Source organism: Rhipicephalus microplus, chromosome 2, assembly GCF_043290135.1.
Source record: "Rhipicephalus microplus isolate Deutch F79 chromosome 2, USDA_Rmic, whole genome shotgun sequence".
NCBI lineage: Eukaryota > Metazoa > Arthropoda > Arachnida > Ixodida > Ixodidae > Rhipicephalus > Rhipicephalus microplus.
In genome coordinates, this window is record NC_134701.1 from 210,889,789 (window position 1) to 210,950,736 (window position 60,948).

Below are 60,948 nucleotides of genomic sequence, written 5' to 3' on the forward strand. Positions count from 1 at the left end.
GCTGCCTCTTCTGCCTCTGTGGAGGAATTTGTGACAATTGAGCAAGAAGTTAGGAGATTTGCCTGATTGTCAGCCACCGCAAGGGCCATGCGGGATCTTGACGCATATTCCGCTGCGTCAACGTAGACTACATTCTGGTCCTCGCCATATTGTCTCTGGAGGGCCCGGGCCCTTGCCTTTCTGCGTTTCTCGTCGCGCACAGGATGCATGTTCTTGGGAATGGGCGGTACGTTTAGGTGAGAGCGGAGGTTAGAAGAAAGAGGGACCCTTCCAGGTGATTCTGTTATTGGGGATAAGTCTAATTGGGTCAAAAGAGCGCGGCCACTCACCGAATTAGACAGACGACATATTTGTGCCGTAAAGGTGGCTTCAGCGAGTTCCTCAAATGTATTATGTACACCAAGTTTGAAGAGTCTGTCATTGGATGTGCTTGGGGGAAGGCGTAGAGCTGTTTTTGTGCAACTTCGTAGAAGCGCGTTAATGCGGTCTCTCTCTTTTTGTCGGAGAGGTAGGTATGGGAGGGCATACGTGGTGCGGCTGACGATGTAAGCCTGGGTGAGGCGAAGCGTGTTTCGCTCGCGTAGGCCAGCCCGACGGTTCGCTATGCGACGAATCAGCCGAATGGTCTGCTGAGCATGTGTTTGGAGAGTCCTGATGACTTCTCCATGTGCGCCATGTGAGTAGAGTACTAGCCCTAGCACCCGAATTTTTGAGACAAGTGGGATGGGGTGGGCACCTAGCGTGAGAGAGATAGGGGGAATGGCTGAAGCATGCTGCTTCGGTCGGTAAAGAAAGAGCTCTGATTTGGAAGGGGAGCAGGTAAGGCCACGTTCTCGAACATATGTGTCGATGGTGGTTAGTGCCAACTGTAAGTGTTCTTCTATTTCGGCGTCACTACCACGGTTTGCCCAGACGGTGATGTCGTCGGCATAGAAGCTGAAGTGGATGTCGGGGATCTGACCCAGTTTTTGGGGCAGATGTAGAAGTGCTATGTTAAAAAGAATAGGTGAGAGGACTGCTCCCTGGGGCGTACCACGGGCTCCAAGCGTGATGCCTGGCAGGCTGTGATCGCCAAAGGTAAGTGTTGCTGTGCGGTGGCTGAGGAAGTCGCGGACGTAGTTGTACATCTTTACGCCGACTCCCAGGGTTATAAGGTTCTCTAGAATAGCTGAGTGCGCAACGTTGTCAAATGCCTTTGTTAGATCTACTCCTAAGATAGCTCTGGTATCGCAGGTTTGAGAGTCAAGAATGTGATGTTTTAGTTGTAGGAAAACGTCCTGTGTGGAAAGTCCAGGGCGAAATCCAAACATGCAAGCAGGCAAGAGATTCTTGCCTTCTAGGTACTGGCAGAGCCTGGTTTGGAGTACGTGCTCCATGAGTTTGCCGACACAAGAAGTGAGGGATATGGGCCTGAGGTTAGACGTAAGGAGAGGTTTCCCAGGTTTGGGTATAAAGACAACCTTGGCCTCTTTCCATTGTGGTGGGAGGATGCCCCTTAGCCAGCACTCATTAAAGTATTCAGTAAGCTCGGCAATTGATTGGTCGTCGAGATTACGGAGTGCTTTGTTGTGAATATTGTCCGGACCGGGGGCTGAGGAAGTGTTTAGTTTCTGTAGTTCGGCTTGAACTTCGGCTACTGTAATGGGTTGGTCGAGGAGCTCATTAGGAGGACCTGTATAATCGGGATACAATACGGCAGGGTATGTTGGGAAGTACTGATTTCGAAGTTCCTGTAGTAGTTCTGGTGGAGGTTTATCGCAAGTATGTAGGAGTTTGGTGAGGTTGTGTCTTTGGGTAGTCTTTGACTGAGTTGGGTCAATTAAGTGTCGGAACAAATTCCAAGTCTGAGGCATACTCATATTGCCATCTAATTTGTTGCAAAGCGATTCCCAGTTCTGTCGCGAAAGAGTGGCTGCATGGGTCTCTATCTCTTTGCTCAGGCGGGCCAGGCGACGTCTAAGAGTTCGGTTCCAACGCTGGCTTTGCCAGCGTCGTTCTAGGCTTGTTTTAGCGTCCCATAAATGTAGGAGACGAGAGTCAACTGTGTCGCTTGGGCAGTCCTCTCGTACTAGACGAGTTGCGGATCGGACATCACTCCGGAGTTGTTCTGACCATTCAGTGATGTCCGTGATAGAGGCGTGGGTGCGTGTTGCCCTATAAGTGCGGAAAAAATCCCAGTTGGTAAAAGTGGAACCTCTGAGAACCCTGCGGGGTAGTTGCATATTTAAGAGAATTTCGATAATGTAATGGTCACTACCCAAATTCTCTTGTGTGTTGCACCATGTGGCATGAGGGAGGCGATGTGCGAACGAGAGATCTGGTGTAGTGTCCTTGCAGACACTATTCCCTATGCGTGTCGGAAAGGCAGAATCGGTGAGCAGTGAGAGGCCGGCTTGCTGCGCTGCTAACCACACCCGACGTCCTTTTGGTGTGTCGCGCGGATAACCCCAGGCTGTATGTGGGGCATTGAAATCTCCCACGACGAGTAGGGGGCACTTATTGGCTATGCGTTTCGCGAGCGTAAAGAGGCGCTGGAAGTTGCCCTGTAAGCACTTAGGGCTGCTGTATACATTCAGGATGAAGAGGCTTTTAGCTCTGGCATGTTGCGGCACAAGCTCAATTAAGAGGTGATCAATGTCTTGGACTGCTAAACAGTGGGAGATGGTGGTGATTGAGCGATTAATTAGAAACGCCACCCGAGAGGGTGTAGGGGATGTGGGTGTAATAGAAGTATAGCCGGGTAAGGTTAGGGGGTTGGAGGGTTCTTGTAGGGCAAGGATATCGGGTCCCGCAGCGCAAGATAGCAGTTGGTGGACAACATGACGCTTCTGGCCAAAACCTCGGCAGTTCCACTGCCAGAGTGTCAGATTACGGTTTAGAGCTGCCATCATGAGAATTGAGAAGGGGCGTAGCCGCCGCGCAAGGTTGGGAGTCGTTAGTGACGTCAGGGAGTGGATTGTCTTGCCCTTCAGTTGCTTTGGGCTTCTTGCGTTTACTTGGGGTGAGATCCCGTTTTGCAAGGCATGTTGCGAACAAATTGAGCTGTGATTCAAGATTGTTGTAGCGGTCAGTTAATGTTTGAGCTAAAGCATCAAGACGATGATTAAGTGCTGCATTGTCTGTTGTTACACGGATTACCGCATCTTGGAGCGTTGTGCATTCCTGATTGATGCTGGTGATACCTTCCTGCAATTTTGCCTCAAAACGAGCAGTAAAAGACTCAAGCATGGTTGGAATATCGGCTAGTGAGCTGTGTGTTGAGGGACGCGGGGTAATGTCCTGATTTGTGTGCCGAGGAAATGCCGTGTCGATATCTAACTCAAGCGAATCAGAGCAGGATGTCGCGTTGACATGGCTGGGTGGGAAAGACATGCTAGAGGTGTTGGGTGGGTTGTGCGCAGGAGTTTGGGATGTAGTAGGAGTTGGGGTAGGTGGAGTGGCATGGCTTGTGGCGAGAGTACTTATCTGGGTCTCCAGCTTCGCGATGTGTTCTCGAAGGGCAGCGGCTTCAGCTCGGGCTGCTTGAGCTTCTGCTTTGGCTGCCGCTGCCTCCTCCCGAGACTTGGCCAGAGCGTCTTGCAGACTGGAAGTCACTGTTGATGATAGTGCGTTCTTGCAGGGCGAACGGGGAGGGCCCCAATCTTGTTTAAGCGGCTCGGTCCAGGCTTGCTTGGGTTGGCTGAGTTGGCTGGGCTGAGTGGGTCCCGCTGACAACTGGGGGAAGTTGTCCCCGTGTGGAACCGGTTCTTGTCGCTGCGTGTGAGGTTGCTTTGTCGTTATGCGTGGCTGGTGAAGGTTGCGTCCTTTGCATGAACCAGTGCCGGTAAGATGAGGGCCCTCGCACAGAATGCACTTAGGCGTGCAAGGAGGTTCCTGGGGTGAGTGTTGGCTGCCACAGCGTGGGCAAAGATTAGTCTTGGGGCTTGGGCATACGTCGTGACGATGGCCCGGTAGTCTGCAGTTCGTACAAGCATCCGGACTTCCGCGGTATGGAGTACAGCGGTGAATGGCTCCCATGTATTTAATGGAATGTGGCACCTCATTGGCGTCGAAGGTGATGAGAATGGAGTGCGTCTTCCCCATTCGTCGGGCTGCGAGTATAGAGTATTCAGGATTCCGTTTGACCAGGTCTTCGTACAGCTGGGTTGGCGTCTCGTCGTCAAAGGCGTTTGAGATGACCCCTCTTGTAGCTCCTGGTGGGGGTGCCACGTAAGCCATGCAGGGGTAAGCATGGCCACCAATGGTGAGTGAAGTCAGCGTCTTTAGGAGCTCGGCTGCGGCGGAGTGTGTTGTAGCTGCCGTGAATGTATTATTAGTGGGGTGTATGCGCAGGCAGAAATCATCGGGCAGAGTGGTTTGAAGTGCGGCCTGCACTGCCTTCATGAGTCGAGGCGTTGGGACATCTAGGAGTCGCAGTTGACCTCGCGGACGAACAACGACGCGAATAGCGTTCGGTGGGAGTGGCGGCAGTTGCTTGCTGCGTTTTACAATGATGCGCGTCTCCTTGGTAGCAGGTGGTAGGTGGGTTGGCGTCTTGCCTCTTCCAGTTGCAGCTGCTTCGACGCGCATGGCGTTCGGGTTGGTCTCCTTGACGGTAGCGTTGGGTTGCGAAAGTGGTTTCTGTGAACAGGCTGGTCGAGACGCATAGGCTTTGTAGAGAACTGGTGTCCAATTGCCTGCCTGGAGCTCTTCAGCGGAGATGGTGTGGCCCTCAACCGTTACTTCCATAATAACGGGAGGCGTTGCTGCCAGTGTCGACGAAGGAGCGGAGTCTCAGAGAGGCTTAGCTCGGATGCTCAGCGTCTCGGTTCACTAATTGTTGCACACAGAACGTCGGAGCTTGCCCGGAATGGGCGTCGTCTCTGTCTTCCTCAGACCCTTATGTCGCTGTTCGAACAGGCTAGTGACCGCAGGAAAGGTTGGTAAAGAGTAGCACGTACCGTTTGCCGGAGCCGACGTTGCAGGCATCCGCTCACGTTGGCCCCCTAGCGGCGAATCCATGACCAGATGTAGGCTCGTCATGACACGCGCAGAGGTCTTCGTCCCGCATGTCTTTTGGAACGAGGAGCAGGTAAGCGCGGCTCGTAGAACGGGCGTTTTTTAGATGCGGAGCATCTAATACTCGAGGCTTGTAGTGCGGCGCCGTCCGCAAGCTTCCTCCTCCTTCTTCCACCATCTGTACATCCCTTCCTCCTCTACACACCGCGCGCGCTTCACTCCTCCACCATCTGTGCACCCTTCCTCCTCTACACACCGCGTGCGCTTCTCCTCTTCACGAACATTCGCTAGCTGTATAATGTAGCGTGCATGCGCCGTCACGCTTCGAGAACATCCGCAGCTGACGCGCGCGCATGCGCCGTCGCGCTTCGAGAACATCGGCAGCTGACGCGCGCGCATGCGCCGTTGCGCTTCTCCCCCTTCTCGAACATTCGACAGCTGACAGTGCATGCGCCGTCGCGCTGTATATATACTCAAGGTCGGCGCTCGCTCGCTCAGTTGCCGCTCGTCGGTTGGTTTGTACGGCGCGTCGACGTCCGAGGTCGCAATGATCGACGTCCCTTCGACCAGCGCCGGCCAAAGTGTTGGCGGAACCGCAACCAAGTCGTCGTCCGAAGACAAGGCAGCGCGGAGAAGAGCTCGCGACGCCGAACGTAAACGTCGGCGTCGAGCGGAAGATGCTCAACTTAGAGAACGTGAAGCCGCTGAGAGACGTCAGCGTCGAGCAGCAGCACCGGATTCGGCCGCTTTGAAACGTAAGCGTCGACAAGAGGACCCGGACTTTCAAATTCGCGGAACCTGCATCGACCACGTTTTTGCAAATTTCGACCTACGACCGCTGCAACCCGATCCACTCACTCTTCACTTTACCGACCAAAAAGCCATCGTGCTCAAAGTTCGTCGCAATAAATAAACACCGCCCTTTCGCATACGTGTCGTACGTGTTCACTCATTTAACACCCCTCCTACAACCACGTTAACCAATTTAGCCAGTGACCCAAGTAAGTCGCAATTTAACACCCCATTTCACAACCACGTTAACCAATTTAGCCATCGACCCAAGTAAGTCGCACTTTAACACCCCGTTAACCAATTATATGCTCCGCATCCTCCTCAGTGTTCCCCCGAGGGAAGCTGCGGGCAATTTTTGTACAGGACATTATCTCGGAGGCAGCAAGACGTCACGACGCGAGATAGATGGCGAGGTATAACGGCGCTATGACCCTCCAGATAGTCGATGAGTGGTCGAATCTCTTCATCCTCTCGCTGTCGTCTGCTCAAGTCAGATGAGCTAAGGGCACCCGGGAAACCGTCCTTGTCCTCTTTTCCTTGATTGACTAAAGGTATGGGTGCACGCGACAGCGTATCAGCGTCTTCATGTTTCCGTTCAGACTTATATACGATGGTCACATCAAATTCCTGTAGACGCAAGCTCCATCGGGCCAGTCGTCCAGAGGGATCACGTATGTTTACCAACCAGAAGAGGGCATGGTGGTCCGTCACCACATAAATGGACGACCATAGAGGTACGGGCGAAACTTGGTGATCGCCCACACTACTGCGAGACACTCTTTCTCTGTGGTCGTGTAATTCACCTCGGTACGGGACAGCGAGCGGCTGGCATAGGCTATGACTCGTTCTTTGCCGTGTTGATGCTGGACGAGCACTGCGCCGATACCGATGTTACTGGCGTCAGTGAGCACCTCTGTGTCAGCATCATCGTCAAAATGCTCAAGAACAGGGGCTGACTGCATCCGCTGTCGTAGCTCGGCAAAACCAGCCTGTTGCTCGGTAGCCCATACAAACGGTGTGTCGTCGCGTGTAAGGCGAGTCAAAAGTTCCGCTATCTTCGAAAACCCTCTAATAAATCGTCGGTAGTAGGCGCACAAGCCCAGAAAGCGCCGAACAGTCTTTTTGTCTGTAGGATGCAGAAACGCGGCTGCAGCGGCAAGTTTGTCGGGGTCGGGTCGGACTCCTTTCGCGTTGATTACATGGCCAAGGAATTTGAGCTCTTCATAACCAAAGTGACACTTCTGCGGTTTGAGTGTAAGATCTGCTGATTGAATAACTTGTAGCTCACTCCTGAGGCGGTGAAGATGTTGTAGGAAGGTTTCAGAAAAAACGACATCATCAAGGTATAGGAGACAAGTTTGCCACTTCAGACCAGTAAGCACAGTGTCCATCATTCGCTGGAAGGTTGCGGGCACTGAGCACAAACGAAAAGGAAGGACTCGAAATTCATACAGGCCATCAGAGGTCACAAAGGCCGTTTTCTCGCGGCCTCACTCGTCAACCTCAATCTGCCAGTACCCGCTTTTTAAATCCAAAGAGGAAAAATAGTGGGCGCGGCGTAATCCGTCACCTACTTCTAGTAGTGGGTCGTATTCCAAGGTGAAGGCTCACACCACAGAGAAGAAAGAAGTGCGCGTGGGCCCCCCCCCCCCCCCCCGCTCTGACAAACAAGCCCAACCGACACGCTTGGTTAGAGCCCTGTTGCTCAGACGTCAATAAACATTGTCGACACCCCCTGGAGCGACGCGACATTTGGTGGAGGTGCTGGGTAGCCCCTCACAGATGTTTGAGACCCCTCCTGGAAGCGGCACCACAATCCCAGTGCGAGTCAACATTCCCGTTCATCGGACAAGCCGGGATCAGGGGATTGACACCCGAAGCTGACCCTACAGTTCACACCAGTATGATGAGCACGTCCGTTCAAACCACTTTTTAACAGGTACGGAAAAACCCCCTGGTGACTCGGTACACCCTCGAAAGTCCACAGGTTCCGACACCGTTTCATGGCACCGAGCTCGAAGACGTCGAGGACTGGTTGGTCGACTTCGAGCGCGTGGCTGCTTTGAACGACTGGAACGACGCGGCCAAACTACAGCGTGTGTACTTCTATTTGGAGGATGGAGCACGTACCTGTTACATGAATCACGAGGAACAGATGACATCGTGGCCCGCATTCCGCTGCCGGCTGTTGGATACTTACAGAAGTGCTGATCGCCACGAACGAGCGGAGCGAGCAATCCAGGCCCGCATCCAGATGCCCAATGAAACTGTCATGACCTATGTGGAAGATATGACGCGCCTGTTCCGACGGGCTGATCCGAGTATGACAGAAGAAAAGAAGTTGCGTCACCTGATGCGGGGAGTTAAGGAGCAGCTTTTCGCTGGCCTTGTACGGAGCCCTCCGAACACGGTCACCAAGTTTTTTTTTTTTTTTCGAAGCCGTCACGATGGAAAAGATGCTTCAGCATCGATCCACCCTGTATGAGCGGCAAGTGAACACGTCCACTGCTCAAGTTCTAACGACTATTGGGAGCAACACCGAGTGTCTGCGCGACCTTATCCGCTCTATAGTACGCGAGGAGCTGCAAAAGGCTGCTAGACCACCACTACCTACGGTGAGTTCCATTGCAAGCATCGTCATGGATGAGCTGCATTATGCCCTTCGTGACCTTGTGAGTCTGGATAACGCCACACCCGCCCCGGCTGACTATACCACCGTGCGACCTATGCGGAAGCCTTGAAGCGCCCAGCTTTCTCTTCCCCGCTGTTTTTTTCAGGCACCTCCTACGGTTTCACTTCAGTCGGCGCAGCCTCTACGGTACTACGAGAACACACGCACGCCCCCCCCCCCCCTCGTTTACGCCAGCCCTGTGCATCTTGCGGAACAACCAGCACACTACCTTGACGACAGACGTTCTTCGCCTCGGAAATCTGATGTTTCGCGCACTCCTGATCGCCGACCTCTGTGCTTCCACTGCGGTGAAGCGGACCATTTGTACCGCCAGTGTCCATACCGGTGCCTCGGGCTGCGCGGCTTTTCAGTATATTCAGCGCCTCCTCGGTATGGCCAGCGACCCCGGGACATCGAGGACTACCTGGCTCAACAGCGCATGACACCGCCTTCTGGACGGCAGCCGCACTCACCGTCGCCGAGGCGCTTTTCATCTTCGCCACAGCGCCATGCTGGCGCACGGTCCCCCAGTCCCCGCCGGGAAAGCTAACGCAAGTGACCCTTGGAGGCGAAGTCACTGGCAGTCGACGTGCTGAAGACCTCCGATCGACGCTAACAGTAAAGGGTGTAGATTCGACTGAGCGATATGTGCGGCTTTCTCTGGATATACCGGTGCTGATAGACGGCTATGCAGCAGGTGCTTTAGTTGATACCAAGGCTGACTATTCGATACTAAGCGGGAAAACGACCAGACTACTAAAGAAGGTAATCACGCCCTGGCATGGCTCCGTGATTCGAACGGCTGGTGGCCACACCGTCTCTCCGCTTGGAACCTGCAAGAGTAGAGTTCGGGTCTGCGGTTATACTTTGGTAGGAAGTTTCCTTGTGCTCCGTGAATGTTCACGCGACGTTATTCTTGGTGTTGACTTCCTGCAGGAGTATGGAGCTGTCATTGATCTTCAAGAGAATCGCATCACCTTCTCAACCGACCGAGAAATCGACAAGCAGGACGACCAACAACGTACCAACGTTCTTCGTGTTTCTGCTGAAAGTATAACACTTCCTCCAAGAGCCAGTGTTATAGTAGACGTCACATGCTGTGGATTGTGAAATGGTAAAGCGATTGCAGAAAGTAATTTTGAACAGCTGCTGACTCGAGGTGTTTGTGTGCCTAGGAGTATCATACAGCTACGTGATGGCCGACCTCAACTGCTCGTTACAAATTTCAGCAACGAACACCGACACCTTTTCCGTGGCACTTCGTTAGCGTTTGCAGATGAATTAGGAACCGTTCCCATCTGCTTCTCGTAGGACGCAATGTAGATATTAATTCTAACCTCACACCAGAAAACCAGACAGCACTGCAAAAACTCTTGCTTGAATTCAAGTCATGCTTCGCTGCTTCTTCTAAGGTGCGCCAGACTTCAATCACTAGACACAGAATCATCACTTACGACGCCCGCCCAGTGCACCAACAACCTTACCGCGTGTCAGCGAAGGAACGAGAAGCCATTCGTACGCACTTTCGAGAAATGCTTGACGACGGCATCATCGAGCCTTCCCCTTGGCATACGACCCACTACTAGAAGTAGGTGGCAATATATATATATATATATATATATATATATATATATGTGTGTGTGTGTGTGTGTGTGTGCTTTCACCGGAAAGGTTGTGTGAAGTTAGCGCACGAAGATCACTTCGCTCGCTATAGAGCGAAAGGAGTGCGCTGTTCCAACATAGTAAAGTCAAAACTGTGACACTTGTTGGTTCGCGCTTGTACTATGGATGTTCTTTTTGTGTTTTCTTTGTGCTTGAGACGCGCACTGCATGTATTGATCTGCTGACTTTGCTATCATTTCCATTTGTTGTTCTTCGAGAGATATTCCATACTGCTACTATCGCATTCTTTTGCTTCACCACTTTCGGTGAGAGAGAGAGAAATAAAGGTTCATTTCGAAACAGTGTTCCGAGTGAAACTGACTTCATTTTTTTTCGATAACAGTAAGATTGCAGAATTTTAGAAATAGCTTTTGGACTTGCTGGAAAAAAAAGAAGGAACAGAAAATACGAATTCTTCCCTTCGGTGCAAGAGCTAGCCGATATGTTGACTTTCAGGGTGATGCTTTAGGAGAAAGACTGAGAAAACTGCCTTGGATTTTTTCTGGAATAACTCTACTTAGAGGTAACAGACGTTACACTTGCGATCGGTGCGCAGCTTCTTTGAAATATTTTATTAATTATTGGTGGGAAGGTGCACTAGATTCTTTCTTATTAATCTCCAGCGTGCCTTTAGAAGGAAAGTAACCTGGTCTCACACATAGGTCAGCAAAAAATCAGAGCTCACTCAGACTCATTCAAAAATATATTTTGCTCTGACGGCTCACTTAGAGTCAGACACACCAAAACTTTGCTCAATCTATCTCACCCGAACTCACTAAACTTCTTTTCAACAGAACTCACACGGACTCAGACGCACCAACAGATTACTCAGCCAAACTCACTCAGACTTGCGGTTTGAACCGAGTCTGACTGAGCCCGAGTGAGTCGACTCACGAATCCGGTGTACCGTCGAATAATATTTTAGGGGCGAAGCACCTCAGGATGTAGGCTCCCGTTCATTGTCCGGTGATGACGATGACGCTGAATAATAAGCGGGTTTCAAACCACATATTCTGCCATCACGGCACAGCACATGCTAAGTATCCATGACAATGAACAATAAGCGATTTCCAGACCACACATCTTTCTGCCATGGATGAAAAAAAAACGACCATGAAAGCTGTCTCACCCACGAAGGACAAAGCGGCAACGCCGACGAGAGCGCGAAATCCAGAGGCTCAATGTTTAGGCAGGCAGTAAGCTATCCCGGAAGTGAGAGCTCGGGAACAAGCAGTACGGCAATAACACATTGCATATACTACACACACGCGTTGTCACACATTTAGATGCGCGAGTGGGCAGTGTCGCGGGTTATTTACGGTAAGAACGATTTCCAGTGCTTCGCCCACTTGTCATGATTTACTTCGCGGAGATGTGTAGATTGTTTCGATAGTGGTGTCACAGCTTTTTGACTCCAATATCTTGCATAATAGGGGCTACACGGTACGCATTTCGGTGTTGTACCTGAAAGTATGAATTATCTGTGGTTTCAATGTATACTATAGCATGAACATTTTTATAAAATACGCGACACATACGAGATCTTTCTTTTGCAAAAACTTTTTCGTGAAAGAGTTTTGGTGTGTGGGGGTGAGATGGCACCCTTTTCCTCAAACTACCGCCTCTGATCAATAAATATTGAGGTGGCCTATGAACGCTATGGAGCATTGATATATGTGTGAAAAGACCAGTATAGATAGATAGGACCATAACTCGACAGCAGTGGCGTATCCAGGGGGTGGCACACCGAGCCCCAACTGTCCACCGCAGCGCTCTCGGCGCAAACAAAGTGGAATACGTGGTTTCATTCATTCACCGAGCCCCATGACTAATCCTAAAATACGGAGCCCGGTGTGTATGATACACTTAGGCTACACAGTGAAAACACTGTGTAGCCTAAGTGTGTAGCCAATAGTGTAGCCTAAATGGGTAGCCTACGGTGCAGCCTAAGTGGGTAGCCAACGGTGTAGCCCAAGTGTGTCGCCAACGGTGCAGCACGACGCATAAATTAAACCAGTCATAGCTTCCCCATTTTTACGGAGAGCGTGTGAACCTAGACAGCAATGCTCAAAAAAAGATAGAGTAGAAGGTGGGGCAAGAGGCGAACGCTGGTGTAGATGTGTATTCAGGCACACACGTAAAATGAATAGGTAACGAGATTAAACTTCCAGTTTATCCACCATATTCCAGCCCCTCGGTCGACGTCTGATCTTAGAGATGTAACTGTCTGTTGAGCTAAAACCTGGTGAGAGAACCTTTAAATTGAGGTTTCACCGCATTTTGCCATTTGACTAGTCTTCATGCCCAGAATCCGACAAGAAAGCATTTTTTTTTATCTGCAAAACACTCAGAAGCGCCGGAAATATAGCAACCTCCTCGCGAACAATGATGACGCTTCATTTTTCTTTATATCACAATAGAGTAACGATAGTGGACAAGACTAGACCGAGGGAAATGTGCGAAATTCACAATGTTTCTAGCCATTTCCAAGTCGGGTAGCTCGAACCATGAATGAGACAAGCAGTGGCGTAGCCATGGATTAACAGCCCGTTTTTTAACATGGAAGTGTTTTATGCCGGGTCCACCAAGATTTCAGTGAAGTATTTCCGTCACGAAATCGACGCCAAAAAAATACGCATGATCAGAAGACAAAAGGTTCCGTCAGCGGGAGTCGATGCCCATGACCTCCGGGTCTGCGACAAGATACCGGGCACGCTAACTGCTGCGGCACGGTCAAACCATTTCTTTATTACATACTTTGTACACATAAAAATAAGCCTTTTATATCTACCTCTGTCCTCTAAAGCGTTCTTGGTAAAGTGCAGTAATTCATCATGACCATGGGGTCCAGGATTAGCTCCTTCAACGCGTCGTTTCTAAATGTCCGTTCCATTCGGCATGTTTCCAATAGGAGAGGTGCAATTCGCTCAACGCCTTAACACGCCCCCAGGTTGCGACCTTACCCAAAGTGTCGGCGTCGCTCAGAGAATCCATCCATACCAAACATAGCTGTGCAACCTCTGGAACGCACCGATTCTTGAACAAATCTCCTTGCCTGCAGAACGCGCCTGCTTTGCCTGAACCACAATGTAAAATACAAACAATCGTGACCGACCAAAGAGAAGACACGAAGCGCGGTGCGTTTTTCTTTGGTCGGACAGTGCTGTTCAATAACTCCAACATGCCGCTAGTAGGCGACCTTAGCGTGTGCGTCCACTCAGGCACGCTCTTCAGGCTGTCAGATCGCTTTCTCTGGTTTCACTCTCACCGTTAACTACTATAGCTACAACAAGCATTTATGACCTGAAGGGTTTGTTAAATCAGTAATGATGGACATTAGTCGTCAGGACGTAGATGTATGACTGAGCGTGAACGTGGATGGATGCATCCAAATTAAGTGGTGTTGTAGCTGCCAAACACCAGTAGACATTGTGCAGGCTCCCCCATATCAATGTACATTTAACTACTTCTGTAAAGACTCATTTTACTTTACCGGTTCCTGTGACGGAGGGATCAACCAGGTTGCTATTTTTTTACACAAGACGCTCAATTACCTTTGCCTGCCCGGCTTTCACTTGAGATCAAGGAAGTGGGTGCGCCCCTGCCCCACTACAAAAAAGCCGCCAGGCCTGTGCGGAATGCACAGCACAGTCACAGCAAAAGCTGGAAGAGCGGCCTTTCCGAGGTTTTTTTTAGATGAGAAACAGCTCCTTGACTAGCCTGTATAACGCTGTCCCTCCATTCGAACCACTCCCCTCGCCGCAGGGTTCGAGCGGTGCCAAGTAGCTCACGCCCTCCTAGCAGTGTGCGGTGACGTCCCTCTCCTTCGCCTGCCACACGCATACTGCGCGTCAGTTCTCCCTCGCTTCTCCGTCTCCACCGCTCGCAACGATCAAGCCAACATTACCTAGACTATTCACAAGGCCCGTTCATACCGCTCTCTCCAGACGGCATACGTCACGCTAGTTGTCCGAGTGTCCAGTGGCCGAGGACGCGTCGCTCAGGCGGTGGTGTTGGTGACCTTGCGCACTTTTTTACCCCGAGCGGCGGACAAGCCGTGACAGGTTGGCCTTTCATCGCTACCTGCTTCGCTGGTTAGACTGCGTTAGGCTTGGTGCTGCATAGCACTACTCCGAGTCTTCGTCCGTTCCCACGTGTCCTATTTTATTGGTGTTGCGTTTGTGAGCATGTGATTACACATCGATCAGTGCCACATGGGACGTTGTTGTGTTCCCAAATGCCGCGACAATTATGACAGTGGTCCCAAAGTGCGTGTTCCACGAAAAGATTTTCCACAAAGGATTCCACGAAAGGATTTCACACCAAGCATACACTTCAAGGTGAGAAACTGCTGAAATTTGTCTTACCGGCTCTATCGCATTACTGGTGTTCTGGCTCTGTTACTGTTGAACGGAGCGAATATCGTGAGTGGTGATGGTAGTTTTGTCGCGCTTCAGGTAGGGCAGTGCGGTAAAATAGAACAGAAATATTCAGGCTCGCGTCAAAGTTCCCATTAGCCCGTTTCGTATGAAAGTAATTAAGTCACTGTAATGCTTGGCGCAGGTCTGTGAACTCCATTTCCTCGAGGCTGACTTCGTCACAAAGCTGTCACATTTTGACACATTGTCGGGACGGACAGCTGTCGCGGTACTGTTTAGAAGAACTGAAGTTCAAGTATGTCTTGCTGGGAAAATTTCAAACTGACACTCTTGAAGATCGCTTCGGTCGCTATCATCTGCTTCCTGGTGCACAATATCATGTTTCCGTGCGTCCTAGGTGGTGTTGATCACCACCTAGGTGGTGTTGATCAAGCCCACTACTAGGCACCATAACACTACTCACGTAAGCATCAACAAACCCGCGCCTCCTCTCTCTATCTGTCCAAGGAAAGCCGCAAGCCGGAGGGTGCGCGCGCCTCGAGAATCTCATGGCGTGGACAGCGCGCCTCTGCTTGCCGCGCGATCCCGCCGACGGGCAAGACACCGTCGCGGCATGCTTTCCGCTAGTGTGCACGTACTTAGCGTTAGCGAAGCTGGTTGCGTTCGCGAATGGCGACGTCAACGCCGACGAGGTGCGAGTAAAGATCGAACACTGATCGCGTTCGAGAATACAGACGGCGCGCGGGTTACACCGACGAGACGCGAGCCAAGGAAGCCGAGCGCAAGCGTCTTCAACGCGTCCCACCTCCCGTATCTTTCCGTTTGAAACAAACGTTTACTCGAGTAAACGCTACACCGAGTTTCGCTTCAAATCGTTCTTCCAGCACCCACGTCGACGTCCGTTTCAACCGGGACAATGCCGTGTGCACCGCTGCTGCTTACCATCCAATCAGGGTTCCCTTCGGGGAGATGGTCCATAATAGGGAGTTTTAGAATAATGTTTGCAGGTGCTGTGGGCGTTGCGGGCACCATAGAAGTCTTAGAAAAACGTTTGACCCTCCTAGATTGTTTCCTAGGTGGGGCAAACGTTATTCTAAAACTCCCTAATTTTTTAAACACTATATATTTGGGTAACTGCTACACACACATTTTTGGGATACCCAATATGCCATAAATCACAATTTTTGTGTAGTAGGGAGGCATTCACTATGCCATCCTTCCTCATTCTCAGGAGAAGCGCGGTATCCGCTACACACTTGCAAGAAATCTTGTGTATTTTTGTTTTAATGCTGTCGCTGATGACAATAAAAAATTAGGCCTAGGGCGATTCAAATGGGGTTGTACCATTCGACGACCCACTCGTAATGCTATTCGCATTGTGTGACGCACGGTTGTGCCTTTGCTGTTCTACAAGCTTCATTACACACAGTAATGCGCTTTCACGACATGAAGCCTACCTAGGGTCAGTTTGCCGCTGAGCGCGCTCCAAGCATCTGCGTAGCTCAGTGGTAGAATACTGGGCTGGCACGCAGGGGACCCAGGTTTGAATACCATTGTGTCCTTGGTGCTTTTTATTTACTTAGCTTTTTATCGCTCTGCGTGATAGTGGTTATGGACACTGGCAGCAGACAACTACGGTGCACGCGAGACTTGTGATTTCCATAACAGCTTTCGCTATAAAATTTCTGCCTACATCGCTGGCAGCATATTTTTTTTTTTCTTTTCTCTGTGGTATGCACTTCAAATGGCAAGATTCAAAATTCTTCAAACAGAATGATTCATAATTTCATTCAAACAGAATGAAATTGTCTTTTAATGAGAACACAGCACTATTGGCAGCAGATGCCGAACTGTTGTTTATAGTTCTCACTTTGTAAGATTTCAAAGTATGCTTTGCATTTATTCCAGACCGCAGTGAATGAATTCTCATCTAAAACACCTTTTTGCCATTGGCAGATATAGAACATGTGCGGCCGCAGAACCAACACATTACCAAGCAGACCAGTCAAAGAGCAAGACAAGCATCTTAGCTAATATTGAGGAAGTCCCTATCCCAACCATGTAGCAAAGGGGTCAGCAACCATAGGGCCCGTGGGGCAGAGCCATGCCCCTCTCCCCCTTTCATATTCTATCTGAAAGCAGAAACAAAGAAAGATGCCTTGCAGTTGGCATTGTCCCCCATCTTCCCACTTGGCCAGCATTTGGCCAAGATTTATGTCAGTTTTGTAGACTATTGTCAATGGACTCTGCAAAATAGTGGGCGGCCCCTTGCGTACTGTTATGATCCGCTTTCCTGGCTTGGCGTCACTTGGACCTGTGAGACATTGCGGCAGAGCCTATCCCGATTTGTTCCTGGTCAGTGCTCCCAGAGATGCGCCAAAAGCAGCGACAACACGACAGCAGTACTTCGAAGTTTGTAGCAGAGTCGTCTCCCCTCGTAAAACCCTTTGAATGTGCTCGACCGAGTGACAGTCTAAGAAGGGCTTTTTACAGTCTAAGCGGCTTGGAAAGGGTGGTCATTTCTGCACGGTTTTGTTTGTCAGAGTGTGCCGAACAATAAGCCAAGCGTGTGATATCTGTGTTCGGGTGCGTTTCCCTTGTTTTCTGTGGTGCCTTCATGCCGCCGTTTCCCACAAACCGTGGCCTGCCTGGCACCACACACTCATCACTCTAATGGACTACAGAGTCGATCTGTACGTAGGACCCAATGTCTCCGTGCTGTGCTGTGTGCATTGAGTATTGTGCAGTGTTTTCTCTCTCACCATGGGACAAACAGGGCGTGCCTGATTGATATGTGGGGTTTAACGTTCCAAAACCACTATATGATTATGAGAGACGCCGTAGTGGAGGGCTCCGGAAATTTAGACCACCTGGGGTTCTTTAACGTGCACCCAAATCTGAGCACACGGGCCTACGACATTTCCGCCTCCATCGGAAATGCAGCCGCCGCAGCCGGGATTTGAACCCGCGACCTGCGGGTCAGCAGCCGAGTACCTTAGCCACTAGACCACCGCGGCGGGGCCTGGGTTGAGAAGAAGGCAGTGTTTCACCTTCCCGCTTTTAGAGGCAGAGATGAAGGTGTTTTCATTGGACTGAGCTGGCCTCCATTATTTCTCTCTGCAGGGAATACTGGGAACATCGGGCCATGAAACGCGAGCAATCAGACGCTCCAGACAAGTTCCCAGAAGCTCCCATCAAGCTTCTATCAAAAGCTTCCATAATGTTAACAACAGTCGTGTGATAATGCTACCTTGACAATTTAAAAATTGCAATTAAATGTTTTGGTCATCAGCTCCAGCTACTCTACTTGACATCTCCCCGAGACTGTATGGCTCTAGTTCTATGAGCAGACCCCCCCCCCCCCCCCCGACTGCATCAGTACGCTCTAAAAACATCTGTAAGTTAGCTTTCCTACAGCAATGTTTTGCTATCAGAACTCTCATTCCCAGACTGCTTTTCTAGCTCCAAGAACACCCACACTCTAATGAAGGGGCGGGAGCACCACCAAGGCTTTTCAAAGAACACTGCAGAAATGTCACACTTAACTGTACGTTTCCCACATGCAACAAGAGAATGGGAACAACGAAATAAAAGAAAGGTAGGTGTTGATGGTGAATGGAACAAACATTTTGCCAGCTAGTCTGTGCTCGATGCTATCTGGTTCAATACAAACTTGCCCACGTATGCATAATAAATTTTTGCAAACTGTCCATTCTCCGAATTTTTTCTCTTTGCCTACAAGGTCCCCCCCCCCCCCCCACCACCACCACCACCCCTCATTTGGTCATCCAGCCCCCAACGTGTCAGCTTCATGCAATTCGACCCTACGCTTCAAAAGGTTACCGACCTCTACATCACACGCTAACACATAGCGTGTACAGAAAATGTAATGCCACTCTGATATAATGTAATGATATGAGTTCAAGATGTCAGACACATCAAAAACTTCATATGAACAAAACTATTTTACAACCAACAAGCAACACTGGCAATTACATAAAACATTCATTTACAAAAAGGTTTTATTCACATTCCCGGCTGCCTTTAAATGACATATGCATTAAACTCTGGATGGGACTTTTGCATGGGTGTGCGCTTGAAAAAAGAAACATGCGTACTAACATAGCTTGCAGGTTCCCATTTTCGTGTGATTATCTGCATCAACCAATCACTTCATGCGCGCACATTCCACTACACTAGTCATCCTCCATCTCACTAACTACTTCCGGTTAGCACATCAATAGCACAAAGCTCGCATACTTAGCGGCCAACGTGATCTTTCCTACAAAAGCTAAGGTGTCAAAACATTGCGAACTTTATGAAGTTTTCATTTGTTTACGGCTCTAGACCAGTCAAAGATTAGAAATTATTTGCTTTCTGGTAAATAGTGTACCCAATGTCTGTCCACAGCTGTGCCAAAATGAAATAAAATATATTCACTAAGCTTGTAACTTAACACCTTCCCGTGCATATTGGCAGGACATTAATGGGAACATTTCATGGTCTAACATTGCTTGTCTTAAGCTAGACAGATGAACAAGGCTGTCTTTTTGAGACAAGGGAAAAGAATATTTTTGAGAGTTGCTTTTAAAACAGCCCCAGAGAATATGACATTTCAAGGCCCTTTAGTTAGCTAAAAGCAAAGAGCACTATGCCATGTCAATTCTGCTTTTTATACCTCAAATAAATCTAAAGAAACATATGGATATTTGGTTTTATGGTACCACACTTGAATGCAATCCCTAACTTTAGTAAACCTTTCCATACGTTATCAGCATACACACGAGTGCTTGCCTAAACAGTGAATGCAATATTACGCACAGAATAATCAAGAAGTACAAAGATGCAGAGAGGCAAATTATCTAAAACATTATCTGAGACATCAGACATAAGAGAGCTGACCAGAAAATAGTCAACGAAAATGGTACGCTAATAAATATAAAGCTGCACAGATGTGTCTTGTGATGTGCCATAGACAGCATTATTATGAAGCAGCATCACCAATGAAGTCACAGGGAAGAAGCAAGTAATACGTTAAAGGGCCACAAAACAATCTCTGATAATTTTCCAACATTTCAAGCAAACGTGAACATCAAGTTCAGAATGTTGTCACAATCAACAATGCCAAACGTGGCAGCACTTGCCACTCTTTGACTTCGCACGGTAAGAAGGAGCACTCTGCCAGGAGAGACGAGCTGACGAACCGAGCATATCGCAGGAAAGAGTGAAACAAATGAGGGTCTTTTGTATTATCAAATGTGTATAACTCCGTAATTATGGCATCATTACGAAAAAATTCTCATGGCTACGTGTTCCTTGCAGACTCGCGCACAACTGCAACACCAAGACTAAGTTTCAGACCCTTGGGTAGTTTAGGGGCCCTTTAAAGCATTCGACAAATCAATGTTGTAATCTGTTTTTGCACATATTTTAGACAGGAGACAACGAAGCTCGTACAATTGTACAGCTTTTCAACACCAAGCAACCGCAGCTACTGGTGCATATACGTCTACTTAATCTTCCAGCTGAGGGCTTCAATGCACTAAAAAGAAAACGATGTTTTTTTTTCCTGAGAAGGGTTTTACCTTATCGTCTTGAAACGACCAGGAATGGGCACAGCTGATGGACAACAGCGCTAGTCGGGCATGTCTACACAAAATTAGACAATGAGAGCACGCTTTTGCAAGCTTTAATTTAAAGAATGTGAAGCACAGTAGTTCAGACACCTTTTCAAAGGCACGCGGCACTCTGCGAATGGTCAACTGACCAATCCACTCGCAAAGAAAAAATGCATCTGAATCTCTTCACCATTTCATAAGTTTTTTGACTCTGCCCTCTCACGAACTATTATGTCGATTCCTTTAGGCAGGGGACAATACGATTCAACGAGCGAGTCTTACTACAAGCAAGCTGCTACTTAAAACGAATGAGCAGGCAGCAGCCCAAGAAGAAAATGCTTAGCTTTATCTTGAATTTAAAAAACAGAGACACACGCACAAAGAAAAAGAAGTTTCAATAACACAGTCACCTAACCAGAAGATACAAAATAAATCGACCAACCAGCCAGCCAGGAATGTTTCCGACATGTTGGGGCTACTGAGGAGCTTTCTGCTGCAAGGGGACAAAAGCACAAACTGCGGCTCTCCTTGCTTTTTGGGCACAGACTAGAGATGGGGAATGGCGGCGAAGCGACACACTCCAAGGCCCTCTTCCCGATGTGCACCAAAGTCCACACGTGGCTTGGAAGCATGGCCGCGAGTCTTGACGCCATGCTGCACGTAGCCAGTTTTCCTGCGCTCCTCGCATATTTTTGTGGGCAGCCTGGGGAACTGTTCTCTCTCGCATTTCTCGACAAACGCGCACTTTTTGAGATGACAATGACGGTGAACTGGCATGGCTGAAGCCTCGTTTTTTGCTTGATCGTCGGTCACTTGTTGTTGGTCAGAGCATTTGATAACCTGTAAGGGAGAAAAATGGCTTTGCTACATCGACGGTTCAGCAGGCTCACTCCTATGCTCATGTCACATGCTGCAGAAACAGTATTTGGCAAGCAAGTAAGCAGACTTGAGTATAGGTATAACACGAAAGATAACTGGCTTGGCACAGAAATCGCAACCACAGAAATGCCTCATTAACAGGACAAGCACCCATCCCGTCTGTGTTCTTTCTGTGGTCATAGCTTTGGCAATACGTCTTTTATTACTACTGCACAAGCCCAAACTAATGCACCAGCAAGCAGTACTAGAAGGTGATTAAAAAGGGCAATGTAAATAGCAGGAAAGTCTACTTAGAGCTTTTCTAAATAAAACCATTGTGATAAAGTACCACTTATAGCTGAACATATTTGCAGCATATAATGCATAACAGAAGTAACAGATAACATGAGGCCTCCTTCATTTTGTTTTTCCTGTACTATACACAGTCACTAGCTACATGTATAAACCAAAATTAGCAATTAACATTTGAAATCTTGTTCTAATGAGGCACATTCTACTGTGATGAATGAACAGGACCTCAAATGGAATACATAGTCCTAGAGACCTACTGTTCATAACTAAAAAGCAGACATTAGCATTGATAAAGAAAAAAATAAGATTATTTGGTGGAGTGGCATGTAGGTAACATTCTTGTGCCATTGCTGTGAATGTACACAAGCAGACGTAAAAGGCTTCAAGACTAAAAGCACAATGAAAATTTTGATTTTGCTTAATACTCTTAGTGTTCGATAGTCATAGACAAAGGTACATCCAGAAATCTTTTTCTTTGCGGGGGGAGGGGGGGTCCCACACTTTATGTATGTTTACTTATGCTTGGGGGTGGGGAGGCAGGAGGGGGTTGAACTCTCTGAACCACTCTTCTGGCTGTGCTACTGCCCACGAAAGATGCGAGCTTGTTGGTAGCTCATCTCTAGTAAGTTTTCTTATAGGGCACGCAAAGACAGAAAGAAATGAAGGCACGTGCGTGCACACACACACACACACGTGCACATATCTACTGCCAATCAAAATAAAATTAGCTTGGCAATATTCTGCAACACTAGGACGCTTTTTCTATTCTATCCTGCTCCCTCTGTTGCTGGCTCCTCGTGCCAAGGTGTGAATCATGTCTGCTGCGCCATGAAAGCAAGACAAAGAACAGAGTTTTTGTTGAATAATGCTTCTGTATTTTTATCCAGTGTTGGTACAAAATATGCTATGCTACAACAGATGAACAGAAGCGTTTAAACGACACCGCTTCTATGAAAGCAATTAAAATAATAGCAGCAATATGAAAACCAACAGTGAAAAACTCCTCACCATTCCATGGCTTCGTCTAGTCCATTCCCTTTGAGTGCAGAGGTCTTGAATATTTGAAATGTGCGGCTCTTCAGAGCATCTAGACCGAGTGCCGTGTGAATCTCGGACACTGTCATAGCTTCGTCCAAGTCCTGCTTGTTCGCGAGAACGACAAGGATCGCCTTCTTCAGCTCTTCTTCCTGCCACACAAGATGAACAAATGTGGAAAGGGGTATTGCCACTTGAGCAAAATTAGCGATAGCCAAATAAAGATTTAATAGTTCGCGGCATTTCCTCTTTAAAGGCGCATGCACACAAGCCTGCGCCAATGGCGCGCACTCTATGTTGAAGTGACGAGCCAGATGGGTGGTGACCTAGCCTTCGGAGAACATCGCAAAGTGCATGAGAAGAACTATTTCTTTAGTCGCGGAGGTGAACAGCTGTCAGACATTGGTCCTTTGAGTGGGGCCTCAGCAGACTTATTAAGTCAGGCGCAACAAAGTGCTCCAGTTTACACATCCTGTTTTGAGACTATTGTCAGTGCACATTTTTCATTCAAGAAAATTGACATTATGAAGCTTGAACATTCAAGGCTTGCTGCTTGCCCATTTCTTCCCGTTTATTCATTAGATCAGATGAAATAACTAGTCGTGCCTTGACACAACAGTAATCCAAGAAACTGAATATCTAGACACTTACTTAGGTCACCATCAGACAGACATTAAAGCTTGGAGCACTCACTAATTCTGGCACGAAAAGGCAACTTGCCTCCAGAAAAATTACCAACACACTGTCTTTTCTTCTACTCAAACTTCCTTCCTCTTTACTACGAGGAATACACACAGCTTCGTGATCCCCCGAACTTACAAGCTACTTCGTTAAAAAACGAGTCAGTTCCCCCCAACTCTCCATAACTGCACTACCTGTTGGCTTTGGGCGATGGTTTTTGCAACATTACTGAATATACAAGAACCTGCAAATGATATATCCTCCTGAGTTCCAGCTATGGCGATTTGTCCAAAATATTGGACATGAAATACCCCATCACTACAAAGATCTCAGCATGTTTTCTTCCTCAAAAACCACTTGTCCAATATTTTGGACATCTACTGGCGCCCTCCATGAAGTTTTGTCGAAATTGCGCCAGAAGATCGCGAAACAAAGAAGAAAACATGGTGGCGTTGAACAGAGCAATCTTCTAGAAGTTAAACGGCGAAAGTTAAGGTCCACTTTTCTGTTGGTTTTTTATTATTTGTTAAATTTTGAATAAAAACTTGCAGTTATTACGGAATTTGTCACACTTTTCTTCAGTAACCTTGCTTTGTGTTGCTTCAGGCCCACTACTTAACGCTTTAATTAAGTTTCAGCGTCCAATTAGTTGGACATCACGCCATACCTAAAGCACAGGCATAACGGAAATAATAAGCTTCACTTTTTATCTTCGTCACCTACACACCTAGTTGTGAAAGTTTCAGGAAATTCCGTGGACCAAAATCCAACCCGGAAGTCAGGAGGATATGCGTAAGACGGCCAGACATCATCAACTCTTGGACGCCTTTCCCAAGCAATGAGTCCTTGCCACAGTTGGCCGAACCGGTAATCACTTTGAACTAAGAAGCAAAGATTGCTATTGAATGCACAATGAGACAAAAGGCGTACTCACCTCGAGCATAGAAACTAGCTCTTCTTTAGATATGCCAATACGGTCCCTGTCCGCACTGTCAACAACGTATATGATGGCATCGGTGTTGGAAAAGTAACACCGCCAGTATGGCCTGGAATGAAAAAGAGAAGCATGGTGACATCAGGTATGACTGCTGAATGCAAACCTGAGCATTCTACATGTGAACATGATTACAGCTGATTGAAGTAACAATGCCAAGTGGAATAGGACTTGCCTGATGCTTGTCTGGCCACCCAAGTCCCACACTTGGAACTTGAGATTCTTATACGTAACTTGCTCAACATTGAATCCAATAGCTGAAGGAGAGAGTAGGAATAAGTTAACGAATATTATAAATATTTACTGTTTTTCAGGACCTGTATACTATAACACAAACAAAAAAAAATGCTGGTGGCTGATGAGACACTGGTCCTATGCTACAAGTCAGAGAACAGGAAAGAAGTGAAAATTCAAGGGCTCGTTTGTCTTTGTGAGACATAATGCTAATGATAACTAATAGACAATGATGCCAAAGATAGTATACGGATGTTACTAGTAGTAAATGAAATGTAAACGTGAAGGAAGAAAGGAGGACGAAAAAATAACTTGCTGCGGGCAGGGACCGAGCCTGTGACCTTCGAGTAACGCATCCGATGCTCTACTAACTCAGCTACAGTGGCGGTCATCCCAAATTCAATGAGCCAAAAGTGTCATCAGAGGGGGCAGTGTGGGAGAGAGGTTAGAAACTGAATGTGATCAGATATGCAAGACACATGTGCTAATGAACCCAGCTGGTAAATGTGGCTATGGCAGCCTATTTCGACCTTTATAAGCAAAGAATAACGGCGATTACCATTACTTCCTAGAGAGAAATTGGGGCTGGTCAATTTACACATCCGGTACTTGCAACATGTTTCAATATATTAACAAATTCATAATTTCTGCTACTGCTTCTTCAGCTCAGCGGTGTGGTTGTGGACACTTAAAAGCCTGCTTAATAATTATTATCTGGGTTGTGCAATACAACCATCAGGCCTTTCTCTCCATGATGTAGCCACATCTGTGGCATTATTTTATTATTGGTGACCTTACAGCATTTAATTAAGATTGGAACAGCATGAACTTCATAAAAAAAATGGTGACACTTACAACCCCAGCACCTTAATAATGAATAATAACGCTTGCTGTTACCAACAAGTTCTGGCTACATTAACAAGTAGGTGGATCATTCATAACACCGTGAAGCCATAACTGATTCCCTTCTGGCAATTTCTGTAGCTGCCACACACGAATGCGACACCAGGAAATAGTGGCTCCTAGTAATAAACGTGACTTAACTATATCCTCCCATGTGTGAGACAAGAGTGGAAAGGTTTTTTTTTTTTTTACACTTGTGACAGTGTTCATCAGTATTTTATTTTTGGCAAACAGCTGAGGAATAACGCGTAAAAGCTCTTTCGAGAAATTCCTATTTACAGTCCAAGTATGGGCACTTGCTAAAGACCACTTCATTGTCTCTACACAGTGACCATGAGGAAAAATAGTCGCTACACCGCCACGGAGGCGGCTCTCTCATACATGACAAGCTTTAACAATAAAACTGCGCATAAATGCAAAAGTGTGCGCGGCTAACACTGCTGCGGCTATACAAGCGGGTTCCCATTCACGAAATCGACTGTTACACGATCAAGTACCCGCCTTTTACGAAGCACACAATGCCCTCGAGCCGTCGATTACACGATAACCCACCGAGACACAAAACATCTGCTCCAAGAACGAGAACAGCTGGACTCACTCGGAATGGTTGTAACAACCTCGCCGACTTGCAACCGGTACAGGATGGTAGTCTTTCCAGCCCCATCCAGGCCCAATATCAGGATCCGCATCTCCCGACTGCCCAGCAAGCCTCTGAAGTAGCTCAGAAGCCCACCTGTTCCAACATAACAACAAACGTATTTGGCTGCCAGAGTAGTACGCACGTGTTGTCACGCGGCATACTTGTAGCTGAAGCTACGTTTCAAACACGGTTGCAATGGGTGGTTCTCAAAAAGCTCCACGCAAACGCTCGTACGAAAGCTGTACGGTCTCGCTGTTAAGAATTTAAGGTTCAATGACCGAATTACTTGTGGTTAAACAGCGATATTTCGGTAGCCCACGATCAAGTGTAAAACTGTGACTACAGAGATCTGGGCATGCTCTTGGAGGCAGAGTTGCACAGAATGTTGAGAGTGTGGAGAGACTTCGACGATAGAAACCGACGATCGGTCACGCGTAAGAGGCCTGTTAACACAGCCAGTGTATGGCAAAACATTGTGATCTACGAGCGCTGCAAGCACGCTACGTTTGTCCCTAACTGCAGTTCCCATTCACTTGCGAAATGCCAGTTCAAAGACCCGGCATTTCACATTCTGACCTCGCCGAATGCGAGAGTCCTGTTGTACGACTAAGAATTGTAACCGCTAGCAATCGACATGAGCAAATAGATGCTAACTGTGCCGTTCTATGCGACGGCAGCGTAGTGCGCAAGGCGCGATACGGCAAGTGTCAAGCCATCGGCGCACTCCTAAACCACCATGGGCCCGGCGACACAAATCGATGTCGCTCGTATGGTGAGGACCATCCACACGCAGAGGGGTGTTCTACGTACAGCATTGAGGCATCCTGCTTTCTGTCCTTAGACATCACTGTGTGTCGCTTTATACTGTATTTAAGATAAAAGCTTTTCGACCGGGAATCCCCATTCGGAACCTAACGCACTCGGAACCTGACGCTTTCATCGGCTTCGACATCTGGCCGAAGGTCAAGTTAGGTGCACTACACAGTGAACCGCAAATAGTTCGTTGAAGTGGCTCACCCATTTTCAACGGGAAAGCGGTTCAGCAGGCAGCTGGTACCTCAGTTTAATGGTAATATAAACAAGCAATCCTACCGCGTGAAACGTGTCTTCGCAGACTGCGCATGCTCCGAGAGCCGACCAAGCCGTCGCCCGCGACTACACCTTGTAAACTGTTCCCGTTAATAAGAGGGCGCCACCGACATTACACTGTTTTTTGTAATGTTGATTCACACTCATGAAAACTCACTTATGGCATGCTTAACCAAAGCACAATAAACTAATAGATATCTCTGGACATATTTATACGAGTGATTGGTACTACATCAGTCATTGGTATATAAGCATGTATATGAACTTTAACCCGATAAAACGAAATGTAATTTTACGTATTCCCCGACCTAACAAAGAAATTTTCATTTTCCGGCAGCTATACACATACGGTTCATTAGCTCAAATTAACAAAGTTATGCCGACATTAACTCTCATTTAATGCAACTTTTCTGGCAAAAAAAAAAAGTACCACAGAGATTTTGTTTTATAGACTCTGACACCATGACACGTGCCGAGTGCAGCCAAATTCAATAACTGATTAAAAATAAAAATAAAAACTGGCCTTCAGAAAAATTCTACAAAGTGTGGCGTCGCACACCTAAGGCAGTATTTTTGGACGCTTTGCAATCAGCGTGCCTTTTGCTGCCAATTAACACTGACGTCAGCTTGAGGGCATTGCGGAGACGTCAATCACTTATGGTTGTCTATCACAGAAGGGCAGGCATACTTACAAACCAGCCAACGCAACTATGAGTGAGCAGCTCATTTCCTATGGGGATGCAATGAAAACAGGCATACTTTCGCTGAAAATTTTGTTTTTGACAAGCAAGTTGTAATATAGTATGTTCTTCACACACAGAGGTTTCATGAAGTCCAGAGATCAAAGCACTATCGATGCAGCATTCTTATACTATAATTTTGACCCAAATGACAAATTTTGTGACCAACAGTTCAATACAAAAAAAGCCTGTTAATTGGGCAGACTTTTGCGCCGCATCCTCATTGCCTGCATTTCCAAGACCAAACCAGACACTTGTATTCTCAAGAGAAGTTAATTAAGACGGGAAATGAAAACAGATGTACTTTGAATCGCACTTAAATTCCTTAAATGTAAAGACTGTCTACTCACACATAATCAATGCCATGAGAGATTACAAAGTACTTGAATGATAACACATATTCTTTGTTGTCATAAAATAATGACAGGACAAAAACTCGCCAATTTGGGAGTATTTGGATATTGTTAGGGTGCTACAATGAGCCCTTGTGTAAATAATCACCAGTCCGGCACTAACATTACATTTGCACTTCTGATTGAAGAGAACGATGGTTCACGAAGTAAAAACAATGCTTTTCAGCATTTAGTCTGCATGTCAGCTGCTATAGAGAAGGAAAAGTCGCAAAGTGCTTGGGACTTCAACCACATGTTCAAAAATGACAGCACTCATATGGTGGTACCACAATTTCATTCCTTTGTCATAGTTCGAGAAGCACTGCAATATATTTGATACTGATCGTAACAACTTTCATTTTCTTCCATCAATTAAAGCAGCTTTCACTTCTTCATTGCACGACAACTATAAGTAGCATTTTAGGCGAGCATGCCACTAAACACAAGCAGCTACTCACCAAGACTCGACCTCCTTACATTACATTTAAAGAACAGTCGCATGCAACTTTGTTTCATAGTCAGTGACAACATAAGATTACAGTATTTTGCAAGAGCTATAGACATCTGAAGTTCTCTGCAAAAAACGTCAAGAAAATGAATGAGTACAATTTCCTGGTGCGTCTATAAAACTTATTTTTGGCTATCAAAATGGTTTATCTGCCACGAGAATTTTAGGTTGCCACTGCAAGGTTGTGGAAACTTGAACACAGGTTTAATGAATTCTGAGCACACCAGTACAAAGAACAAAGGAAGCAATGACTTTGTAATGACCTTATGCTTTATTTACTGCAGCTAATGAGACTAAATAACCATAACTTGATGAACAAAATGAATGCTGCATCTACAATGCAGCACTGTGTCTGCATCTTCATGCCTGGATCTTACACAGATGCATCAAGTGATGTAACCCCGCTAATAATTAAAGCAAGTATATTATAAACTTGAAGCCAGAAAAGAAAAGATGCAATAAAAAGCAGGCATGGTAACAATGAATAAAGTAAAATAAAAACAAAGATGACTCTTCAGAAGAGTTAACAGAAAAATAAAATGAGTGATGCATTACGACATGAGCAATGAAATGTACAATGAGATGTTTTCCAATAGCCTGAACAGCTTTGTGAAAGGTGCAACCTAAAACATTGCTTCAATTCATTGCGTAGTGCTCAAAATGGCATCGACGATGCGACTTCACAATTATCCCTTTTGGTGGCTTGGCATGGGCAGCAGTTCATTTGCGTGTAAAAAATCAACCTGAAATGTACAAATTAAACAAGTCATCAGAATGTATGGTAGGAGAAAAACAAGAAGGTAATAAGGAAAATAATTAACAACTGAAGCACCTTTATTACAGAGCGCTTGGGACCTCCTAGATTGTTTGTTATAAGTCATACGTTATTCTATGAAGTATAGCCAGGCATCTTGGCTAGAGAAAGTGGACAAGAATTTAGGACACCTGGTGAAACACTAGTGTTGAATTCCAGTGGCGGAGTCGGAGCAAGACTTTTTACTCCTTTTGAAGCAAGTGTGTTTCCGTGGCAGAGTGAGGGCGGGAGTAGAGAGCTCCAATGAGAGAGTCGGAGTGGATTGATAGCGGGAGCCGCTCCGTGGAGCAGGAAAAGCTGCTTCTCCGAAATTGGCGGAGTGGACCACAACTCAGCGTGACATACACACTCGCCTGCTTGGAAGCACTGCCAGTAGTCGCTCGTTTTTGTGGTAATCACAGATGACACCAATAAGTTGACAAATTGTGCACCATTGCTTCTCCTGCTTAGAGAGACAACTTTGAGGCAGAAAAGTTCCTGCACGAGTGACTCATCATCTCATGACGGCTATGCTGCAACTTCCATGTTTAAGTCGAATTTTTGTGGCGGAATAGAGTAACTTGATAGTGTATGCAAAGTGGAGCTGGTCGAACTTTCTCTTCCCCAACATAATGACCACACTATAAATTTAAGGCAAGATACCCATGGCGATTTTCTGGGTCCCGCAAGAAAAAGCATGACCTTTGAGATCTGTATTTCAACATGATACCTATGACACTGTATTTAGTGATAAAAGTAAATCCTTCAAGATCTTGTTGCTTAAGGCTGTTCCCTTAGCTCATTACTGGAGATGCTTCCATGGCATTATACTACGCTTCCCACAGTCTGATTGCATTCCTTGTATTTGTGAGTCATTGTAGTAATGCATCGTGGCATGAATAAAAGTGAGAGAACTTTTTGAGATATCCACATGCACTCCACCCACCTTTTTCTTTAACATGAAAACTGCTTATGCCGTCTAGAATTTCAGTGCCATTCCGGGTTCCAGAAAGTGCCCTCTTTTACTTTGTCGGTAATTTCGACTTCATGAAGGGGAGACGATTGCTAAGTATTTAACGATAGGATGATAGGTTTGCAGACAAACACCCTCAAGGATTGAAAGGTGACAATTTAAAGTAATGCACATAACTACGCTTCCACTGTCTTCAGATCATGTCATATTGGTGTAATTTAAACTTCAACGCTTCCATTAGACCCGGCATTACCTTTAGCAGAAACATTCATTGTGAGATAATGCAGTTATTTACTGCATTACTAGGTACTATATGTTTCAATGGTTCATTTCAATCTGTGAACGAGCTACATTGTTCACTTTATTGTGACATGTAGTGAAGAGATATAAACGTTGCCTGAAAAAAGGATCATCGAGTCGATGAAGGATAGCTTAGATGATGTCATTGACAGTATGTTAAGAACAGGCTACTGCTAAGTAAAGTGGGGAAGACAAGTCCAGGCATTACGCCCATGCAGTCTGCCACGACGTCAACAAGCAATACTTATGTATATCGCAGCTCAATGACAACACTGGTACACGTGTTCATTGCAAATCAACAAATAAAGCCATCAGTCACGCCTGGAGTCTTTCATAGTACAAGCTTGTGGTGCAGCGGTTTTTGCTGAAGGAGCATTTGAAATAAAAATGCACAACATAAATTAAGCCAGATTATACAAAATCCTGGGCTCTAGAGGCTATTTCTTTTGAAAAGTCTCTGACCACTTGCCATGACCAATCATTACAATTTATATACTACTATACTTACACTGTCTAAGCTAAAACTTTCAATGTTCCATCTTTTCCTTTTTTATCTTCTTTTTCTTGATATTCAAGCTAACGTCTGAGGACACCAATTCTATGCCAGCATCACATAATGGACCTGCAGAAGCCAAAAGAAAACGAAAATGAATAAATGAGATCTTTCTTTCTTGGGTTGGCATGGATTAGTCAATGCCAGCCTGTTGTGTAGCCGTTAACTTGTGCCTTTGATTCACTGGTGCACAGATGAGTGGGTTATGGTGCAATGTGACTATACACATTGCACCATTACCCACTCATCTTTACTGCACTTGATGATAAAAATGTGGCCTTTGCTCATTTCGCGCATTCCTTCGCTATGCTCCATTCGTCGTCTCATCTCTTTTCCTGGTTGAGTGTTCCTTCTTGCATTGTTCAGAAGCGCTGTAGCTCGGGCGAGTTGGTCATCCATGACTTAGCTTGTTTAGCTTGAATTAGTGCAGTACATTTTAGAAGGAAAGACGACACAGACATAAAAAAAGGTAGGCCTCTGAAAATGAAAAGGACATCACTACCTTTCTTTACGTCTGTGTCGTCTTTTCTTCTTATATGTACCGCGCTAATATAAGCAAACTCCTTGCAGTGTGATGAAATAAACTGGGAGCACACGTATATACAGGCAGACAAACAGGTTCGTTTCGCTGCTGACATGACCAGATTTTACTGGTGACCCAAAACAACTCTAGCAATACCAAAAGGCACGGAGAGGAGCCCAGAATGGTTTTTCCATCCTGTGACACGCACACGTAGTTTAGCATGCCTTCCGTTTGGCACTGCTGATCATGACGGCACTCTGAATACTATGGACTTTTTGCTTGAAATGCTAGAAATAGTAGGTGGTTTAAGGGCCCCTTAAAAACTACATGAAAAAGTGATAAATGCAATTTCTGGCCATTACTTTCACATAGCCAGAACATTAATATGTTCATCTTCCAATAGCTCTCATACCTCGCGGGAACAGAAAGGTGCGCTGTTTTCAAAAAGGCTAATTAATGCCATACAGTCCAAGACACAATTAAATGATGACACTGGCTAGGAAACAACAGAGATAAATTCACAAGTTTGGCGTGACATCATAGACTCTGATGGCATCTGTGAAGGCTCGGTTAAATATTAACTGCATCATATTTGGAACAAGCTAACAACCAAAGCTTGGCAAGGTTGAAAAAAGTTACTCAGCTGTAGCGACAAAACTGCAAGCAAAAATATCAGTCGTTACAATTATACTATAAGTCATTGCTGCCATCATAAAGACATGTCCCTTTGTCATAACATATGTTGAAGCAATATTTTTCATGCAGGAAAACTCGGCAGACAGCACTGAGGTAATGTCATAAAGTTGAAAAAATCAGTTTGTTTGTTCTTAATTTCTCACCTAATCAAACATTTGCCTCAAAATTACCAAATAAATAATTTTGAATGAATAGCTATTACTCTAAACTGATGATTTAGAGTAGTTTTTCAGTGCTGCTTTGTCAAAGAAGCATTTGTAAACGCATAATAGTGTTATTTTCCAGGGTAAGCTTACAATACAAGCTACCTTAAATGTCCCCCAAATAACCTCAAGCCCAAAAATTTGCAACAAAGTGAAAGCTCTGAACTTCCTTGAACTACCCTGTGGCCTTTCTCCTAGCCGTGCTCTCAGCTTGGTGCAGTGCGAAATAAGTGCATCAACACCACAGAAGTAACTCCCTTTTGGGGGGCAAAGCTCCTTAGGTAGCATGATAATATGTAGTAGCACAGACAAAGGACATGGACAAGAGAATGCACATTCAAAACAACACAGTGATGTGTTCTCTTGTCCATGTCATTTTTCTGTGCCTTCCCTTGTCCTTCTCTTGTATGTGTGCCTTCTTTTGTCCACTTCCTTTGTCTACCCTAACATATATTACCCTGCTACCATGCCAACAAGCCCAAATCGCCACCCTCATCTCCTTAGGTAGCTAGCTTTGCTGGCATCTGCGACTGTCACACGGAGATTCGTGGATACAAGAGTAAAAAAAATGTTTAATAGATTAATATCAATCACAATTGTGACAGAACAATATAAAATGCCAAGAAACACAAACCCTTCGTACTAGTCTGCGGCTTCAACGTACACATTAAGGACCTTAGGACCTAGCTTTGTCGTCGAAGCTCACTGTCCGCTGTCATGAAGATTAGAAAAGCACACTATACATAACTTGCCAGTACATCGCAGAACTCTAAAATACAATCTCAGCATATGCGCCGGCATCGCAGAGTAAATGGCACCAGATGTGTGGCTGCTCTAGCACTTCCCCATCGACGCCGTACGTCAGGTGGGGGTGCTGACACCCCCTGTAAGGTTGTTTGCGTCTCGTGGCGCATGAGTCTCGCACAGAAGCTGCTTTCGGGGGTGACAACTATTGCTTGATAAGTAGTGTTGTGTTTGCGAGCGTTGATGACCGCTATCATCATCATGGTTAGAAAACGTTAGCGTCGGCGGTGACACCTGGCGGCACACCTTGGTGGCAGCGCACAAGAAGTAAGCTGATCTCTTTTGGCGTGGAGCAGAAGTGCGGACGGTTGCCTCCAGTGGTGGGTCTGCCGTGGATGGTACCGGGTGCCGTCACCACGTGGGCCCACCCTCCACGTGCTGAGTCAGGCGTTAGCGACACCACTTTGTTTTCATGTTGTTGAGTGTTGCTTATTATTGTGTATGAATGTCTTAGCATGTTGTTCACGATTGATGTTATAATAATTCGGCTGACGATATCATCAATCAAAAAGTAGTTAAATAAGTGTGTGTATTGTTTGGTTTGATCCGACCACGTCTACTGTGTCCATTCACTCCAAGAGCGTGGCGGTGCTCTCGCCACTTCGAGACCCCACACTGGCTGCCCAACGTGGGGCTCTTGGAGTATCGGACGACAGTTATGCGGTTCGGTGCAAGCTTTTGTTGGAGCCGGGGTGGAGTAGGCCTAGGGGGGACTTCTCATTGCTAGCGTCGGCAGTGTGCTTTGTTGAGAAGCGAGGAGATTGGTTTTGTGACATGTTTGAACTTGTCGGCAGGTCGAGTTTTTATTTTTTTCTGCTCGCAAGTGGTTTTTTTTTCTCGTTTGTGTTAGTTTTCAAAACCGTTGTTGAATTGGGACGAGAGCCATGCGGTCTGCATCCTGGGGTGAGCAAGGCCTAGAGCACGTGATTTGTAGGCCAGGCCCGAAGCGAGTGAGTACGGAAGCCTCGTGGGTGGTCCGATTTTCTGTAAATGCTTTCTTCTATCTCTTTTGGGCTCAGGGAGTTGCGCGTCGTTGCTGTCTGGTATTTGCAGCTCAACGTCAGGGCGTCGTGATACCGCCTGGGACGGTGGACGCTGATCGCTCGGTAAGCTGCTGTGTGCGGCGAGCGATAGGGCCAACTTACAGAGTGGATGTCTCCTTGCGGCTGCCTCTTCTGCGCCTAGGTTGGGTGCTGGCTGGATGCTGGTTGTTTTCAAGCGACTCATTAGGCCTAAGGCTCTGCGCAGCCGCCTGTCGCACGTGGCACAACTGGGTGGGTCGTGGCATTGAGGTGTTGCACTTTGCTTCTCTCACTTTTTTATCTTGCGATGCACGAGTTGGGAAAAGTGATTTTTGTTGTATTTTAGCTGGGCGTCTCGGCCGTCACTGATGTATTAGCTAGCAGTACCGACCATTGTACCGTGTGGGCGAGGAGCCTGAAGCTCCCTTCCCTTTGGCCTACTGCATTGTTCTTTCAAGCGTTTTGGCATTTACGCAGCGGGAGTGATATAACCCGCGGCTGGCTGTCTGCTGCACATCGTCAGCATCGCTGGCCAGGAATGCGGTCGTGAGGTCGGGCGATGGAGATGCCTGGAACCTGCGCAACTGCCTACAGCCTAGCGCCCTCGTGAGTGCTGGTCGCAACCAGAAGACGTGTCGGCACGAGTGACGGTTCGTCGCGCCGACGGCAACGTTGCTCTTGCGGGACCGGTACTGAAGTGAAGTTGGCAACTGCCTACAGCCTAGCACCCTCGTGAATGCTGGTTGCAACCAGAAGACGTGTCGGCACGAGTGACGGTTCGTCGCGCCGACGGCAACGTTGCTCTTGCGGGACCGGTACTGAAGTGAAGTTGTCCAGCCAGACAGTGCAGCAGCGTAGACCGGAGGCGGTGTCATCGTGCACAGACATTATGTAGGGACATGGGTTGTCATGTTTTGTTAGAGCTTGTGTAACACATTTTTTCTCTTTTCGTAATATGGTTTGAGTTAAGGTTGGAGAGATGTGGGAATGCTGACATCCCCTGTAAGGTTGCTTGCGCCTCGTGGTGCACGTGTTTCGCGCAGAAGCCGCTTTCGAGGTGACAACTATTTAGCGATAGGTGGCATTGTGTTCGCGAGCGTTGATGACCACTACCATCATGATGGTTAGAAAACATTAGCCCCGACTGTGACCCCTGGTAGCACCCCTAGGTGGCAGCGCACAAGAAATAAGCTGATCTCTTTTGGTGTGGGGCAGTAGTGCGGACAGGTGCCCCCAGTAATGGATCTGCCGTAAACGGCACCACGGGCCGTCTGCGGTGGGCCCACGTGGTGAGTCAGGCGTTAGAGACACCACCTTGTTTGTCATGTTGTTGAGTGTTGCCTAATATTGTGTAAGGATGTCTTAGCGTGTTGATCACAATTGATGTTATAATAATTCGGCTGACGATATCGTTGATCAAAAGGTAGTTAAATGAGTGTGTGTATTGTTTGGTTTGTTCCGATCGCGTCTGCTGTGTCCGTTCATCCAGGAGTACAGTCACAATGGCGATTTGGGCGATATTTGACTGCCGCATGAGACGAAAGTGTAAATAAGATAAAAAAGGAACAAAAGTGGGTCACATGGCTCATGTGCTCATAACAGATAGGAGCTCAAGACTGAAGAACGTACGTGTATGTGGGCATCACTTCTTAACAGGCAGATTATGTTTTGAAATCTCGTGCGAAGTTGATTCACCCATTACGTGCAACATTATGGACTCGGACACTGAAGACATGGAGAATCCGAGTTTACCATTTAAAATGAATGGATGGATAGAACTTTACTATTCCCAAACAACACTGCTCCGCTGCTGGCTGCATAATGTCCTGAACAATTCTACACCATCATAAGCACAAAAAAAATGACCAAACATATACACTACGCCACACAATCTGCCACACGACCATAAACAGGGTACGGTCACTCAGATGTATGTGCTTTGTGTGCTCGGTAATAGCAGACGGAAGACAGGAACTGACGTGACTTGCAAGTTATGTATAGTCAAAACATGTGTGCATGTAAATAAAAAAAAATAAAGGTTCACAATTGGCCTGGTGAGCGACCGATGGAGGCGCTGCGAACCACGCTTGTATGACGTCAGTTCGAGCATTCGCAAACTTTCGAGGCACAGCGCCGTATAAAAAATGCCGTTATGATAATACTCGGCAGTGATGCAGTTCAATTGGTTATCTTGTGCGTGGTGGGTACCGACGCTGTTTTAACAACCATGGGTGTCTGCTTTTAACGCTCATTTTAAAAGCACAGCGCTTTGTTTCTTAAAACTGTGGCCGCGTTTCTCCACAGCAAGTGCTGCGCAATGGTGGAGTACTGCTATGTGCCTCTATCTATATGATCACCCACCCGTGAAAAGGGCGTTGGCTTTCACAACTATCCTAAGGACCGGAAGCTGAGGAAGAAAGGACAGTCAAACTCAGAGAGGGAAAACGCCCCACGCCTTCATCGACTGTGTGCAGCAAGCCCTTCGCTGATAGTGACTTTTGCTATGCAAGCTCAACTTTTTGATATGCTTTCAACTGTGTTTCAGCACCTCGTCCGAAATTCAGCCATTCATTGCATGCAGGCTACAGGCGTAGGCGACTTACACCAGGTGAGGTGCCATCCCAAAACCTCCTGTGAAGGCTCCTAGAGAGGGAGCCGACGACGCGGCCTCCGAACTGCCTCGGGTAAGCGCGCCTCATGAGCACCGCTGAGTGTTGCTCGACATCCGAGACTACAGCTTTATTTGGTTGGTGTACGTGTATACATACGTATTTTACTGATCAAGACAAGCGTGCACCTAGTGCACTGATTATTCATAAGCGAAACCTGCTATCGTTGTTTAGTGCACATTCACTAAAGATTGTCGCATAATGTTTGTGGCCCTGTGCGCGGTATATACAATCAGCAATAGCTACTATTTGGTATATTCTGATATTCGAGCGATGGCCCAGTGTGGTACTAGTGTGAACTATTTCATGATGTTGCTCTTATTGAACAAACATTACTGAAACAAACCGCAGTTATTCGCATCGGCCAGGGGGTGCATTAAGGCGGAGCTTGCTCCCTTCCCAAGTCACACCAACGCCTACCCCTTAACACTTGTTTTACTGTGATATAACACGGGCTTGCGCCCTGCCGACGCCCATAACTGCAATCCACACGATTATCTCAAGGTTGTTAATTTGATGCTGCTTTGCATTTTTAGTAGATGCCGGAAGCTGTCGATTTACTGCCAAAGCAATAATTTAAATAGCTACTCTGTACAATCATCTTATGTGTCGTTTGCAAATTCCAAAGTGGCAGGAATCGGTGATTCCTACACATATCCTCGTGTTTACTGTCATTATCGTTGCACTGCAAAAAAAAATTCTAAGGAAAAGGGCAGGCGTGCCCTCTTCTTTAGAATTGTTGTGAAAGCTAACGAACATTGTCTGGTGTGTTCACACGTCCACGTGTTTTCAGAACCAGAGCCGTGACGCTGATGCGATCTCCACTGACAGCACCGAGCCGTCGATGAGACACGCCAATGTTTTGCTTGCTGTATCTACATGCTTGTAGATGCTGGAGAAAGGCATGCTCATTGAAATTTCAAAACAACCGATCTAATAGTATCACACGGCAGAAACGTACAGAGGACGAGCGAGAACATTCACAGAGTTTCACTTTCTGACCAGCAATGCGGTCGGCTTGCTGATCAGCCATCTGGGAGGTTTTTTAGCCTTGTCGATTGGGCTGCAACTAAAACAACTTCATAATTGCACTCAAAAACATTTGTTGGGCGTTAGTTGACCTTCGAGAGGCTGTTTGTTCAACAAAGTTCCCGCCCGAAGTAGACGATCCGCGCAAAGTAGTGCGGTTGAAAGCGAAGCCCACAAACTGACATCACACGCGAGAGGATGCCACTCCAAGATCTCGAAGACAACAGGCAAACTAAAATTACAATTGTGAAAAAACAATATAAAATACCTACAAGCACACACCCTGCATACTAGGCGACTTCGATGTAGACATTATGGACTCTAAGAGCTAGCTTCACACACTCGTCATCATTCCCTTCATGAAGTTCCGTGGAGTTTTAGCTCCAATCATCATTCACAACACCAAGTGAACAAAGCTTTCATAACAGAATCAATGGCACACATGGCGCAAACCCCTCGTCTATTCCCTATATGCACTAACAGCCGTTGGTGTCCTCGCACTGCCATCCAACTATTTGACAACTTCTATCAACGAAGTGAAAAAACAGCGCGTAACACAGGACACTTCACTTCGTTGACCATGTACCAACCGGCCCAAATAAGCACTTTAGACAACTTCTATCCTGTGTGAGGGCGCTAACACCCCCTGTAAAGTTGTTTGCGCCACGTTGCGCATGTGTCTCGCCCAAAAGCCGCATTTCAAGTTACAACCACCGGGTGACAGAGGGCGTTGTGTTCGCATTGAGCACTACTATCATCATGATGTAGCGCCTGGGGTGACCCCTGGCGGAAAGCAAGCCTTGGTGGCGAGAAGAGTTGAGTGAGTCTTTTGCGCTTGTGGCAGTTGCCGCGACCGGTTGTCTCTAGCGTGGGGTCCTCGGCACGTGACACTGCGGGTCGCGCGTCGGGACCCGCCGTGGTAAGTCAAGTGTTGGCGACGCTGCCTTGGGCGTGTTATTGTGTTTGTCATGTTATTGTGTGTTTGTCGTGTTATTGTGTTTGTCATGGAGTCTATGGTAATGTTGTGTACAGATGTCCTAGCATGTTGATAACGATTGATGTATCGATTCGGCGGACGATATCGTCGTTCTAAATTAGTTAAATAAATGTATGTGTATTTTTTGCTTTGTACTGACCGCGTATACTATGTCCTTTCACTCCAAGAGCAGTGCGTGGCGCTCTCTCGCCAAGTTCGAGACCCCACAGCTGATAATGCCCAATGCTAGATCCAGTCAGCACAAAAACATTCTGGCAAGCTTACCATTTTCTATCTTGATCTTCTTGTGCTTCTTTTCATGCTTTCTTGGAGACACTGAAAACTCGTGCTTTATAGTAACTGGCTCTGCAACGTCTTGAATGGAGGCCATTTCTGCAGCTGAGAGACGATCACTGCTAAGAGAAGCTGCACTACTGCCAATGTCTCCAGCCTCCATCTTTAGGACATTTTTTTTCCGCTTTTTCTTCTTGGATACGTGTTCGATAGAGGCACCCTCGAAAGCCATGAGGGGCTCGCTCGAATACGAAACCGTGCTGCTCGCGTCCTCTGCAATGTCCGCCTTTAGCGCTTTCTCCTTTTTCTTTTTCTTCTTCTTCTTCTTGGCAACATCTTTGATGGAAGCACTCTCAGAAGCTGACATATGATCACTAGAATATGAAACTGTGCTCGCATTGTCTTCAATGTCCACCTTGGTTCCCTTTTCTCTCTTCAGTTTCTTTTCTTTTTTCCTACATAAAAAATTAAAGACATTACAAAATGCACAAGGTAGCAATTCTGCAAATTATTGATGCTGTTACTTTTAACTAACATTGAGGCAGAGCCAGCTTGAGGCACCTGAGAAGGAGATCACTGTTCTGTCACTGTTTTTGGTCACTTCCCCAATTCATTTGAGTCTTGATCGTGTTTTGAATGATGTTAAATTGATATAGACAAAGTCAATGAAATGCTGACAATGTAAGGAAAGATGAAATGTAGCAAGTAAAAATGCTCCCTAGTGGACATTAGTCGAGGCAAAGGGGAGCATGTGTTCGTTGAATTTTAAGCTTTCTATGCACATGGCCCTGTAAATTTCAATTTCTTGCAATTTCTTCAACACCAACTGATTGAAATACTGACATTTATACAGTATCCTTACACCATCCAGCATACAACTGCAGTTCGCACAGCTGCCTAGTGGGAAGTGGGCCCTTTAATCCTAACAAGGACAGACATAACAGGGGTTGTTCAACCAAAGAGAAGTCTCCCCAATAAAAGCACACACAAACTTAAGACTAATCTCTGCTCACTAGATGATTAATTGTTACATGGGGTTTAACCTTCCAGAACCACCATATCATTATGAGAGACGCCGTAGTTGGGGGCTCCTAAAATTTCGGCCAGCTGCGGATCTTTATGAACACCCAAATCTGAGCACACGGGCCTACAGCATTTTCGCCTCCATCAAAAATGCAGCCGCCGCAGCCGGGATTTGATCCACGACCTACGAGTCAGCAGCCGAGTACCTTAGCCACTAGACCACCGCAGCGGAGCACTCACTAGATTAATTGCAGAATGCAGTGAATGAACTAGAAGAGTCATTGCAAACAGCGTAAAATGAATGAGAGAGGATAAAAATAAGTGCACATTCTGATTAGATCATGAGCTTTTTGCAATATATCACTTTCCACTTAGCTAATTTACTATCCTTCTGAAGTAACAAGGCTGCTCAAACAGTGGGGAACATGAAATTACCTTCCATTCACGTCCTTTTCTTTCTTTATTTTCTTCTCTTTCTCTTTTTTCCGTTTCTTGGGTGCAGGGGAACCACCAGTGTCATCGTGAAGCTTTCGTTTTTTGGCCTTGGTTTTCGATTTTTCAGAGTCTGAAAGTACAGTGGACGAAAGCTCTGATTCTTGCGTTACTGCTGCATCACTCGACTGACTGGCTGGCATGCTGGACTGCTTCTCTTTACTGCCAACGCTCTTCCTTTTCTTCTTTGGCTTTTCTGGTGACTGCAGTGGCGGTTCCAGCGTGGCTAATGAGTCGCCCTGCGATAGAAGCTGATCCCGTCTCTTCATTGAAAAGTCTTCTTCAGGCTCTAGGTAGCACAGTTCTTCCTGCGCCCCAGCCTCCGCATCAGAGCCCCCATTATCGTTCCAGTCATCGCCAAAGTTGCTCTCGTATTCCACCAGCTCATCGTCGTAAGACGACCGTGTGAGCGGTATGGTGTCCTGCATTAACTTGAGGCTGTGCAACACACAAGAGGCAGAGAAGCACCATTACATACCCGCCAAAGAGTGAGCTTCAAGATCGCTCTGTGTTAAAAGAAAAAAACTGAAAAAGAAAATTGAGGCAGCTCCCCAGCGCATGTCTCTTATTATGTGGTTCAAGTGTATTCGGACAGTACTGAATTCGGTGCAATCACTATTTGATTTGGCACTGACTTATTCGTGCACCCCTAGTGTATTGTTGAATCTGTGCACATTAGGGAATTTCCTCAAGGTACAAGCTGTCATATACTGGTGTAACGGTGTTCGCTGGTGCAAGCGCCACATATGGCCAAGTAGTGCTGCGGCTATGACGAATCTGTCACACTTCTTAAAATTCACTACAAGGGATTGCACAATTATTTCAAAGAAAGCTGAAGTGACCAGATAGCACAAGAAATACACAAAAAAATGCCATGCAGGACCACGATTCAAGCATGATGATAATGAAAACACGTGGTATTTAATTTGCCCATCAGCATAACTGATTTACAATGCAACTCCTATCTCAAGGCATTGCACCCGATACAAGAGGCACATTTAAAAGATAAACAATTATTGAATTTATCAATAATTACTTCAATATTCATGATACTAGGACTCCATGTTTGAGGTGCAAGTTGTCAATGCAAGTTAGTTAAGCATGTTGCAAGGTAGACCCAAACACTACATGAACAGATAACCGTAATAACCAAAACAACCATAGAACACAGCAACAATGTTGTGCTACTAATCTTGATTTCATGTTGCAAAGCGTAACAGCCGTGTGCTTTCTTTATAAATGAGTAGATCAAGCAAGTTGGTACAGATCCATCTTCGTAGGCAGCGCAAAACTACACACGGACAGCAAGAAATAAAGACACGATATAAGCGCTTAACGTACACTAAGCGTTTCTTTGGAAAAGTGAACACATATACAGGTGAAAAAATATGATACCTAAAAACAAACAAAAAGGCCACGTGTCAAGTGATTGTCCTCAGTAATTCATTACCGCCTAACACATCATCCAAAAAGTAAAGTTCCTTCTGTATAAGGGAGATTGTAGCAAGTAAAAATGCTCCCTAGTGAACATTAGTCGAGGCAAAGGGGAGCATGTGTTCATTGAATTTTAAGCTTTCTATGCACATGGTGCACTCACACAATCAAAATCGCCACGTTTCATTTCTGCAACCTCAACTAGCAATCGGGTTAACAAATCTTTGTCGTGATATAAGAGGCAAGTGTTATCAAGGTACCGCACACAACCTCAGTCATTGAAATGGATAGCTGGGCGACCATCAATGAATTTCTGCCCCTTATTACTATGTTCTTTTACGTGCTCATTGATACACCTTTCTATGCGTGGTCACGCGACAATGGTATTCTATACACAACAGCCTGTGTGCACAGAACATATTTATTGTGATGGTTAATTTGCAATACTTTTTTTTCTTTTAAAACAGGGCAGGCTTCACTACACAGTTTTGACAGTTTCTATGGTGCAGCCATAACCACTTTATTTTAAAGAGAATACCATTGTCGCGTGGCCGAACATACATTGGGCAAACTGCGAGGTGTATCAATGAGTGTGCAAGGGAATGTGATAATAAGGTGCAGAAATTCATGGATCTAGCTATCTACTGCAATGATTGTGGTTGTGTGCAGTACCTTGATAACACTTGCCTCTTATATTGCGACAGGGATTTGTTAATCGGATTAACAGTTAGGGCTACAGAAATGAATCGTGGTGAGTTTGATTGTGTGGTAGCACTATCTATCTCGCTTATACATGAGGAACTTCGCTTTTTGGATGGCGTGTTAAGCAGCAATGGATGAAAGATGACTGGCGTGACACGTGGGCTATATGTTTGTGTTTAGGTTTTGTTTTTTTACCTGTATATGCGTTCACTTTTCCAAATAAACGCTTAGTTGAAGTTATGTGCTTGTATTGTGTCTCTCTTTTTTGCTGTCTGTGTGCAGTTTTGCACTTCCTACGAAGAAGACACTTTCTTTAGTTTGTATTTTTTCAAAATAAAATTGAAAGAGATGCATACAACATACAAACCATTCAGATGTGATTGCGCCACGAAGTCTGAGTGCATTGTGGCGGTACACCGACACTGATGTGATTTTGCAGAGTATTTCCTGACCCATGTTGAGGTACCGTGAAAGCTCAGGAGAAGGATTTGGGGGCAACAGGATGGATAGATTGATCCAGTCGTGCACTAGGCAGCCCACATGGCTCTTGCTCATTCTGCAGAGGGGGAAAAAAAAAACACATATAAGTCATGACATAGTGAGATGTATTTGAAGCAGTCTGCAAGTACTAGCCCACTTTTCGGGAAAGACAATCGCAGCTTAGCTTGCGAAGGACATCTATTCACTGAACACACTCGACATATTTACTCCATTTACTTGAGCAATACATTCCATCTGGAGCACACAGAGTGCGAGAACTGGCATATCTAAAGTACTGATTGACATGTTCGCAATTTTTCATGCATTGAACATCTACTCTAGGTGAAACACATCACCTGTTGATGCGAGCTCGTACGATGGATCCAGTCTCCGGCCTAAAAACTTGGAAGTCTCCGACAACATCTCGGTGCACGAACGGCTGATCATCAATAATCATGCCACTTGCTTCAACGAACTTGAGGTTTTCGTATCCCAGGAGGACACCGTTAAGTCTGAAAGCGTCAACACAAACGAAATTTAGGCACTCGCATGAAAAATTCCTCCAGTCTCATCACTATCGCCGCAATCATAACAAGTCGCAGAAGCGACTATTCATGAACTGCGCCAGAAATTGAGACACGTAGAGCGCAGCCTTCGTTCACAGGCTACCGCAAAACTTAGCACAGATGAAAGATCGATTAGAGGCGAGATTTCCCGATTGACAGTGAAAGTGGCTCGCATGTTCTGTAAAATATGTAGTCACGCGTGCGTGCAGAAACTCTCGCGGCCGAAGCACATGTGGCACACACCTCTCGACATACTGTCCTTTCCAGTTTTCAAGTAGCGTCTTAACTCCTCTTCCCTCAGAGCCGATGTAAGCAGGAGGCAGCGGCACGTGCACCGTCTTGTGGCAAGTCACGATAAGCGAGTATTCGTCGTCAACACCACTTTTCAAACTTTCTCGCGTGCCCGCAGCGGCCATGACACCATGATTGATGGCGATGGTGAGCGAACTGCTGAGAAAGTGTAGCTAGTGAACAAACCTTGTTCGCACAAAGCTTAATGCTGTTTGATTATCTTTTAGACAACAAGATTAGATTTGCAAACAATTTTTTATCTAATAGTGGGTATGTCCACAATAGTGCGTGTGATGTTGCTATGGTTACGTTGTGAAAGACCGCGTCGGCCGCATGGCGCATTTGAAGTTTAGACGACCACGGACGATCGCATGGAAAGCTCCATAGAGTTTCATACTGCTTATTGTATGAAACTCTATGGAAAGCTCCAAGAACGACAGGTTTGCGGTCGTTACTGGACCGCGTTTCATAAACTGGTTCTAGTAATTTATTCGTACCTCCTTATTAACGTATCTGTATATGTTAACGGTCGTTATCAATTTCGCGGCTCAACCAAGCGAATTTGTGTTACGGTTCCATGCGGTTGTTATGGTTCGAGCGGAACCATTTAGCAGGAATCTTTCACTGTGAATGGTATGAGCGCCGTGGTTCTGTAGGCGGAGGCTATATTTTTGTATTTGTATTTTATATTCTGTGCTGATAAGCTTTTGGCATGTCAGTTCAATTCGACAAAGAATGCCCTTCAGCCACGCAATGGAAAAAAAAAAAAAAAGAGCCCTCGTTTGTTTCACTCTTCCGTTCGTCGGCTCGTCTCTCCTCTCGGCCGAGTGCTCGCCTTGCGAGGACGACGAGCGTCAAGCGCATATACACACCTCTCAGCGGATGAACAGGTCTTGTAGATGACGTACGGACTTGTAGTTGACATGACGATAGTTATAGCGCGAGAACAGAACGACGACAAAGGGACAAGGATACGAGCGCCAACTTCTGGCGAGAACAGAAGGACGACACGGGGACATGAAGGAGACGAGCGCCAACTTCCAGAAGTTAGCGCTCGTCTCCTTCTTGTCCTCGCGCTACCACTATCGTCATGACATACCAACTAGCCCAAACCGCCACACTTGTAGTAGACGTCCCAGTGAACACTTCAGGGGCTGATCACTGCCGAAAGGCCCGGAGAATCACTGCCACGTTTGGCATTGTTGATCGTGCTGGCATTCTTGAATCCTTGAATCTGTGCGCGCGTTTACTTGAATGTTCCAATTCACAAGCCCTGGTTTGCCCACCGGGAACCTATTTGGACGGCCGGCGCAGTGCTATAGCAGGAGTTCGACATACTTTACATAACGAGATTAGCTTTCAAAGTGGTCATTCCATGCTCAGGTCTACAAGGCATGCCTGGCATCGCTTAGTTCACAATGGAGGTTGCGTGCAGCAGCATATTACTATTGATTGATGTGGGGTTTAACGTCCCAAAACCACCATATGATTATGAGAGACGCCGTAGTGGTGGGCTCCAGAAATTTCGACCACCTGGGTTTCTTTAACGTGCACCCGAATCTGAACACACAGGCCTACATTTCTGCCTCCATCGGAAATGTAGCCGCCACAGCCGGGATTTGAACCCGCGACCTCCGGGTCAGCCGCCAAAACCTTAGCCACTATACCACCGCGGCAGGGCAGCGTATTACTATTAGCCATAGCAATGGGTACTTTAGAAAATTACTTTATAAAGCTTGGGCAAGCTCATGGAAAGCTATCTAAACACTATGCCATGCTTATAGGCATCATTCCCCCAATGGCCACAAACTTCGACAGTGGGCACGGCGAGACGACAGCGACCATGTTGCTGACCACGAAATTCTTCTTCGTTGTACAGGTTAGCTACTCTGCTTCCAACATAAAAACTAGTGATGAAGTCATGTTAGTAGTTGTGCCGTGCCCAAGCACCTGTTTAAGTATTGCATATGAGTGCTATTGTGCATGCAAAATGTCACTCTGTGGTGACGTTGAGACAAACCCAGGACCCACAAATGCTGATTTATTACACAGTATTCTTCAGGGCCAAGCAGATATGAAGGCTGAAATACTGCTATTAAAATCGATGAACGAACAAATAATGTGCGACATGGACTTGCGATTTCGAGCAATTAATTGAAGCCAAACTACAGGAATTTAAAGATAAATCACCGGAAGTTGCAGCTCTTGAATCCACTGCAGCTTCCTTTAAAACTGTGCTGTCATGGCAGAGCTCCAAGTTAACTGATCTCGAAGACCGAAGCCGTCGGGCAAACCTTATCATTCATGGTGTTCTCGAAAACACAAATGAAAATGACACCTGTCTTCGAACTGCTGTTGTAACCGATATATTCGAGAATACATTGGGAGTGAAGTGCAAGTCCATAGCCCGCATTCACCGTCTTGGCCGCCAAGGTAGTCGTAGGCCTGTCATAGCTTACTTTCAAGATTATCAGGAGAAACAAGAAGTCTTAAAGAATTCAAATAAATTGAAGGGCTCCAATATTTATGTGCAAAATGATTATAGCCAGTGCACGCTGCGCAAGCGCCGCCTGTTTTGGGAAAGTGCAAAAGCTAAACGCGACAGCAGGAAACGGGTTACTCTTATTCACGACAAAATCAAAATTGATGGCAAACTTTTTGGCTGGGATGAAGCCAAAAATGTGCGTGTAGCCCTTAATCCGCAAGCTACAGGTTCTGATTGACCCGCTCGACAGTGTGTGTCCAAAAGTTTGAGAGTGCTTAACGTAAACGCGCAAAGCCTGTCAAATAAAGTTGACAAGCTCGAGTACCTTCTACTCACCTACGACCCTCACATTACAATAATCACAGAAACCTGTTTGCACGAAGGTATAAATGATTCAGTACTAATTCCTCCGAGATATCAAATCTTCAGACGTGACCGGCCAACAAGAGGTGGTGGTGTAGCAATAGTTCTCAAAGATTGTATTAGTGCTCGGCCCCTTCAACAAATTCATGAGCACCAAAGTTTATTCCTTAAGGTAAGCTGCTGGGGCCATTACTTCACCGTATGTGCCATCTACAGACCACCCTCTTCAACACACGAATATCTGTCTAGACTATATGACCACATGTGCACGTTTAAAAATGATCGTCTGATTCTTGCAGGTGATTTTAACTTGCCCAATGTTGACTGGCGCGTTCCATGCTCTGGCTCTGATGTAACGATGTTAAACCCTCTCGCTGACATTGCCTTGATGTGCGATCTTGTGCAGATTGTTAATGAGTGCACCAGAGAGGCTGGAAACACCCGTTCTACACTCGACCTAGTCTTTTTAAATTCCGATGTATGCAAATACACGGTCTCTATTGAAGGTGGCATTTCCGACCATAAAGCAGTATTTTTATCCTTTGGTATTGGTGAAAACAAAGCACACCGACAAGAGACCAGACATGTCATTAAGGATTACTCGAAGGCGGATGACCAGGCCATTTTGGATTATCTGTGGTTCTTATGTGATAATCTTTCTGATGATGTGCCGATCGCCTGGAACGAAATAAAAACTGCGATACATTACTGCACTGATAAGTTTGTGCCAAGCAAACGGGTTAGGAAAAACCGAAATAACCCATGGATTACTAGAGATATCATACATTTGCACCGCAAGCTAAAACGAGCTAGAAAAAAGAAAAAAATACCCTGCAGACTTATCTCGTTGAAGGCCCAGCTTGCAACTCAGCTAAGCGAAGCTAAGGCAAGATACTTCAACCACTCGCTTCCTAACTTTTTGAAAACTAACCCGGATAGATTCTGACGGTACTTGAGCGATGCGCACAAAACACCGACCGAGATATCAGTAAATGGCTGTATTGTTAACGATCCAGTCAAAATTTCAAACCAATTCAATCAGTATTTTCACTCAGTATTCACTCAGGGAGATCATGCTGACACAAACATTATTTCTCTGTCTACTATATCTGCCGATTTCATAACTGTCGAAGGTGTCCTTTCACTGTTACTGAATCTTAAGACTAAATCTTCTGATGGTCCCGACGGCATACCTAATGCATTTTTGCAACGTTACGCCGAACCTATCGCGCATGTCTTCACCCATATTTTTCGTCTTTCGTTTCATAATTCCATTCTTCCCGATGATTGGCGAACGGCACGTGTTATTCCCGTATTTAAAAAAGGTGATCGCCTAAATGTTGAAAACTACCGGCCAATATCATTAACTTCCGGTCCTTGTAAACTTCTTGAGCATATCATCACGCATTACATAATGTCATTTCTTGAAGAAAACAGTATTTTGACTCCTTTCCAGCATGGTTTTAGGAAGGGGCTCTCGACTACCACTCAACTTGTCACCACAATTCACGACTTCGCAATGGTACTTGATAAGGGCGACCAAATAGACGCCATCTTCTTAGATTTTAAAAAAGCTTTCGACTATGTTTGCCATAGTAAATTACTCACCAAACTTTCAAACATTGGCCTACCCATTACTGTAATTAATTGGATCCGCTCCTACCTTACCAGCCGCAAACAGTTTGTCCAGGTCGAGGCCTGCTGCTCTGGGGTTCTACCTGTAACCTCGGGAGTTCCACAAGGCAGTGTCCTTGGCCCTGTCTTGTTTCTCATGTTTATCAATGACATCGTTTCATCAGTTGACACCTCCGCCATAAGCCTAAAGCTTTTTGCAGATGACTGCATTCTTTACAAGCCAATTAAAAGTGAAAGGGACCAAGAGTGCTTGCAGAACAACCTAAATTCTCTCTCCGATTGGTGCCATACCTGGTCGATGGAGTTAAACATTAGTAAATCGGTCTATATGCGTATCTCAAATAAAATTACCCCTTTTGCATCACGCTACACTTTAAATAATAATCTGTTGATCGAAGTGAGCAATTTTAAATACTTGGGAGTCAATATTACCAATCAACTGTCGTGGAGTAACCACATTGACGACGCTTGTTCCTCCGCCTCTAGAAAACTAGGGTTTCTTAGACACAAACTAAAAAACGCGCCAACTCAGATCAAACTTCTTGCATATAATACATTTATTCGACCCCGTCTAGAGTACGCATGCGTAGCCTGGGACCCGTATTTTAAAAAGGATGTTTATAAACTTGAAATGGTCCAGAGGAGAGCGGTAAGATTCATCTATAATGCCTATCACAATCTTGATTCACCTTCATCACTTATGGCTACTAACAACATTCCGCTCTTGAAACAGCGTAGAACTATCGCCAGACTCAAGTTTCTTTTCCTGCTTTGTAATCATCAGTTTAATATCGATCCCAGTAAATACATCTCTCCCTCTTCTTCCAGGAAAACCAGGCATGCTCACAATCATGATCTGACACCTTACTTTGCACGTACTAACCTTTTCAAACATTCCTTCTTTCAGAGAACCATTAGCCAATGGAATGCACTGCCTTCAAATGTTTTTCCTGAACGTGGCATTCCCGACTTTGAAAACTACATGCATCTTTTTGTGTAATCAACACGGTTGATATTTCAATGCTAGATTACCTCATCTTATTATTTCAACTGTGTAGCTTTACTTTTTTGTGCTTGAAACTGTTTCTAGAAGTTTGTTCACTTTTTTTTTCTAGATATGTATAACTAAGCATCCTATTTAATATGACTTGTTTTTCAGTAGCTTTGTGTATTCTAACTTGCTGTATAACTTGTTTGCTTTTTTCGCTATGCTCTCTTTTTGTGCCCCTCCTGCTTGGTCTACGGACTGCAATATGTAATAAATAAAAAAATAACAAAAAAACTGCATGCCAGAGCCATCAACGCTCTTAAAGCATTGCATGATAATCATGAAAATTACGAGTTGTTAGATGATGAATGCTTGCATTCATGTGCTTGTGCTGGTCTCTCTCCGATGGGCATATCAAAGGACCTTTACCTCAGTAACTCAGATATCGTGCCTATGGTATTTATCAGCAAGCAAATACGTAACCGGCAATTTACAATACTGTATGGATCTACATAAGCGGCAGTTGACTGAAGCGGTATAAATGTGGCATTGCACAGCAGCTGCATCCTCTGCACCACACTGAAATTGTCATGGCTTGTCATTCTCAATACTGTCACAGATCCAATACAGCTAAAAACACTATCGAGCCCTTTGTTCAGAAGTTTTGAGAGAACATTTTCTAATGTATCTACTATTCTTTGTAGCGGACATTCTACACCCATGTAGTCTTTGTCCTTCAATACAAAGAGAAGAGTATCCAGAAACGCCTTCGTATAAACAACACGAAAAAATTCTGTACACCTTTTTATTTTACGCAATGCACATCAGTTGTCACTGGACTCCACATTGACAGTCTGGAGCTCTGGAAAAGGAGAAAGAAAAAGCAGGAGTTTAGTACAATGCAAAAACCTAAAACCAGTTTTCACACAGGATGATCCTCTAAAGGACACAAGTATGGCAAAGCTTAAATAAAATGCTGCGGAAGCATGCCTGTTTTGAAACAAGAGTGACATGCATTTCTCTTGAGACACCACTATACACTCTTCATATTTTACATCTAAATTAACTCCAACAATAGATAGTGCAAGTAACTTTTAGCAATTGTATTTCTAGAAGACTCCATTCTGTGCAGGGATAGCCTATAGAGATACTACCTGATGGAGCATTTATTGGTACAGCAACTCCTATAACAATAAGAAATCAGTTAACATTTACCGACCAGTTCAAGATGCCAAAAAAAAAAAAAAAGGAATATAAAACATATCTGTTTTGAAAATCACATTGTACCTGCTAATCCAGAAAGGGTTCAATATGACAAATACACTTGCGGTCAGAGGTAAACAGAAGTGCATTGCATCCTAAATAGTGGAAATGCACAATTTGGTGGTATAAAAATAAATATGCAGAGTAATAAAAGTATGTTCTCCATAGATGAAATGTCACGCTTTTGTTGTCTGTGACAACAAATCACCTTTAGACACTGTGCTGTGCTAACATGGCAATCAATAAAAACTGTTCAGACAAACTGGGACAAAATGAGATAAATGGACCACCCCTCTCTCCGTTGCATCCTACTAATTACCAGCAGGACAATGAACTACCTTAAAATAATTACAGACAGAGAGGCCTAAGTTTTGTGATGTTTCACGCTATAAGAATACCGTTACTGAAGGAAAAGCACGATCTGACTTCAACATGTGGCAGCTCTTATTAATTTAGTAGGACCAATAAAAATACCACTTTTATAGTTCCTACACCACCTCTTTTGTGCATCACAGATCATGACAATGACTTGAACAATTCAATAGTTTGCCAAAATTGCAATTATACTGTGAAAGGAAGCCAAACTACATGGACGCAGTGCACTAAGACCTCACAGCTTTTTTTAATTCAAGATGGACACAATCATAAAAAGTTTACGCCCTTGATTATTTTACTTTTGCAAAACCTGTGCATTTATTTTTTCCAATATGCGCCTAACAAAGGATGTTGAATTTTAAAGACTATAGTCTTTCTTGGGGACCTTCGACGAAAATATTTTGGTCTGCCTGTCTGTACATTTGTCTGTACGCCCTAACGATACCTCAAACGGCACCAAACGGCCAACCTTATCCGCAGTGCCCACCAATATTGCTCAAGGTTTAGCGTTCATATCTGTGCAATTGTCAATTAAAGCAATTATCACGCATATCCGAGGCACCACAACAACGCTTCGATGTTTTGTATGTCTACCTTTATACTAGAAGAGGCACACACAAGTAACTCTAAAGGAATGTAGTGTTTATCGCGCTGCGCTGACAGTGCAACGCGATGCTCAGAAAGTGTTTCCAATGCTTTGCTACGACGTCACGGTGGTGACACCTGCCCGCAGCTTTGCATTCTACACCTTATCACCTCCGAGACTGGCGCGCATCTTTCTCCGCGGGCTGCACGCCTTCGTTTTCGAAGATAACTGCCAGATGGCGCTTGTGTCTAACGTGCCTCGATGCGCTTCCAGAATACCAATCATCGATTTTCTTGTGCAGAACATCAAATAAACGTTTTGTTCACTCTCCCCAGACGCAAGACTAATGTCTTTTCAGAACATTTGCGGTGTCACATGCAGATTTGGGACCAATTTTTCGCAGTGTGCGTACCCGATGCTACATCCATTTGTTATTTTGCTTGATTTGATTTGTTACCAATTATTGTATTATACTGTTTAGAAACCTCTGTATGCCCCCTAATATGATGCCTTTGGGCCCTTAGGGTGTAATAAATGAAATGTAACGACGTCATCAGTACCAAGTGGTGCAGACACATTCCTGTGTGATGTGAACACATCTCAGTATTGAAAATGTGGACTCATTGCGCAAGTGTTGTGCTATGTACATATGTACAACCTTGTGTTTGCTACAAAACATGCAATGTCAACTTTTGCGCAAGAGAAGAGGAGTAGCTGGCACCACGCATTGGCACCAACCTCTCATATACATTTATTACAAAAACATAGGGGGGGGGGGGAATTCAAAACAATGTTCAGACTCAGGTTGTCCTCGCCAATAATAATGCCTCTACACCAACATAAACTTCAAGATAGTCCCCAAAGTACCATTACAAACTGCTTAAAAAGCCCCTAAACCAATTTAAATATTTCTTTAAAAAAATTTTAAGGTAAACAGAGTTCAGAATGCAGTCACGACATCAAGTGCCAAACATGGCAGAGCTACGAGGGATATGTGCCCCACAAATTCCAATCCCTTTTCTTCTCCGTGCCTTTTGGTAATCCGCATTCACCATGACATCGGCTGCTCCTGTCACTCACAAAAAGAACCTGTTGTGGACTTGCAGGCAAGAGGCAACCACTTCCACCTTGAACAACATTGCAGCCAGTGATCCGTTGAACTGCTCTTGTGGTCACTGGGGGACTAGCTCGTAAGTGCAGCGACAGCTGTAGGTTGAGTACCCGTTGTGTAGTCCGCTAAAGCGTGGCGGCTTCGCCGAATCGCAATTGCTTTGTGGTGAAGCTAACTTCGCTCTTGTTGTATGCGCGCAAATTAAGCATTGGGCCCGATTTTGTATACGCAACGGCGCCCCGTGCCATCCAGCTTTTACCTACTAATCTACCAAGCTATTTCGTGCTAACCAAAACATTACCGCAACTGACAATTTTTAGGAGCGAAGCTGCTTAGGACTGCATGATGTCCATCCCACTTCAATCCATCCAGGTGCCAGGCACAGCCGAAGCGCAGGTGCGAAACATCTGTGCGCAAAACAATCTTTAGAGTGCACGTGTGGTTTGAAAATAGACTTTCCGTCCATCTTGTCCACCCAACTATGCTTTATGATACTAGCTATTCGGTGCTTCACCATTGACATTATGGACCTTTAGACATAGCTTCACTCTATTATCAGCATCTACTTGGTAAATATGCAAGGATTTTTTTTTTATCAGCTGGACATTTGCACAATAAAGTCAATAATATAACATTCCATGCTGTGCTGAAGAAAGACTAAAAGTGACGAGAGGGCCTTGGGCCGCATAGCAATAAAAAGGAGGGGAAGCTTCACTCAGTGCCTGCAGACACAAGGAAAGATTTGACAGCAGTGGTTTTTTGGTGCACCAATTTCCTGGCATGAGTTTACCTAAAAACTATATTTGAACGCTGCTTAATTTGTCTGCAAGAATGGTACGAAAAAGCTCGCTTGCAAATAAGTAAAAAAATGAGGGCAGCGTTCTGGTGACATATAGGCTAGCGCGTGAAGGCAACAGTGCTGGTAACACCCGAATGATATGTCACTACTTTGAAATGGACAAACTGCTCACATCCTTTTGTTTTCAAGTGACTAACAAATGAAAACTTTCCCACATTTAAAGCTGTTATGTAAGACCTTGCTATGCATTCATCGCAAATTTCGTGGCATGCCTAGCCTTGAGGCTGATCAAAAGGAGTCACATGAGCAGCAGGAACATTGTTGTGACTGGGTAAACAGCAACTCAGCAGTTATGTAGCCAAGGGGTGGCACAATATGCATGCGCCCCCTCCCGAATTTTTTCAGTGGCGAAGCTCTTAAGCCGCGGATCTGTCCATGCATGTCTTTTGTGACCGGTTCGTAACCCCCTAGTTGTCTGACTCACTCAGCAGGTGGCGCATATGTGAACTATACGAAGGAGTAGACACAGTATGCAGTGCGTGTAGAGAGGAAGAAGAAACTGCCGAACACTTGATAATGTTCTGTAAGGGGCTTCACCCTATAGTTCAGGATGATGGCGCAGAGTTTTTCAAAGCACTGGGGTTTAGGGACAGGGAGGGCAAAATAGACTTTAAGCGGGTAGACAAGGGACAGGGAGACAAGGACAGGGAGATAACCTCCTAGAAGGAGGTTATCCAATTGGTGGCTAAAGTCAAGGCACGAGTGAAAATGAAACCCTCCACTGCACAGTTCGAATCGTCAACCTCACTATTTACAGGAAAAAAAAGATAAATCTAGTGGTTAGTTCACTAAGTATTACGGCTAGGTGGCGTTAGCCACCGCCCGATCTAAAGGGTACAGCCACATCCATCCATCCATCCATCCAACAGATGAACAGACACATGAACGTACGGACGCACGAACCTCATTGCCAATGACTGCATCGTGCAGCACATGCTTTCCAAACACGCACTCAGATATATCCATATGCAACCTACCACAATCTTAGGGATGTGCAGACTTAGTGTTTTCAAATTTCACACTGCAGCCAGTACAAGAACCTCTCTCGCTTCACTTCAAAGACCATAAAGCCGTAATAATGAAAGGACCTCGCAATTCAGCTGCCATGACTGTGAAAAGAATGAACGAAAAAAAAAAAGAACAAAATAGATGTTGATTCATATAATATATGCACAGTCTTACATTCTTTTAATGATGTAATCGGCTAACTATTCACAGGAGAGTTGTGGTTTATTGATGATCACCGTCTCTCGAGCTTCGCCCACTTATTGTCTTCATTCCGTGGATATGGCGTGACTTTTTTTTTTTTGCTTGACATACTGAGCACAAGATTGACCATGTGCTTGCTGAGCCCTACTTCAGAACAAAAGTGGTGAGCCGCCCTTCCAAACTAAAGAACCTTTGCCCAAGTCACTGAAACTAAGTATTCATGCTACCATCATCACCCCAGATTGCTTACGACTGTTGGGGAAACTGCACGTGTCAAAGTTGACTGACTAAAAGCAGCACACCGGACAGACAAGTGGCAGGGGATGATTACCTAATATCTGATGGGCCACCTTGGCAGCCGAATTTAGTCCCTAAGGTGCGTCTTGTACAAATACAAATATGAGGGCACACCTAATGAAACAACACTACCATCCCATGGGAATGAATAGATGAGAGGAATAGTGTTGGCAAGTGCTAAATCCCGGTGCCCAGATGTTAAAAAAGGCAGTCGGGTAGTTATCACCTGACATTTCTTTAGCACCATCGTGTAATATTCTCAAACACCCCATGAAGTGAGAGTTCGAGTGTCTCGGGTGCATATGAAAAAAGATAAAATAACATGGTCGCCTGAAGAACTCCCCTATTATGGCACCGCTTACGCTTAGTTTTGCGAGCTGCAGCACAGTTTGGAGATTTGGTTCATGGACGGGCCAAGGTTGAAACTTATGAAGGCGTAAAAGCTGGGTGGAACAAGCAGCAGTCACTGCACTTGTCGAGCAAAGCAAGCAAGAATCGGCACAGCCGCCACAATTTAGCAGACGACGCGGCATAGGCCCCGCCTACAACTGTCACCACTCTTGCACTCCAGTTCTGCAAGCGCCCACGAGAGGCGTGCCGCAGAGCAAAGGTCGCACAATGCTGTGTTCAAGGTGGAAGTGGTCGCTGCTTGTCGTCCTCTCACGGTGACAAGAACTCTGCCAGGAGTACAGTCAAGCCAACAGAATGACACATAGCAAAGGAAAAAGCGAAATATGTAAGGTCTTCTTTTAGATCACTGAGCGCATGTAACTACCCTATCACGGCACCACCTAGAAAAATTCTTACGGCTACATTTTTGTTGTAGGCTAATGCACAGCTGCAACAATACAATCAAATTTCAACTCCTGGATAGTTTGGGGTCTTTTGAGTGTTCCCAGATGCACTAAGCATTGCAGCAACTGTTTATACTCACTCTTGAAGCTCTCCACAGGGACGTATGTGACCAGCGTGTACAGCTGGTTGGGGGAGTCCTCGTCTTCGTTGCGCCTGCGGGCTAGCCTCACACGGACTCGGAATGGAACACTCCTGCATGGTAATGTGGAATACATTAACGTCAACTCTAACCTCTTCCAACAGACTATTTGTCTTCGTAAAGCACAACAAACACCAAAATAACGAACTCGTGGGCTGTGGGGTAACCCAGAGTTCATTAATTCCAAGTAACAATAATGCCAAGATGTGATCCGTGGGAGGTTCTAAATTTGTTTTGACCAGTAGCAGTTAGTTGAAAACACTAATGGCAGACCTGCTCTGTGCAGGGGTGCACTGTCTTGACATAACTTAGCTGAGCATTTTATTTTTCAATGCAGTAAATCCTTTATACAAAATAACAAGTGATCAATGATTTGCAACCGCAGGTTATCACAGTGACGGCTTGAAGACGAAGCAACTAGTCAGTATATACTAACACTATCGCTAGTCCCAAATCACTCACAGTAAACAAGTGAATTGTAGTACAATGAAGGCGAAACAAAGTGCTACTGGTGTATTTCCATTCAATTGCAGCAAAGTAAGTGTACAAGATGGCAACCATTACGTAATATTCGCTCCCGATGCGTGCTGTCAACATTACTTTCGGTTCCAAAACCACTTTACGGCGCAGCAATGACACAAATGAGAAAGGTTGCTCTTGAAGCAGTATGGCGCAGAAATTTCCAGTTGGCACAATTGGCGCAGGTTTCCCACAATTGACGTGACAAGAAACCCTGGTGCCGGCTGTTGGGCAGTGATAACATCTTCGTCGGAACTGCTGAGAGGCAGGTGCTTTGGACACTACTAGGGTTGTGCAGACCACCTAAACAAGTGCTACCTGCTTATTAGAACAATGCTTTACAGTTCTCGTCTACTCAATATTCGATTTATGTGTACTTCAACATGTCTGAATGAATACACAAAAATTTTTGCACTTAATCCGCTTTAATATGGGTAACCATGGCCAGAACAATGGGCTTTTCTGCGTATGCACATCGGCATCAACAAGGCAGGTGGCATAATTTTTGGTGGCCTAAGCACAAATACGGACCTAGCAATATCTGGTGCAACAAACTTTCAAATAATTCCCAGAAAGAAAGGCGCAAATGGAGGCCTCCGAGATTGCCGACCGGCTTGCAGCAGACAACATCAAGGGCAAGGACTACCAATTTCGATTTTGGCAATCTCCATAAGAGGTGCTGTTTAAACCCAGAAAAAGCCCACTGAAACCGTGATCCCTAGACCAGCAGCAAGCAAAGCCACTACCATTATCACCCCAGATTGCTAATGGCTGCTGAGGAAGCTGTACACGTTAAAGTTGAATAACTAAAAGCAGTGCATCAGAGGCGGGTGACGATTACCTAATATCTAATAGGCCACCCTGGCAGATAATTGTAGTCACTAAGGTGTGCCTTGTACAAATACAAATATCAGGGCACACCTAATGGAACAACACCACCATCCAATGAGAAAAAATAAACGAGAGAATTTCTATTGGCGAGCGTTAAATCCCTGTGCCCACATGTTGAAAAGGCAGTCGGGTAGTTATCACCTGCCGTTTCTTTTGCACCAGCGTGTAATATTCTCGAACACTCCATAAAGTTGGGAGTTCGAGTGCCTCAGGTGCATATGAAAGGAGAGCAAGCAAGCAACCACATGGTCATCTGAAATTGACTTGCATTTCACTGCATTGAGTACTAACAGAAAAAAAGACATTTGACTGGTTCGGAGGATAAAACAGCTTCAATAAGGTATCAGCATTACAGTTAGAAATGAGCTTTTATCACAAGATTGCGCTTAGGTCCCAAGAGATGGCAATGCTCACTGTAGCGGGAAAAACAGACCGACTAGAATTCTATAATGTCTGTTACGACTACGGAAACCCTACATTACTCATAGCTCTATAATTACGTGCTACAGCGGTTCATAGACAGATGTGAGAGCGAGCAAAACGCGAACTGATCAAAAGAGACTCCAGGTCATTTCGCAGATCAGCTAAACCCACCGTACCCGAAGTGATACCAATGAAATTTCATCAGTCAGAAACTGCGACAAACGTACTTTGGGGCCCACGCGATACATTTCCATTTACGTTTGAAGGTTTTGTGTTGCGGTGCCAACACACTGCCGGCTCACCTGATTCCCTTGGACCAGATGAACTTGTTCAACCTGGTGTCAACTCGGACGTCTGAGGTTCCCATCTGCTTCTCTGCGAACTTCCTGATCTCTTTTATGGCACGAGGTGCGCGCTTCTTGAAACCGATACCGTGCAATCGCTTGTGAAGGTGGATGGTGTACTCCCTTGTGACAACCTCATTGAGCGTAGACTTTCCGCGCTTCTCGCGCTTCCCTTCACCCTTGATCCTTGCCATCTGCAAGAAAAAAAAAAATGCACGCAGCGAACACCGCCGTTTAATGGGTCACAAGAGACAAATCTTAAGTTGCATGCACGACACGCAGACTTGACTGCACGTCTCCAGCTGAGCGGTAGGTAGCGCGGATTTGAACGTTCGTTAATAAATGTAGCACGCAAAACGATGAAGTGATCACAGCTTTATACAAACTAAGGGTGTCTCATAAACCAGCACACGTTAAGGAAAACATTTTAATTAATTAGTCGTACCAGGATTGCTGACGATTGAGAACCAATTCACTCACCGTTGTTACGGCTCGAGGAGTCGGCCGAAAAAGAGTCGCACAGAGTTTGTTGACTGCCAATGTCCGTCCGCCAAACACAAACGAGCGAGGCCACAAGCGAGGCTAAAGCTAGCATTAAAATATAAACCATAATGTAGTTGTATCTGGTCGTACAACACAAGGTAAAGGCCTCAGAGCCTTTACTCAATAATAATACTCAATATACTCAAACTAATACTCAATAGTAACTGTCATATAAAAGGCAAGTTTCAACCTCCATTATTTCTAAAAAATATAGAAATACTTGTAATCAAAAATTATTTGCTATTGATTTGAATGCAATTCATTGAATTTTGAATGCGTTAATATAACTTTGATGCACTTTCTGCGTTCTAACCATGCTTTTTGAAACATCTGGTAACTCTGGTCAAAATGGTGCCCTAGTTGGCGTTTGCTAGAGTGTACTAGAACAAGGGGAGTGCCCGGACCGGCCGCAGCACCAATGCATTAAAAGTGAAGCCCAAACGGGGTCAAATCCGCTAGTGGCGCTGCGATCGGTAGTCTGTGACCTGTCGTCGTTTTAAGAGCCGTGCGCAGCTCCGCCGAAGTGGTCGAGGGGTAGAATGCTCGCATACCACTAAAAAGACCCAGGTTCGAATCACCGCTGTGACCATAGATTTTTTTTTTAATTTCACGTGTACAACTGTATTGTTTGGCTTTTTTTTTAAATATGCCTTCAGTTTCTACATATTGCTACAAAACATTACGCGAGATATGAAGTAAAGGAGAAAAAAACTTGACAGCAAGCGCATTTATTTGCAGCGCCACCGCACGGGATTCAACGAAAACTTAAAAGCATAGCTTGCGAGATTTTAGCGAATAAAAGAGAGACGGTGTGCTTTCACTCGCCTGCGGTCGCCGCCCACTGGCTCGCTTAAAAAAAGAAAAAGAAAAACTGAAAGTAAACGATTTTCAGTCGGCGGGAAGTCGCGAAGGTTTGAATACTGGTAAAGCAGCGATGTTCTGTCTGCTCGAGTAAAGCGATCACGAGGTGTGCGGAAAGAGGTGAACGTGTTGATATTTTGGATACATATGTAGTATTCCTGTACAACTGATATTGCGAACATATATCTTATAATTATGGCCGCCCTCAGCGAAAATAAATGATGCAAACCAATGCTTGTGTTTTGCGGGCGCATCTATATGTGATCGGCGCGCTTTTTGTTGTATTTAGCTTTTGCGTCATTGGCGCCTGCATCGTTTTCAACTCTCTCAGCGGCAGCTAAACGGCAAAACTAAAGCGCGCCGGTTGCCTGTGCTTTTGATGAAGTAGTATTGAAATACAAATGTACTTTTCTTGTACAACTATTTTTTGTCAACGTATACATTTTGTCTTTTGAAAGCATATTTAGTGGTGCACACTTTGTGCATACGGCCGATGGTCACTAGCGTTTATTGTAGGGATGGGGTGGCACGGAACAGTGCTTAAGACGCGTGACACAAGGTAAGAATGACAGATACGTCATGACCATTCCAGTAGTGTACCAACCAGGCCTGCCCATTACAGTTGTAAAGGAATCGGTTTTGATGTCAATGGCACAGTGGTGATTGATGTGCACGAGGCTGCTGACCCGCAGATAAGGATCGCATCCCGATCTCGACAGTTGCATTTCGATGGCGTGGAAATGATAGAGGCCTGCGTTCTTAGATGTAGGCGCTAAGAACCACAGGTGGTCGTAATTGGGAGAGTGCTACACTGAATACGGCGAGCCTCACGCGGTATATAGTTTTATCACGCAAAACCATTGTCGTCGTCGT

At 45.6% G+C, this 60,948-nt stretch overlaps 3 protein-coding genes across 4 annotated transcripts; all 3 read right to left on the reverse strand.

Moving 5' to 3' along the window:
• Window positions 1–20,630: 20,630 nt before the first annotated feature.
• On the reverse strand, window positions 20,631–26,926 carry Arl1 (ADP ribosylation factor-like 1). The gene is made up of 6 exons (XM_037421613.2): window positions 26,795–26,926; window positions 25,736–25,870; window positions 24,176–24,257; window positions 23,941–24,052; window positions 22,299–22,477; window positions 20,631–20,960 (listed from the first exon to the last, which is right to left on the reverse strand). Exons 1-6 carry the CDS (start codon window positions 26,796–26,798, stop codon window positions 20,930–20,932), a joined length of 543 nt encoding a protein of 180 aa, XP_037277510.1. The 5' UTR covers window positions 26,799–26,926; the 3' UTR covers window positions 20,631–20,929.
• Window positions 26,927–28,758: 1,832 nt separating this feature from the next.
• Window positions 28,759–44,480, reverse strand: LOC119170441 (uncharacterized). Its single transcript, XM_037421612.2, has 7 exons — window positions 44,282–44,480; window positions 43,829–43,984; window positions 43,360–43,548; window positions 40,800–41,294; window positions 39,333–39,796; window positions 31,081–31,194; window positions 28,759–29,249 (listed from the first exon to the last, which is right to left on the reverse strand). Exons 1-6 carry the CDS (start codon window positions 44,452–44,454, stop codon window positions 31,100–31,102), a joined length of 1,572 nt encoding a protein of 523 aa, XP_037277509.2. The 5' UTR covers window positions 44,455–44,480; the 3' UTR covers window positions 28,759–29,249; window positions 31,081–31,099.
• A 6,111-nt stretch (window positions 44,481–50,591) lies between these two features.
• LOC119170440 (large ribosomal subunit protein eL31) lies at window positions 50,592–59,291 on the reverse strand. Of its 2 annotated transcripts, none has more exons than XM_037421610.2 (4): window positions 59,152–59,291; window positions 58,630–58,865; window positions 56,435–56,547; window positions 50,592–50,662 (listed from the first exon to the last, which is right to left on the reverse strand). In XM_037421610.2, the coding sequence occupies exons 2-4, from the start codon at window positions 58,863–58,865 to the stop codon at window positions 50,625–50,627; spliced, it is 387 nt and encodes a 128-aa protein (XP_037277507.2). In that variant the 5' UTR covers window positions 59,152–59,291; the 3' UTR covers window positions 50,592–50,624. The 2 variants fall into 2 exon arrangements, with proteins under 2 accessions (XP_037277507.2, XP_037277508.2); XM_037421611.2 differs by having other exon boundaries at window positions 59,117–59,243.
• Between the last annotated feature and the right edge of the window lie 1,657 nt (window positions 59,292–60,948).

Coding starts and splice junctions, on each gene's coding strand:
- Arl1 (XM_037421613.2), bottom strand. Junction 24,258..25,735: donor GGTTGTTACAACCATTCCGA/GTGAGTCCAGCT, acceptor TCTCTCCTTCAG/CTATTGGATTCAATGTTGAG. Junction 20,961..22,298: donor CTAGACGAAGCCATGGAATG/GTGAGGAGTTTT, acceptor TCTCCCTTACAG/GTTATCAAATGCTCTGACCA.
- LOC119170441 (XM_037421612.2), bottom strand. CDS start 44,454: ATGGCCGCTGCGGGCACGCGAGAAAGTTTGAAAAGTGGTGTTGACGAC. Junction 43,985..44,281: donor AAAGGACAGTATGTCGAGAG/GTGTGTGCCACA, acceptor TGACGCTTTCAG/ACTTAACGGTGTCCTCCTGG. Junction 31,195..39,332: donor GAAGATCAAGATAGAAAATG/GTAAGCTTGCCA, acceptor TGGCTTCTGCAG/GTCCATTATGTGATGCTGGC.
- LOC119170440 (XM_037421610.2), bottom strand. CDS start 58,865: ATGGCAAGGATCAAGGGTGAAGGGAAGCGCGAGAAGCGCGGAAAGTCT. Junction 56,548..58,629: donor ATCTGGTCCAAGGGAATCAG/GTGAGCCGGCAG, acceptor ATTACCATGCAG/GAGTGTTCCATTCCGAGTCC. Junction 50,663..56,434: donor CCCTGTGGAGAGCTTCAAGA/GTGAGTATAAAC, acceptor CTCCTTTTCCAG/AGCTCCAGACTGTCAATGTG.